The sequence below is a fragment of the Humulus lupulus genome, chromosome 2 (genome assembly GCF_963169125.1).
Source record: "Humulus lupulus chromosome 2, drHumLupu1.1, whole genome shotgun sequence".
In the NCBI taxonomy this organism is placed as follows: domain Eukaryota; kingdom Viridiplantae; phylum Streptophyta; class Magnoliopsida; order Rosales; family Cannabaceae; genus Humulus; species Humulus lupulus.
This window is the reverse complement of record NC_084794.1, coordinates 47,843,699-47,915,787: the sequence shown is the minus strand read 5'-3', so window position 1 is coordinate 47,915,787 and position 72,089 is coordinate 47,843,699. Positions and strand designations below refer to the sequence as shown.

General features: G+C 38.5%; 2 protein-coding genes and 1 long non-coding RNA gene across 3 annotated transcripts; 1 reads left to right on the top strand and 2 right to left on the bottom strand.

Moving 5' to 3' along the window:
* Positions 1 to 35,997: 35,997 nt before the first annotated feature.
* LOC133816012 (uncharacterized) lies at positions 35,998 to 36,729 on the bottom strand. The gene is made up of 2 exons (XR_009884955.1): positions 36,554 to 36,729; positions 35,998 to 36,228 (listed from the first exon to the last, which is right to left on the bottom strand). It is a non-coding gene; the product is annotated as an uncharacterized LOC133816012 (long non-coding RNA).
* A 4,899-nt stretch (positions 36,730 to 41,628) lies between these two features.
* Positions 41,629 to 42,384, bottom strand: LOC133816011 (TOM1-like protein 7). Its single transcript, XM_062248737.1, has 3 exons — positions 42,165 to 42,384; positions 42,021 to 42,102; positions 41,629 to 41,897 (listed from the first exon to the last, which is right to left on the bottom strand). The coding sequence occupies exons 1-3, from the start codon at positions 42,245 to 42,247 to the stop codon at positions 41,829 to 41,831; spliced, it is 234 nt and encodes a 77-aa protein (XP_062104721.1). The 5' UTR covers positions 42,248 to 42,384; the 3' UTR covers positions 41,629 to 41,828.
* Positions 42,385 to 56,977: 14,593 nt separating this feature from the next.
* LOC133814213 (receptor like protein 22-like) lies at positions 56,978 to 58,194 on the top strand. The gene is made up of 2 exons (XM_062247206.1): positions 56,978 to 57,601; positions 57,751 to 58,194. Exons 1-2 carry the CDS (start codon positions 56,978 to 56,980, stop codon positions 58,192 to 58,194), a joined length of 1,068 nt encoding a protein of 355 aa, XP_062103190.1.
* The last annotated feature ends 13,895 nt before the right edge of the window (positions 58,195 to 72,089 follow it).

Genomic DNA, 72,089 nt, shown 5'->3' with positions numbered 1-72,089 from the left:
GGGCTCGATGACGATCTTGAAAAACTACAAAAATATAATAAATCTAAGTTGAAGTTGAATGTCTTTCTTACTTAAGTTTTAAACTAAATTCTTTGGGCGTGCATGTTCCTGGCAATTGATTGATGAGAGTGTTTTTCTTTTTAGTGTGTGCATAGCTTGCTTAAACATTTTTGAGACCCTAGAAAGAGCTAGCTTCTTGTGAGAGGTTAAGTTTATAGAATTACTTATTGATTTTGCTTGAGGCGAAATCCTAGAAAACACCACCCCGATGACCTGATTTAGGCCATCCTTGGACCGTTTGAGCCTTTGAAGCCTACCTTTTATGCATTTTATCCCTAATCAGCCTGTTGAGCTTAAGTGTCATTTTCTTGTTTAGCTACTCATTAGCCCAGCTTTATATATATATATAATCACCTCTTTTCACCACACCCTTTAGCACCTTGATCTTTATAGGATTTATTTGTTGTGTTTATTTTGGGGTGGTTGAGAGGCATTGGGTGAGTGTTTTTCATTTTCTTCTTTTGCTTGTTTTCACCATGGGGGACATGGTTGATTTTATGTTTGGGGGGAGAATGTATTCTCATTTTTCTTTTTCTCTTGCCATCTAGTTGTTTATTTTCATTCTAAAATAAATAGAAAATCCAAAAAGAAAAAAATTCAAAAGTAAAAAATTAAAGAGTGCACTCCCTTGCATCAAACCAATGTTTAAAAAAAATAGAAAACAAAAAGTAATTATGTTGTAAATAAGTTTGTGTGTGTAACTCTTCAAATAAAAGAAAAGTTTGTTTTAGTTTTTGTGTTTGTATGTTAGTAATAAAGGCTAGTGGCAAGATTTATATTTTGTTGTGGGGTGTTCTTTGGGGAATTTAATGTGTGCATTAATTTAGGTGCAGGAAAGATTGCGGTGCTTAGGGTGATTCGAGCCAAAATTAATATCTCTTATCCTACCTTCGCCCTAGCCTATCATTACACGCTTGATAAACTCCTATTGATCTTTGGTGTAGTGTTTGTCAACATTAGTGGAGAGGGAACTACTAAGTAACTTATGGAGGCATTATTTAAGCTTTAGGACCAAGGTCAAGCTTGATTTTTGGTGATTGAAAATGTTTGGGTTAAAGCTTTGCATGCACTAAAGGGTGAAACACTTTGTTGACGGTGAGAACTCATCAACGATATCAGGTTAGAAAACTCAAACTGTATTGTAAAAGATATCTCAGAAGAAGATAGAAAGAACTTGAAGGAGCAAATATGCAGAACTACAATGAAAAAAAAAATCGTATATTCCTTAATTATCTGTGCATACAAAGAATTTTCCAACCCCTTAACCTGAGGGGTCGAAGACTATTTATAGATGGGCTCTGTTGGCCCTTGATACAAGGGGGTCCCAAAGGACAAGAACGTACGCAGATACATTGATAGGGTATTGGCCCAGGACATCGTGGTGTCAACTCTAGCATATGGTCGAGGGTGCTCAGGTAGTGCCTCCACTCTCCGTACGGGTTCTTACCGCCACTACTTATCAGACGTGGATGTCAAGGCCATGCCCCTGTCCTCCTCAAGGTTGTACACCCCATAGTCATATACGTACCTTGTACCTAATGGTCCTTTTTATATATCCGTGACACATCATCTCTCCAGGATTTCTCCCATTTTGCTAAGTGTTGTTGATCTTGGGAATTCATCTCTATGGTATAGTGGGTTTCCCCTGGATGTTTAGCCATATAGGGGATGTCATGTCCTCATAGGTGTGCACTATACATATACAAACGAACCACCACATCTACCTCATGAGTAATTAACATGCCGTGTGAGGGGTTCGTAATATTGGAGATGCACATGTGTACAGGCCAATCCATTGGCAGGTGACCTTGTTGCCAAAGGGGCCTAGCCCATATCTTGCATAGCTCAACTAGTCCTTAGGGGTTCCTTCATCAAAAGACCTAACCACATGATGCACGGGGAGCCTTGCGAGGGTCTCGCACTCTTCTCAGTTGGATATCCTTAGCAACTGACTCTATGTCCGGCTGTCCCTTGTGCCTCGTCCCCTCGCACAGTGAGCCTCCATCGCGTCTCAGGCCCTCGCATAGCGAGCCTCCCTGCGTGTCTCGGTCCCTCGCATAGCGAACCTCCCTCTTCTCTCGATCCCTCGAGTAGCGAGCCTCCCTCATGTCTCGGCCCCTTGCACAGCGAGCCTCCCCGTGTGTCTCGACCCCTCGCGCAGCGAGCCTCCCCTAGTGTCTCGGCCCCTCACGCAGCGAGCCTCCCTCGCGTGTCTCGGCCCCTCACTCAGCAAGCCTTCCCGTGTGTCTCGGCCCCTCGCGTAGTGAGCCTCCCTCGCATCTTGACCCTGTAGGCATGTTAGACCTCGCATAGCAAGGCCCTCTCTAACATTGGCCTCACTTGGAGCCATATAGGAGGGTAACTCCCCACATAGTGTGACACCTCCATATACAAGGCCTTCCTCCCAGTGGACCAACCCATGGAAGGCTTCTCTTAGGCGAGGGGCAACACCTATGACCCTGAACATAGCGGCCCCAGCAATTTCGATCTCGTTATGCGAGCCGAAGGTGTCATGGCCCCTATGTGTCTTGGGTTCTCATATAGCGAGAATATGATGGCTTGTGAAAGATTTTACAAGTGGCTAGGCATATGAGACTTCGATGATGATCATCTCTACATTAAGTTCTTCTTGGGAAATTATCCCACATTCACACATTTTACTTATATTTTGACAGCAAAATTAATACTTGAAAATTTTGGTTTAAAGCTTGTGTAAGTTTGAAATTTAGCTTCTCATATTCAAAATAAAATTCTCGAGTACCTTCCCCTTTTTACCATTGGCAAAGCAAAGTTTATCCTCTTTTGTTGTGTCTTGTCCTTGTTGTTTTCCTTTTCCTTTTGTTGTTTAGTTTGTGTCTTTTTGCTATCTTTTTAGAATAATCACTCGAGGATAAGTAATGTCGTAAGTTTGGGGGTGTGATAACTCTTGAATAAAGAGTTATTTCTTGTGCTTTTGAACTTATAAATGTGGAAAAATTGATGGTGATGTTAGTTTATTATTAGCTTTTGTAACTAAATTTTCTGTTTTTAGGATCTTATTTAACTTTAGTTGTTTTTGTAGATTTTAATAGCTAATGGGTTGAAGACAATAGTTTCATGGATAAATATTTGTACAAAAAGAATGAAACTAAAGTTGTGAAACTATCTAAGTTAAATTTTGATTGCTGAAATAGCAGGTTTGCGGTAGCAAAGCAGATTTTGCTGAAGCATTTTGATGAGGCTGCTTTTGGATATCTATGTGTGCTTGGAAATTCAGAGAGTGAGCTGGAATAGTGGCTGAGGTGGCAAGTACAGAAAGCAAGCAAATGTCAAAGGAAAGAAGGAAAGAGACCCACATATATATCGAAAGGAGGGGCAATTTTGTACTTAGATAGAGAAATGGGGAAACCTAGAGGTACTTAGAGAAGGGTTAGCCGCACAAAGTGGGGGGGTCTGCCAATTTTGGAAAAGAAAAGCAATAGACTGAGGAAGAAAACTAGAAATCAAGGAAGAAAAGAGGACAACGCATAAAGAGGTTCAATCATCAATTGGATTTGTTCTTTCTCTTGTTTCTAAACTTCATCTTATATTTTCTATTTTGATTTCTACTCTGAATACGTATGGGCAGTATTGCATTTGGATTAATGTTCTTTAAATCAGCTATGAACTAATTTTTGTGTGGCTTGAATTGTTGATGAAGCTTATGTTATAGTGTAGTGAATTCTTGTACATTATTTTAGTGAAATCTCTCTTGTTCATTCAAGTGTACTGATTGTTAATCTCTTGTTGTTGTTTGGCCAGCAATGGCAAGATGTTTAATTATATTTGATGCTAGAAAGATTAAATATAATGGGAACAACTTGGATGACACAAGTCATAATCTATGTTAGGTTATGTTAGTATGTAACATAGGGATGTGGTATTTTCCTTGTGTAACTTTTGAGAATTGAACCTTGAATTTGTATTCTTAAATCTGATTTGGCATAGGAATATGTTTAATTAGGTAAAAGAATGAATATCATAAAATTTGGGAAAGTTTTATGAGTTTTTATTGAATTCTTGTTAACCTGGGAGTTTTGTTAAAATATTGTTGCCACAATCTATTCAGTATATTTGACATAGGGGGATTTAATAACTCAAGTCCATTAGACAATCCACGTATGTCTTTCTAATTACTTTGTTTATTTCAGTTTTATTTTCAGTATTTTCTTCTTTTCAATATTTCTTTTACCTTACAAACAACCCATTTAATTGTTAATACCTTTAAGTTGTTTTTCCTATTTTTCTATTTTGCAATCCTTGTGGAGACGATTTACTTATCACTGTATTACTTGTGTGATTGCGTACACTTGCATATTTAAATCGAATATTATTTTCACAACAACACTCCTTGAGTAGGGGATAGGATAGGTCCCGAGCACATTTGGGCCTTCCAGCTCTCCTTCATTGTGGTCAGATTTCACATTGGCGCTGAGCTAGGGAAGAATTTCAAGATTATTTAGATTTAATAGACGTGTATCTCCACCACCCGAGGAGACAGTAAACTCCTCGGGGCTTCATACCCCTAGACCGAGTGACGTCTTTCATCTCTAAATGGTTCTGCGAATATGTCACCAACATGAGTTGTGAGGTTGGAGATAGTATAAGACACCCTAGTTTCCTGCACTAAGGCTCAACTCATGGTGGGCCTCCAAGTTTCTTATGTTATTGCATTACTTTATTGTGGAGAAATACACTAACTATTCGATTTGTTCTTGCAGCTCACATGAGATTAGCTGATATTGCCTGGTCTGCCTTGAGGCTGAGAATACCCCCAAGATCTTCGGTGGGAGAGGGATCGTCACACCCTCGGGAGCATCCTCAGCCTTCACCTCTAGCCGAGAGTCAGAGAGTTCATGTTCCCCCTATGGCGATTCCTACAGCTGACTTGCCCCCGGTCTGGAGATCCCATCCTCACCTTGTTTAGAAGAGGCGGTCCAAGACTTTGAGGAAGAGGCGATCCAAGGGGCGGTGCCACCCCAAGTCCATCTTCTGGTGTACCCTGAGAAGTACGAGAGGGCCCTGTTGGAGCAGTATGAGAAAATGCTTTAGCATTTTGAAGCAAGTCTAGAGGAAGCTAACAAGGCTCTCCACGAGACAGTCAAGGCCCTTCGCCAACTTAAGCCACCCCAAGAAAGTCCAGTCGTTCTTCCAATAGTCGGGTCAAACTAGAGACTTTATTATTCTCCAAGCTAGGGGAGATCATTGCCCCTCTTGGCACCACTATGTGCGAGTTGGCTGCTCGAAGCTTTGCCTAACTGGGTGAAAACAATGAGGCTTCTCTTGTGGCGTGGTGTTGGTACGCTTCTGTCGGGTAAGTCATTCATTTTCTCATTCCAATTCAATTTAGCAATGCCTTGGGCTAACCTTTTCCTTTTTTACAGTCTGCCTTGGCCTGCTAATGCTTGGGGGACATCATGGTGGAGAAGTCATATGAACTCGAGAGGTCTCGGGACAAGATAACCTCCCTCAAGGATAAATTCCAAGGCCCTCGAGAAGAGCTCTCCCAAGCCCAAGCTGCCTTAGAGGCCGAGAAAAAAAACTCTTGGGAGCTTGAGGAGGCTATCCAAAAGGCCACTAAAGACATGTAGTAGGCCCAAGAGGAGACGAAAGCAACCATAGAGGGTATGCAGCGAGCCCAAGAGCTTAGAAGGCCACAACCAAGGTTGCCCGAAGGGTCCTTGAAAAGTCCCAACTTCTGGAGCAGGCCAAGGAGGCCATCAGCCAAGCTGAACTAGGGGAGAAAAAATCCCTCCAAACAATAGAGATGAACATGTCATCTCGGTGTCAGGTGGACAAGCTGGAGAAAGAGGTTGAGACAGTCATCGAGGATGCCTTCTATGTGGCTCGGTACAACAACCAAGACATGAGCTTGGATTTCACTGGAGAGAACGAAAAATATAGACTCCTCTTTGAAGAGCGTCTCCGAGCGACCCAGGTTGCGGAAGTGGCTTCATCTGCCGAGGCAACCTAAGTAGCTCAAATGGCCAAGGAAACCTAGTCTATCAAGGCCATCAAGCCCACTGAGGCAACTCCGACTATCAGAGCAGCCCAAGTTGTGGTCCACCTGGTACAAGGTGCCCCGAGAACATACCAGATCGTTGACCTGGTGGAGAAGGTCCCCAAGGACTATTCATAATTTTTAAACTTAGGTCTGCGTGCCATAACTTATTGGGGTATAGACAAAAAATACCCCGAGCACTATTGTAATTACTTTTCAATTTAAGAATTATGCAGATTGCCTTGGTTTTTTATTTGGTTTGGTTCTATGAATTCAACGTAGCCTAATTGCCACAAGAATAAGCACTCAAACCACTTTAAACACCTAGTTCTATAAATTCAACGTGGCACAACTGACACGAGAACATAACTCAAACTGTTTTAAACAGTTGGTTCTATAAATTCAACGTAACATGAATGTAACGAGAACAAGAACTCAACCCATTTTAAACACTTGGTTCTATAAATTCAATGTAACACGAATGCCACAAGAACAAGAACTCAAACCATTTTTTGGGTAATTTGAGTGTTTAGTGTCTCTTGCAGGCTCAGAGTTCTGGAAGTAACTTTAACGTGAAATTTACCATTGGTCTAACTCAATGTTCTCATGTGTTCCTGCAATCCAAAGATCTTGGCTTTCAGGAGTCCTTGCACATGAAACCGCCTACCCCCGAGTATGTATTTCTCGAGAAGTTAGTCGGGGGTATCTACGCTGCTCTCCAAGTGCATATCTAGTCGCTTTCAAGATCATCTCACACCTCCTCAGTCTCGACGTCCTCATGAGGTGATGTGTCCCAGCACTAATGGCTCGGGCATCTGTCCTTATCTCAAAGATTAGGAGTTGATTATTACTCCTCGAGCGTGCGATGTCCTCGGGGGGTAAACTGAATCTCTAAGTTCGCGCTACTAGACTTTTACGCTTGGTTTTCTCTAGGTTTCTTATGGGATCAGATGACACCAGGGGTGCTTGGCTCGTTGACTTGCCAAGCTCCTCATATCACGGATCATCCATACTTGGATCTATGCTCATTGGGCACAATGTCCATGGGAGGTCCCAAGTCTGCCCTGGGACAAAGTACGAGGTACCCGGTCTTCCGTTTCCATCTCGAGATTAAGAGACTTGGTCAGAGTTGCTTGGGTTCGATGTCCATGGGAGATGACCGAAGTTTATTCTTGTGCAACTAATAAGATCACCTAGTTCCTAGTTGTTAAGCTTACTCTTCTTAGTCTCCTAGGTTAGATTCAATTAGTTTCATAGGTTTTTCCTATACTCAGGGTGGTGACACTAGGCTTACTCCGCTTGATAAGCTTAGTTTCCTAGGTTGTTCCCTGCCAGGCATGATTCTGCCCTAACTCCATGCCCCCCAAGTGATGGGAGACTAGTCTGCAATCGCTTGTCCAGGTGAGGGGGTGCTTTTACATAGCATTAATAAAACAAAGGAAACCAAAAAATATAAACAGAAAATAAATTTATTACCGTGGTTTACATACACGGTTTCAATTACATGTGTCAGAAGGCCACAAGGGGGATTACAAAAATTACATTGTTCATTGCTCATATCACTAGTAATACCGGCAAAGATGCTCAGCATTCTAGGCATCAGAAATCAACTCCCCACTTAGTCGGGCAACTTGTATATTCTTGGACACACAAAGCTCTCGACATGGTATTGGTCTTCCAAGTTAGGTGTCAGCAGTGCATCTGGGTCTCAGGTGGCTAAGAAGACTCTTCGCAACACCAGATCTCCAGCCCCAAGTTTCATATCTTTTACGTTGGAGTTAAAATACCTTGCTACATTATGCTGGTAGGACGCTACTCGAAGCTTAGGAGCTTCGCGCAGCTCCTCCACGAGGTCCAGGGGTTCCCATAGTAAAGCATGGTTCATGGTCGGGCATATGTATCCCGTCGGTGTGTGGAGATTGCTACCTCAACTGGGAGCATAGCCTCATACCCATAGGCCATCGAGAAGGGCGAATGGACGGTGGAGATCCTAGCAGTGGTGCGGTACCTCCACAATGCCCTAGGCAGCTCCCGGGCCAAGCTTCTTTTGCTTGCTCCAGTCTATTCTTCAAAGTGGACTAGAGTGTCTTGTTAAATACTTCCACTTGGTCGTTTTCCTATGTATGGGCCATGGTGCAGAAACTCTTGATCACCCCATAGCGGTAAACTATGTTCTTAATGATGAAGTCCAAGACCTTCTTGGAGGTGATAGTATCAAGTGGCTCGGCCTCGACCCACTTCGTGAAGTATTCAATGACCACTATGGCATATTTCACCCCCTTTCCCTATAGGCAGGGACCGGATAAGGTTAATGCCCCAGATGGCGAAAGTTTGTGGACTGGTCATCTGCATAAGCTCATTTGGAGGCACTCAAGGGATGTTAGAGAAGTGCTGGCACTTATCACATTTCTTGACATAATCAATCGTGTCTCCATTCATGATGGGCCAAAAGTACCATTCCCTTAAGATATTCTTGGAAAGGCTTTGTGCCCTAGCATTATCTCCGCAAAAGTCCTCATGTACTTCCTGGAGTATCAAGTTTCCTTCTTCCTTTGACACACACCAAAGCAAAGGCAAAGAGTAACCTCTCCGATAAAGCCTATTGTCCTTAATTATGTACCTTGGTACTTGATAAAGAAGCTTCTCAGCTGCCTTCTTCTCCCGGGGCAGCTCCCCAGAGATGAGATTATTAACTATTGGCTCCATCCACCAATCTTGGGGTTGTATAGACTCCACCTCTTCTGGAGCTGAGATAATCAGAGATTCCAAGTATTCAATGGGGAACACATTGATCACCTCAACATCTTTGGTTGTGGCCAACTTAGCCAGGGCATAAGCATTGGAATTCTGCTCTCACGGCACCTGTTGAATAATGAATCTTTGGAAGTTATGCTGCATTTCATGAGCCTTTGCCAGGTACGCTGCAATCTTTGTTCCCTGGGCCTGGTACTCTCCAAGAACCTTGTTCACAACGAGTTAGGAATTGCTAAAAATATCGAGGCCCTCAGCCATGAGCTCTAGGGACCCACGTAGCCCAGCGATTAAGGCTTTGCATTCCGCTTCATTGTTAGAAGCGCTAAACCCAAAGCAGAGGGCACTATGCACTCTATACCCCTCGGGGGAAACCAAAATAAGTCCAGCCCCGACACCATTTTTGTTCGAAGACCCATCAATTAGCAACTTCCAGGTTAGTCTGACCATTGCGGTACCCTTAGTCTTCTCCTGATTCCTTGTGCACTCGATGATGAAATCAGTGAGTGCCTAACCTTCTATGGCAATCCTCGGATGATAGGTGATGTCGAACTAACTTAACTCAACTGACCACTTCAAGAGACTTCCCGATGACTCAGGTTTTTGAAGGACTTGTCTGAGGGGATGGTTTGTGAGGACCTTAATCAGATGCGCTTAGAAGTAGGGTCTTAGCTTTCGAGAGGCCACCATTAAGAAAAAAGTTAAATTCTCCATCAGCAGGTACCTAGACTCTACCTCGAGGAGTCTTTTGCTAACATAATAGACGGGGTGCTGAACATGACTTTTTTCCCTCACTAATGCAGCACTGATGGAATCCTCTGAGATAGCCATATAGAGCAGGAGAGGCTCTCTATCTACTAGCTTGGACAGGATCGGAGGATTTTCCATGTGCGCCTTGAGCTACTGGAATGCCTATTCACATTCTTCTGACCATTCAAATCACTGATTTCCTTAGAGGACATTGAAGAAAGGGATGCACTTCTCACTCACCTTGGAGATAAAATGAGTCAACGCTACGATCCTCCCTATCAGGCTCTGAATGTCCTTATGTTTTCGTGGAGATAGCATCTCGATTTAAGTCTTGATCTTCTCGAGGTTCGCCTCAATTCCCTGAGAATTGACAATAAAGCGTAGGAACTTACCAGAGGCAACCCTAAATGTACACTTTTAAGGGTTTAATTTCATTCTGAATCAGCGCAGCACCGTGAAAACCTCAGCCAAGTCATCCACATGGTAAAGGGCTGTCCTAGACATGACCAGTATGTCATTCACATAAACCTCCATGTTTCTCCCCAACTGGTTCTTGAACATCTTGTTAACCAGCCTCTGGTAGGTGGCACTGACATTTTTCAGTCTGAAAGACATCACGATGTAACAGTAGACACCCTTATCGGTTCAAAAGCTATTATGCTCTTGGTCCGTGATATGCATGGATATCTTGTTCTATCCCGAGTATACATGCATGAACGACAGCAACTCGTAGCCAGAGGTGGTGTCGACCATCTGGTCTTTCTTGGGGAGCGGAAAGCAGTCTTTCGGACAAGCCTTGTTAAGGTCCGAGAAATCAATGCATGTCCTCCAGATACCATTTGGCTTGGGCACAAGAATAGGATTGGACAACCACCTGGGTTATTTGGCTTCTTGGATAAATCCATTGGATAGGAGTTTGTCTACTTCAGCTTTGAGAGCCTTTTTCCGAGTTTAATCAAATGTCTGTTGCTTCTGTTGGACGGGAGCAACATTAGGATCGATATTCAAGGTGTGGCATATGATGTTTAGATCAATACCAGTCATATCGAAATGCGACCATTCGAACACATCTTGGTTTTCTCGGAGGAAACACACCAATGCCCCTTGGACTTCAATTTTCAAGCTTCCCCCAACTTTTATTTCTCTATCAGGGGTGGAGGTATCGAGAACTACCTCCTTCACCTCATCTATTGGTTCAATGGACCTCTCTTCTTGAACCCCTGGGTTCAACTCATCGGGCCTGGTCTCCTGGACAACTTGTACCTCTGATGCCTCAAGTTTCTCGGGGCCTTCTTCCTCCACCACCATCATGGGAGTTTTGATGGAGACATTGTAACACTGTTTCGCCTCTTTCTAGTCTTCGCAGACCATGCCAATTCCTGCCTCCGTTAGGAACTTCATGCACAGATGGCGGATAGAAGTAACGGCTCTAAACTCCACCAATGCAGGTCGTCCTATGATGGTGTTGTATGTCAAGGAATAGTCTACCACTACAAAGGTGCAATACTTGAGGGCCTGGCGAGGCACCTCTCCAAGTGTCACAAGGAGTTTTATTTGTCCCGTCAAGATGAGGGCCTCTCCCGAGAACCCATAGAGAGTCGAGGCACATAAGGACAAGTTTGTCGTGGTTAGCCCTATTTTCTTGAAGGCTAACTTAAACAAGATGTTCACCGAACTCCCGTTGTCTACCAGAATCCACGCCACCATATTGTTGGAGATTTGGCTCTTAATTACCAACGAGTCATGCTGTGGAAAATGCACTTTCCGAGCATCGTCTTCGGAGAATGTTATGACTTGGTCAGTCATTCAGGGCATTTGGGAAGGCAACTGAGCCAAATCCATCACCTCGTCATCGTGATTCAAAGCTCGCGCAAACTTGTTCAGCGAGCTTCGGGAGGTACCTCCTAGGTGGGACCCCCTTAGATGATTCCTACTTGCCCATTCACCGGAGGAGGTCCTTGGGCCACTGGATGTTGTAGAACCACAAGAGCAACTGCTGGGACCTAAGGAGCAACATGTGGTATGAGCGTTCTTACCATGGGGGGTTGTGCCTTACGCGCTCCACCCATATCATATTGGTGGAGATGTCCTAGCTTGATGAGATTCTCGTTCTTATCCTTGAGCTGCCGACACTCATTAATGTGGTGCCCTATGTCGTTGTGGAAATGACAAAATTTGTGAGGATTTTGCCTTTGCCAATCTCTCCGGATGGGTTATGGCTTCCTGTATTGAACGTGTTACATCGTGGCCATGAAGATGTGTTCTTAGGATTCTTCCAAGTCGATGTACTTGGAATACTATGAGACATACTTCTCGCCAGAGGTGGCTCCTTGCTCAGCCTATGCGGTTCCACTTCCCTTAGGCTTCTGGTTCCCCCCATGTCTACTACTGCCAGGAGCTTGACTAGATGCGGTAGGCTGGGATGGAGCAGCAACTTAAGAACTGAATGCAGACTGAAAAGCACTATATCAAGTGGGCACTGCCCCATACCCCACTGGAGTCATATTGAATCTAGGAGCGGGCATGGTGCTATAACCGAAAGGCAGAACACTTTGGCAGGGTTGGACTCCTCCCGAGCCTGATTGGATGGGAGCAAAGGGGGAATATTGGATTCCCGAAGCCACGGGGCCAGGTGTGACCGAAGTAGGGAAAACGACTGATGCTCCGAACGCCCCAATCTAGGCATCCTCCTAGCTGATATATTCTTTTGCTCAAGGAATGAAGTCGTCGAGTCATCAACATCCCCTCCACTCGAGGTCATCCGAAAGCAGTAATCCTATGTGGATACCAACTTGTAATTCCATCAGTTATTGGCCATCATCAACTCTTTTAGTCCTCATCGCTTCCTCCTTGAAGCATTTTATGTATACCTTGAGTGTCTCGAAGGGCCCTTGTTTTATGTTGGCCAAAGAATTGACCTCGAAGCTTACCTTCCAAACTTATATGAATTGTCTTTGGAAGGCATATGATAATTGATGCCATGATTGAATGGATCCTGGTCAGAGCTTTTTGAACCATTCATCTACTAGTCCCGTCAGGGTGATCGAGAACACATGACACTTAGCATCATTGGTGACACGATGCACCGACATTAACTTGTTGAATTTAGACAAGTGGTATGTGGGGTCCAAGCCACCGTCATAAGGGGTATGGTTAGCATCTTGAAGCCTTGTGGTAGAGGGGCCTCAAAAATATGAGAAGAACATGGCTCCACTTCTTTGTCTTCCAAGTCAGATATGTCACCTTGCCTCCTGGGCATTATGAGCATGATTTGCTTCAGACTTTCTAACTCTGCGCGGAGCGGGTCACAATCTTGGTTGATTCTATAAGTCGGGTTATCTCTTCTCTGGGTGTTGAGATTGTCTAAGAGGTCTGATAGACCTTTTTGGGCGGGCTCGTGACCTCCTGCCTTATTTCATCTTCGGGCATTGAGTTTGTCTCGCAGATCAGCCTGACCTCGAAACACACAGTTATCCTCGGGATGAGCCACTTCAATTTTTCCGTTGGACTCGATATTTTCATTTACCAGGATATCGATACCATGTTCTCAGTAATATGAGACATTCCTGGGTGGATCCCTGGACCTTTATTCCTACTCGGCTGGTTAGGTCCCAAGGGGACACCAAATCTAGGCCTCGTGCGGTCTGTATTGGCGTGTCTGGGAAAATCGCCCTAAGATCCACAGGCGCTGAAAGCCTGGCGGTGTCCTCAGGCCCTTGGGCCATTATCATTACTAGCCTACTGAGGAAACTGGTGGCCCTCGAGATCTTGACGAGCCCTCTTCTTCTTTGAAGCGGGATTATTGTCAGCCTTTCCTTTACCATGATCATGTGGTGGCATCGGGGTTCCAACTCCTGTTGCATGCCCGGTGGGCACCCCAACTGGCAGATCTCGCTCCTCTACAACCAGGTACTCGGGAGGCACTCTAGCTGCATTAACAGGTGGCACTCCAATAGGGTGTGCATGAGGCATGTCAGTTGGTGCATTGCAATTGGGGTCCACTCGCAGCCCCTACGATCTCTTGTTGCTGGGTGGCCATCTGCTCATAGAGCATCACCACCTCCAGTGTCTCCTTCACATCCATGGGCTAAGTGTATTCTTCCTCATAGTACCCCTGGTCGACGCCATCATCTTCGTCGTTGTACTCGGCATCTTCGTCATAGTCCTCTACCGTCTCGGGCACGTCCTGAGGTGGCTGGTGACTGAGTTCCCTACTTTCGACTCCAGTAGAAGGGAGTACATCAACGTTTCTTCAAGTAGTTACCATGACTGTGATTGTTCCAAATTCTTTCTCCAAACTCTCAATGAAAGCACCAAAATGTTGACTGCCTTTTTTGCTATCAACCTTAAAACGAGAGATCAAAGGATTAAACAACAAATACACAAGGGTTTTTACATGGTTCAGGCTATAAAAGAGCCCTAGTCCAGGAGTCTCTGGTATTAAGAGGATTGGAAGCTTGTTATGGCAAGTTCCAATGGTGTATTCTTAGGCAGCGTTTAGATTGCTCAGAGGCTAAGGTTTTTTCTCTCTAAAAAACCAAACCCTTTACAATGAGACTCCCAACCCTATTTATAGAGGTTGGGGTCATTAATGTTAATCATCTGTAATTAATACACATTCTTCCCATTATTGAGGAATTAATACCAATTTAATGCATTGGGCTGCATTGAATAGAGACCACGACCCATGCAAGACCTGCGTGGCCCACTTCAGAAAGGTACCTGCTTTATGGGGAACATGCCCCAAGTACTGTCAAGGTGTGCTGTAAGTATCTCCATGTCAGACAGCGTAGTGGGACTGCAAATTGTTGAGTCGTACACTCGACAACACTGTAGATGGATTGCCCAAAAAGGGTGTCAGATGATCCTCTGACGCAGTAAACCTGCATTTGCTGCCTATCTTAGGTCTGAGAACCAGAACCTTGGACCTAGGGGACAACTGAGGGGATAGAGTCATTGTCGTAGTTTCTTCACCATGAGAACCTCTAGCTTCGAGGGAAAACCTCGGAGGGTAATCTATCTTTAAGGTATTCGCAGCCTATAAACTGGCAAAGATAGGCGACCTCGCCTAGAAGGATCTTTGCCCCGAAAAGAGGCCTCGAGGGGTAACATACCTTGAAGATGTCTACGAGGGTCCGAGCCAGTCACTATGAGTTGCCACGTGTCGGAGGTGAAGATATGGACAACAATTTTCATTTCCATTTTTAATTTGTTAATTTTTTGCGTGCAACTCAATAACAAAACCACTAAAGATATTATATCTTATGAGTTTAAAAGGGTCATATATGGTAATAAAGATATACCATGAGCTCGGAAAAAAATAATAAAACATAAAAAAATGGAGATAAGTGCAAGGAAAAACAACCAAGCGCATCTTTTTAGTTCAGAATAACCAAACCAGAGTTTGGAATAATTTGTAATAAAAGTTTTAAGCTCAGATTTTCCTTGGGCATTGACCAAGTTGGAAAATTACAATTTTAAACCAGTTAAATAAATGAATTAATTTCAAACATTACTATGAATTTTTGCAAAGCAATTTTAAAGTAGTCAAGCTTGTGTTTAGCTAGATCGATTTGGAGCATAATCACAAACTAAAACTATGCAAGACAAGCATAGATGTTTGTAATAAGCTTGAAAAATACTTGTATGGATAAACAAGTACAATCACTGCTGCAAATAGTGTAAGCTTAGAAAAATCCATTACTTCAAAAAATTTGAAGCTTGAAATATTTTGGTACTTTATAAATACTGAGCATACTATAAACTATGGTAGAAATGTACATAAATTAACAACTAAGGTGTTTCTAGGTGTATAACATCAAAATATAAAATGGCTCGACAATTTGAACTATAAAGTTGTCTCAGTCACCAAGGCCTCACATATTTCCTATCCAAAAATAAGGGTCAAAGCCTTTGAAAGAACAAAAAAACACACTATATGTCATTGCTGAGCGACCCTAAATTCTACCTCGTCTTCCGTCTCCTCATCAGTCCTTACCTCTAGAGTGTGACCTCGGCAGCTTCCTTCGTTGCGAGGCGAACCCATCATTTATCCAATAAGGATTCCTCATTTTCTAGCCCAAGAAAGAGGTGTCAAATTCCACCATCTTTCTTGGTCGTAAACTCCTCAAGGATTCGAGCCTTCTCTCCCTCCATCACCTTGTAGGTGCCCTTCTTATCCTGTTCAAGCTTGGCATTTTGGCTCTACAATCATTCAAGATCAGATGTCCGGGAAGTCAATTCACGGGTTTTAGCTTTAAGCTCCACCTTTATATGATCTAGCTCGGCCTTTATGCTATCATTTTCAACCTTAGAATGGTCAAGCTTGACCTTCTGGTGTTCGTACTTGGCCTCCACGATCACCAACTTGCCCTTGGCGTCCTTAAGGGCATCCTCAACTTTTGTCTAGGAATTTTTAGCCTCCCAGGAAAGCTTGTGACTCTGCATCATGCAAAGTGTTATTAATAAAATATATATGAACTAAAACTTATAGAACTTTTTAGCTTAATGATATTTACCGAAGCCAATAACTTCTCGCCCCTATCAAATATGGAGGTGAAGTTATCGTCCTATAAAATCTCTCAGTCGAATTCTTGAAGGTTGCTAAAGGCGTGACCAACTCGAGTCATGGCATTCGAGCCCAGGTCAGCCCCGGAGGCACCAGCCGCATTGGCCAATACAAGTTCTATCTCGTGAGTCGAGATCATGAATTTATGAACTGGGGTCAGAGCATTAAGAGGTCGGGATTTTGAAGTATAAGCAACCTTCTTTCCCTTATCCATGGAAAGTACCTTGCTAGGTGGAGGAGGAGGTGGGGTCTTTGCCACGGGGGTTATAGACGGAACTTACCTTGAGGCAGTAGGAGGAGGCCCCGAGGTGATCGGAGGGGTTGTTTGCCTTGAGGCTGTTTGAACAACTAGAGAAGGTGTCTTGGTAACCTTTTTACATTTTTGGAGGTGGTGGGTGAGGCATAACTATCTTCGAGGATAGTTGACCTCGCTTCGCGCCTGTTGCTTTTGGTGGTTTGCTGAGGAGGTTCTCGATGTCAGAATCCATATCACCTACAAAATGGAGAGAAACACAATAATTATCTTTTATAAATACTTGTAATCATAAAAATTCATAATATAAGGAGGGAAACCTAACTTGAAGAAAAAGAATCTAATGAAAAGTGATCCGATGATATATCGATGACTTGGGATGGTTCTTCAGTTATTCCTAATTCTTCACCTCAAAAGGTGGGAAACAACTCAGAGAGATCTCACCAATCATTCGAACCATACTGGGACCCTAGACTTTCTCACACTTTGTTTATACAATACATAGTTTGGAACTCAGACAAAAAACTATCGTCTCTATGCACTATAAAGTCTTCCCCTGACTAGATCATTAAATTGTTTTCGTGGTCGTGGAAAGAAACTAAAACATTAGGGTGCCATTTAAAATGTGTGGGAGACCAACCCAATTGGTCGAGGATTAATTTACCTCCTTCATTCAAGGTCACAGATGCCTCATCTTGAGTTTGGCTCCCCGAGCCAGATTACTCAGTAGGGGAGGTGAAGGCATGGCTTGACCTCAAACCTATTTTTCTCTTCTTTCGGGCTGGATCTGAGGGAATGGGAATAGGAACTTCTTCCCATGAGGTGTACTTGTAATTCCCATCATCATTTGTGGTCAAGCCTTCGCCGAGCAAACCACATAATCAGAGCTTATCCTCATGTAGCAAGCAATTTAGAGAACGTCTGTCATAAGAGAGCTTTAATATTTCATCGTCCACGATTTTCCATCTCTTTTGAAGCTTTAGGGTGATCAAAATTTGCTACAGAGAAACATATGGATAAGTGTTTCAATTAAAGGATTAAAACTAGTGTTAGAGTACTAAGGAAAATTGGGTGTAGAACTTTGAATGTTCGAGGTCGTTGGTCCAGAAAAACTGTTTCTTGAAATTGGGTGGATGGTTAGGTATGTCTTCGAAGAGCCTCCATTCTATGGGCCAACTCGATAGAAAGTAGAGCCCATCTGCGCCTCAAGCTCGAGCTGGGTTGCTCTTAAGGCAGAAAAGATAGAGAATCTTATATGCCGAAGGCTCTTCCCACTTCATCTCATAATATAGCGACTCAGTGTTGTGAGCACTCTGTACGAGTTAGATTGTAGTTGGAATGAGGTGATGTTGACCCAATCGATGAACCTCTTGAAATAGTCATCTAAGGGCAATAATGCCCCAGCCCTCATACGCTCACGACTCCAAGCAACGAGCTTGTACCCTCGATTGGGGTCATCCTCGACCGGGGCACACTAGCTTTGTAGGAAATTTTGAGCCTTGAGAAGACAAGATGTTCAAAAATTATTTAGTGTAATTGATCGAGCTTTCGTAAAATTCAACCTCAAAAAACTCGTAATTGGAAGAAGGGAGAGAAGATACTTGGGGAAGGGTTGGGGATGAAGAAGATTGAGAATGACAACTTGAAGAGCTTTCCATGAGTTTGAAGGTGAACTCGTTTAGGTGGAAGGCAAGGGTTACCATTAGGGCATTGTCAAAATGAATGGGTCGGATGTAAGATTCAATCTCGGGATCCACAACTATTCGAAGTCTCCTCCTTTTTCCCTCCTAGACCTCGACAATCTAACGTCGAAAATGAACACATATGTCTTAACGTTTTGCCTGCTCTTCACATTCATGAATAAGTCTTTGGTTTCATGAAAATGGAGACTCAACTTGGGGAGAGGGAGTTCGATAAAAAATGGTGTAGTTAGACCCCATCAATTGTTCTTGAAAGATTACATCATCTAAAAATAAAGAAAAAGGTGAGGGCCCATTATATAAAAGAGGAAGGGAAAATTAATTGGACAAAGTTATCTAAAAAATTCAAGCTGAGACGGGCTCAAAAATTCAGGCCATTATAGTCTCGAAGCATTGAGCACTCGACATGGGTGGTTAATTTCCATTTTGGGTTGTCCCAATTTTCCAGAGAAAATTGGTAGTTTCCCAAAAAGGGGTTATCATTAATTTGTGTATAAATGAACCCTACTTGTAAAACCCTTGTAACGCCCCAAATTCGCTAATAAGACTTAAGGGCCTTGATTAGTGTGCCGGGAGGGCATAAATGGGATTAAAATGAATGTTATTGATTTAAATGTGTAATTATGTGATTAATAGTGCTTATATGATAATTGATGATGATATGAAATATATATGTGATATATGTGAGAACCACATTATTATGTGGATAACTCTGTAGCCGGTGACTCGAGGTGATCCTAGTGCTAGATAGCGGGAAAAGTCACAACGAGGCATTATAATTGACTTTGGACAAGTCAGAGGTAATTTAGGTATCGCGTAGTGATTTAGACTATCAAGTGATGAAAATAACTAATTGGAGATATATTTGAGGCTAGGATGCTTAAGCGGGAATACTGGGGAATTTAACTAGTTTGCCCTCGGGGACGTTTCCGGTACCCCGAGCTTTGGGATTAGTTTAATCACTGAAGGATATACTTGGAAAGACTTAGAAAATACTAGACAGAAAGTGTAAACCGACCTGTCAGTCTTCTGTCTCTTTTCTCTCTCTCTTAAGGAAGAAAAACACTGAAATTCTAAGGGAAAATCAGCTGAAGCTTGGTGGATTGAGGGAATAATCTAGAGGTTTAGCTCAAGAACCAATCAAGAACTAAAATAGAGCTAAGGTAAGCAATGATTTTCATTTCTGTGGTTAGGAATTTTGAGAAAATGGTTGAGTTTTTAATGGTTGTGGTTTTGGTATTCAAGGTGGAATTTGAGGCTGAAACTTTGAAGATAGGTCAGGGAACTCTTGGAGAAGTGATTTTGCAGCAGAGGTAAGCTTTAATCCAAGGTTTGATGGTTGAATTCTAGTATCTCCATGGCTGGTTTTGTGTTCTTGGTTTAGAAGGTTTCAGTAATTCAAATGAGTTTTCAATGGGTTTCTAGCTTAGGATTCAGTTGGGGTGTGTTGCTGGAATCTTGTGGGAAGTCTTTGGATAATTGAGTTGTGGATTTGGGGTGGTTTTAAGTGAGATTGCATGAGTTTTGGGAGTTAAAAATGGTGGTTTTTCTAGGTTCGAAGGGGTCGGGCCACGGCATAGTTCTTGGTGAGCCGCGGCCCTTCGAATCTGAGTTGTGCTGAGGAAGGAGGGTGAGCCGCGACATGGCCTAAAGATTTTATTCAAAATCTTTGGTTCAAAACCCCCTATTTTCTCAAAATCTCAAGAACTTCCAAAAAAGAAAGGACGCATGCAGACGGTATATTTTTTTACCAAACATAGAGAAAAAGGTGAGGAGACTTACACGAAGGAAGTTGATGATGGAATTGCAATGAAGATTGCAGTAGATTGTACACATAAATTCTTGGAAGATCGTCATTAAAAGTAGGGTAATAAATGTGGACGCCCAAATTCCACCCAGGCAAAATATGAGGGTTATGTGAGGTCCTCGGGCAACCACCGTCTCGAGAAGTCATCACGCTATCACGCCACGAATCTAGACCCGTGCCTTATGGGATCATTTCCATATAGCCCCCATTTGCGAGACATAGACGCGAAGCCGCCCTAGCCTCGTTCAGACATCCAGCACGACGCCATGGGCATCGCTCGGCCACCGTACGCGACGCCCCCTGGCCTCGCTCGGCCACCGAGCGAGACGCCCCCTAGCCTCGCTCGGCCACCGTGCGCTACACCCCCCGGCCTCGCTCGGCCACCGTGCGCGACGCCCCCCGGCCTCGCTCGACCACCATGCGCGACGCCCCTTGTCATGGCCCAGCTGGGAAGCCCGTGCCGCCATCTCGCACCAACCGCCTCGCGTTCGAGGGCCTCGCCCCAGACGTCTCGCATCCGGGCGCCCAAGCCTCGCACCAGCCTCCTCACGTCCAAGGGCCTCGCCATAGGCTCGAGTGGCCTCGTGCCATAGGCCGAAGTGGCCTCGCCTCATAGGCCGAAGTGGCCTCGCCTCATAGGCTGAAGTGGCCTTGCCTCATAGGCCGAAGTGGCCTCGCCATAGGCCCGAGGGGCCTCGCCGTGGTAGCCCCGTCATCGAGCATGGCCTCATGGGGGCCACATCCACAATACACTCGACCTCGTGGACAGCCAAAGAGTCGTGCCATCAATAGGTCTTCCAAGGGGGCCTCGCGAAGGAACGTGAGCCACACCACCTGGTGGCCACGTGAGCGGAGCCATACACCAAAGGGCCCGCACCACCAAGGGGGTCGCAAGGAGGGAGTCTCGCCTCGCATCCTTAGACTTCCGTCAAGGCCAGATGCCTGTCGCTCAGACTCGGGGGTAACCTCGGGAGGCTTCGGGCATCTCTTGCCAAGGACCCAAGATCCCCACCTCACGCCACGACCATAACACACACCAAGGGTCCCATTCCTTACATCTTAAGACCCTTATGCTTAGAGACTCCAGTACGAGTCAAATAGGACATACTTGTACGATCTAGTACTGGGTACGGACGCCCGTACCAGTGGGACTGCTGGGACAAGAGTCATGGTCCGTACGTCTACGGCCAAAGGTCAGAGCTGACACCACTATGCCTGCCACCACTCATCAGACATGGGTACAGACAAGTAGTGGAGGCATTCTCCTGACACCTGCTCCTATACTGGATGTACGACCACAACCTCTAAAGCCAATCCCCTAACATAGTACTTATGTACCCCTTGGTCTCCTGGAACACTATGTATCTAAGGCGATTAGAGCCTACTACAAAATGAACTCTAACTCCACCTGAAAGGGGATTGGAAATTTTACTGTAGTAAAGGCTTGAGTGTGAATGAAAGACTGAATTCTCCATTATTGTTCTATCATTGATCTTGAGTGATTGTTTAAGTTTCTACACCTTTTCCATTAGAGATCTTGATTTGATCATTTTTCCAACTCAACTTAGTTGACGAGTTCTCACCGTCAACAATAAAAGAATTGCTTGGGCATTGGAATTTTCTTTTTAGAAAGCATGCAAGGCTTTATGAGTGAATAAGAAAAATGATGGTGAAAGGGTTTAAAGAGGAAAAAGATTAAAAAATTTGAGTAATCAAGGCCCTTAAATTGTATTAACCATTGATCCAATGGATCACATTCAATCTTGAGAAATGGCAGTAATGAGGCATATGAAAAGACATGGGCAGAAAGGACAATACTTGAGTACTATGATTACCCATTCACAAGTTGAGACGTATACCCACTCGAGTGTGGTAGGTGGTCACATTTCCCAAAAGAAAAGTTCAAAAGTTCTCTCTCTCAAGGCTCGAGAAAGCACTTTTGAGGGGGTGAAATGTTATACCCAAAATTTTGAGGTCATTAAGTCTGTCTCGAAATGTAGGCTCGAAGAGATATGTTCGAATGAATAATCTAAATAGATGTGTTTATTTAGATGTCATCTACCCTGATGCCACATCATCTGTCTGGCTCGAAATAAGGAGTTAGCTCGAAAGGAACGGACCGTGCCAAAAGTGACTTTGAAAGCTTGAAAGATGATGACGTTGATACCATTGCAGCTGTCAGCTCGAACCGTGGTGCAGGCTCAAAAGCGTGTATTTCGTTGGACATTAAGCAATTGTATTTAATTAATAAAAGCCTATATTCATGGGCTTAGTTATGTATTTGTTTAATCAACCCTATTCTCACAGTATCTTTGGTATTTCAAATTCAAATTGCATATTGTTGTAACTTCCATAAACATGTGAAAAGAAATAGCATAATCCAGTTTCTAAACAATGGGCCTTTTAATTTGTAAAGTACGGGCAAATTTGGAATTAAAACTTTGTGAAATGACCTTTAGGCTTTAACATATATTACATTAATAATAGTTACTCATTGACTAGGTCGATTTAACTACTGAATCATGTAAAAAATCTCTCTTCTTTTTCTTTTCTTCCTAATTCTTTGAAAAAGCTTAATTGCTCTTATTTATTTTTTTGTTGACGAAAAATGTCGTCAACATTGTGATTTACTAGAAAAGTAATAGTATTTATTAAAAATATATTATTTTCTTAAAAAGAATGTTAATTAAATTTTATCTTATATAAAAAATAAATTTTATTATAAACATTAAATTATTTCTAAAAATTAAATGTTTTTAACTAAAGTATCAAATATTTTTTTTTCAATTACGATTAATAATTATTTTTTTATACTTGATTTCTTTAACATAACAATTTTAAAATATAAATCTTTAATAAATTATTTACATGTTATTATTTATTTAAATTTTAATATTAGAAATGCAATAATTAATAATCTATGCAACAATTATTATTTTTTTCAAAGTAAAATAGTATTATTGTATATAGATTTCATATTGTTACACCCAGATTTCGAGACCTGAGATTGTAACCTAGAAAGCTGGACTCGTCAAGTGTGAGCTCGACATATATAAAACGCTTGTTCGTGGTCCAGATGTCAAAACCTCGGAGCAAGGTAGCAACCTTGAACACGGGTAACCTAAGGATCCTTTCCAACCTCGAAAGAACATAGCATCAGGATACATTTGTTGTCAGGTGTCTTTGGGTCAAGTAGCCCGAGCTTAAAGAGCACAAGCTCGAAATGAAAGTCTAGATGGTATTTATCTACTCCGAGCTGGTCTTGGAATAAGGCGACTAGTTCGTAACTTATCCATAAACCTTGACTGACATGATGCTGGTTGCTGACCTCGAAGATTTGGTGAGTCATCTGATGTAACGCGTTCCGTACGTTTAAAGATATTTATTGTTGCAACATCCCAACATTAAAGGGACATTAACAATTCACTTACCCGTTTCCTGGTCTTTAGGGGATGTTTCCTTGTATATAGGAGTTACAATATTTAATATCTTTATTTTAATTAATAAGCAGAAGTATCTTCCCGAAATATGTGGGAATAAAATATGAGAACTCTCTATAAATAGAGAGGTCATGAACATTTGTAAAGGACGGATCTTCTGATATCTTTAGAGAAACTCTGGAGAATTCATCTTTGAAGGATTTCCAGAAAACTCCAAGTCTAAATAAAATAGACTCGTGGACTAGGCAGATTTAACTGCTGAACCACGTAAAACTCTTGTTGTTCTACCATATTATTCATCTGCGTCAGAGTTCTAATTGTTTAATTGCTCTACATTTTAAGTTGACAAAAAACGGCGTCAACAATTTGGTGCTTTCATTGAGAGCCTTAAGCAGTATAATCCCTGATTAGCTATGGCCGCAAATGATCCGAATATTCTTGAAGAAAACTATCCACGCCGCCCTGGGAAACAGCCAATGGCGAATCTAGAACGAGAAGAGAGAAGTGAGTCCTCCGATGCTCGAGGACCTCCAGCACCTCCGACTCCCAAGGATAACGAGGACATGTACTATAATCCCGAGCGGTATGTCCACATAGTGGAACTCGAAAATTGACAGTTAAGAAAGCAGTTGGCTGAGGCCAAGAAACGTAACGAGGAGCTAGCTAGATTAGCTGCAGAGGTGCAGGCGGCTTAGCCCCAACCTCCGCCTGAGGTCCAAGCCCCACCTCCACGGGAAGTTCATGTTCCTCCCTGCAGGCCTCGTGGGCGACCTCGCAAAAACACTACCACAAGAAGAACGGAGCAACCTCCGCCGCCGGCAGGAATAGCCTGCTCCCTCGAGGCCCCGAAGAAACACTTGGGCTAGAGCTCTGGTTAACTCAACTGCTGAGTTACCAGCTAAAAATGGGAATAACCGAGCTCCTACAGAGGCTCGAACTCAGAATCCTGGTAACACACAGAATGTTACCGAACCGGCACAGGCAAACTCGGGACCATCCAAACCCCGAAATGGGTGGCAGCCACCATCACCCATATGGTTCCCTCCATCGCCAATAAGATATCCCTCCCCGCCTCGAAGAAACACACAACCGACTCAGGGTGATAGGTAAAGGCGAGCTAGACGGAAGCAGGGGAATGGAGAAACTACTAGAGAATGGAGACGTGCCCATCCTACGAGAAGCCAAATGTCTCGGTCTCGCACTGTAGAGATGAGGCAGCCTAAAAGGAATCCATCTCGAAACAATCATGCAATGAGCCTGGCCAGCGACGACTCAGGTGACACCAGATCAGTTAGTATGTATGATCAAGGACGCAGAAATATTGAGAACCAGAGGAACCACCCTGACCTGCAGGATCACCTGAATCAAAATTGGGGGAGTGGTAATCCCTCAAACCCAGACCTGAGAGATCGCCTAAATGGACGCAAGGATCCCATGCGAAGGCGCGAGCTTGGAATTGTGATCAACGATAACCAATTTCAGGTGAGACCCCCTGTGGATCCAGTTCAGGAAAGAATTGATCAATTGGAAAGAGCATTTAGGCTCTTACAGAATGAGCAAGGTTGGAATCGGGACGAAGATTCTGATGAGGTGCTTGAACCATTCGCTCCCCACATTTCCAACACTGTGTTTCCTCAAGGGTTTTGGATTCCTCATATCCCACCTTTTGAACGGAAATCCGACCCGTACAGTCATTTAAGTACATTTAACACTATAATGAGAGCAAGTAATGTGGGTTACGAGCTCAGATGCATGCTGTTTCCAGCATCGCTTACAGGACCAGCGAAAAACTGGTTTGAAAAATATAAGAGGCATTCAATCACTTCTTGGGAGCAGTTGTCAAAAGATTTCATGAAGCAATTTAGAGCCATGATCGGGATAAGGCCCGAGGCATCGACCCTAACCAATGTCCGGTAACAACCAAATGAAATGCTGAAAAGCTACCTTATAGGATTCAATCTGGAGGTCGCTCGAGCTCGGGATGTAGACGACAGTGGTCATTTAATGGCCATCCAAGCTTGGGTAATGCCAGGAATTCCCCTTTGGGAAGATATGCAGAGGAAGCCTGTGAGGTCAATAACCAAGTTTAATAGATGTGCTCAGAGGTTTGTCAATGTAGTAGAGGTGAGGTCAACACTGAATATGACCTCTCAGCCCATAACTACAACGACAAACGTAAACTCTGCCTCGACCTCGGCAGACCCATCAGCCTCGAAACCCTCTGTAGAAAACCCTTCCAAAAGTAAGAAGAATGAAGGAAGCAACCCCAAGGCGGAAGGGGAAAGAAGAAGAAAAGGGAAAGGCATTTCTCTGTGTACAAGGTGTACACCGAGCTCAATGAGTCTCGGGAGAATATTTACCTGACTAATGAAAACCAGGTCCGTTTCAGGCGTCCAGACCCCATGAGAAACAAAAAGTCCAAGAGAGACTCCAGTAAATATTGTTGATTTCACAGAGATACTAGGACACTACTGATTAGTGCAGGTAATTGAAGGACGAGATTGAAGGACTGATCTCAAGAGGATACTTCAGGTAGTATGTCGGGAACCAGAACAACAATCAGGCTTCTACCAGCCAGAGGACAGCTGCACTGCCGCCTGCCCAAAACAACAATTTCTGGGCTAGGGAAGAAGACAAACCCCCTCCAATTGATGGAGAAGATGTGGTAACCATCTCGGGTGGGACTCACCTCGCAGGATCGGGCAAGAACACCCAAAAGTGATATGTGAACGAGCTAAAAACTGGGGACAAGTCCCCTTATGAACCCGAACCCAGAGCTCCAAAGTACCAAAAGGCTGAATCTCATCCTATAACCTTTACTGAGGATGATGCATCCCATGTTCAGTTTCCTTACAACGACCCACTGGTCATCACTCTTCAGCTTGCGAACAAGAGGGTTCACTGAGTTCTTATTGATAATGGGAGCTCAATGAACATTCTCTATAAGGCCACCTTAGAAAAGATGGGACTCATGCTTCGTGACCTAAGAGCTTGTGCAACGACGCTATATGGTTTTTCGGGAGAAGGGATTGCCTGTATGGGGTCCATTGAACTCCCTGTGACCTTGGGAGACTACCCAATCTCAACAACCAAGATGATGGAATTTGTAGTAGTGGACCTACCATCGGCCTACAATGGGCTGTTCAGGAGACCCGTCCTAGTAGGGCTGGGGGCAGTCTCGTTTGTAAGGCACTTGGCCATCAAGTTCCTGACTTCTAGTGGCATCGGGACATTGAACGGAGACCAATTAGCCGGAAGGGAATGCTATAGCATTTCCATAAGAGGAAAGAAGCAGACGAGCGCACAAGCGCTCGTTGTTATTCAGAATAAAGACGGGATAGTCTTTGAGATAGACGAAGAAATCGATCCAAGAATAGAGGAAAGATCTGATCTCGAACCATTGGAAGAGCTCGAAGAAATCAGGCTCGAAGAAGCAGACCCCCCGAAAACAGTAAAGGTCGGGAAAAACCTCCCTGAAGAAACCAAATAAAAATTAATTTGTTTTTTGAAGAAGAACCAGGATGTCTTCGCATGGTCACATTCGGACATGATACGGATAAGCCCAAATGTGGTAAGTCACGGGTTGAATATCGACAAAAGCTTCCCGCTGAAGCAGCAAAAGTGAAGACTACTGGATGACAATAGGAAGAAGGCCCTTAAAGAGGAAGTCGATAGATTAAAAGCAAACTGATTCATCAGGGATGCTTTTTACCACGATTGGGTAGCCAACCCGGTACTAGTCCCAAAGCCTAGCAGGACATGGTGGACCTGTATTGACTACTCGGACCTCAACAAGGCCTGTCCTAAGGACTGCTTCCCTTTACCTCGGATTGACCAGCTCGTGGATGCCACGGCAGGGCATGGACTCATGTCATTCATGGATGCCTATTTTGGATATAACCAGATTTCCATGCATGCCCCTAAGAAAGAGCATACGATTTTTATAACAGACAAAGGGTTGCATTGTTATAACGTCATGCCATTCGGGTTCAAAAATGCTGGAGCCACTAACCAGCGACCCGTGAACATGATGTTCTCCAAAAAAAAAGGTAATAACATGGAAGTTTATGTTGACGATATGTTAGTTAAATCTCAACTTAACAATAACCATGTGGATGACCTCGAAGAATGCTTTGCCCTGTTACGGAAATATAACATGAAACTTAACCCTCAGAAGTGCTCTTTCAGAGTATCTTCAAGAAAATTCCTAGGATTCATTGTAAATGCTCGGGGAATCAAAGCTAATCTAGAAAAAATCCAAGCTTTGATTGATATGCCTTCACCTCAGAAGCATAAGGATGTCCAAAGTTTGACTGGCAGGATGGCGGCGCTTAGTAGGTTTATCTCAAAATCTACACACCGTTGTCTTCCATTTTTCAACCTTTTGAGGGGAGGCAAGAAATTCGAATGGACGAAGGAATGTAGGTTGGCTTTTCAAGAGCTCAAGACACACCTCGCAGAACCCCCCATATTGTCAAAACCCATTATGGGAGAAGTTCTATACTTATACCTTGCTACAACCGAGCACGCCATAAGCGCGGTACTCGTGCGGGAAGAAGAAAAGGTGAAAAGGCCCATGTATTATGTCAGTAAAAGGTTACTGGGGGCAGAATCGATATATCCCTTGATGGAGAAGTTAGCTCTCAGTCTAATTCACTCATCCATGTACTTACCGATTAACCACTAAGACAAGTCCTGTCCAAGCCAGAAGCCTCATGTCGACTGCTCAAATGGGTCATTGAACTCAGACAATTCGAGATCACTTATCATCCAAGGATGACCATAAGAGGACAGGCCTTGGCAGACTTCATAGTGGAGTGCACTGGAGTGGCCAATGACGAAGTTATAACCCCGACTCGTGAGCTGTGGAAACTATATGGTGACGGGTCTTCTAATGAAAATGGATCGGGAGTAGGAGTAATTTTGATCACCCCAGCAGGAAGCCGATTTCACTATGCCTTGAGATTTGACTTCGACGCGTCGAATAACGAAGACGAATACGAGGCTCTACTGACAGGATTTCGTATAGCCAAGGAGCTCAAATCCAAAGCGATACATTGCTACAGTGACTCCCAACTGGTGGTTAATCAAATTTTAGGAGAGTACCAAGCTCGTGGTACAAGAATGGCAGCATATTTAGAAAAGGAAAAATCAGAACTGGAGCATTTCAAGTTCTATGCGCTAGAACAGGTCCCCCGAGAACAGAAGTCGAATGCAGATGCCTTAGCTAGGCTTGCTACCTCTACCGATACTGACGAACTGAATGCCGTGCCAGTCGAGCATCTCGTGATGCCCAGTATTAATGAGCCTGATCAGGAGGATGTGTGCATGATCAATTCCGAGCCAACCTGGATGACTCCGATAGTTGAATACCTTGAGACCGGCGTTCTCTCGGAAGAACGGACCAAGGCTTGAAAACTGATGTATCAGGTCCCCAGGTATACCATTATATATGGAAAGCTATATAGAAGAGGATATTCCATGCCGCTACTCCGATGTGTGACCCCACCCGAGGCTAAGAAAATCCTAGAGGAAATTCATGAAGGGTTCTGTGGAGACCATACTGGGGGGCATAGCCTATCCAAGAAGATTATACGCCAGGGATACTTCTGGCCTACCATCAAAATAGATTCGTTCGACTACGTCAAGAAGTGTGATAAGTGCCAGCGGTTCGGCACAATTCCTCGAGCTCCACTCTCCGAGCTAACTATGATGACCTCCCCATGGCCATTTGCGGTCTGGGGAATCGACCTCATAGGCTCACTACCGACTGCCAAGGGCAGAGTAAAATATGCAATAGTCATCGTAGATTACTTCACGAGGTGGACTAAATTCGAACCTTTGGCAACAATAACGTTGAAGAAAGTCCTTGACTTCGTAGTGAAAAACATCATATGCCGATATGGGATGCCAAGGAAGATTGTGTCTGATAACGGTACTCAATTTGACAGCAATCTGTTTACCAACTTTTGCGAAAAAAAAATGGGATAATAAAGAGCTTTTTCATCGACGGCCCATCCCCAGGCGAATGGCCAGGTCGAAGCTGTAAATTAGACCCTAAAGAGTTCGCTAAAGAAAAAGTTGGAAGAAGCTAAAGGAAGATGGCCCGAAGAATTGCCCCAAGTTCTAAGGGCATATAGAACCACTGCCCGTACATCAACTGAACATACCCCATTTTCTCTGGCGTATGGTTGCGAGGCTATGTTTCCAATCGAGGTCGAAATTCCCACAATTCGAACCCTCGCTTATGACCAAACCTCGAACCACTCTCAGCTCAAAGAAACTCTGGACCTGATCTAAGAAAGAAGAAACGAAGCTCAATTAAAAAATGTTGCATACCAATAGCGAGCTACCCGGTACTTCAACAAAAGAGTTTGAGATATAAAATTCAGCGTAGGAGATTTGGTGTTGAGGCGTGTATTCTTAGCAACACGGGATCCAGCAGCTAGCGTGCTCAGGCCAAATTGGGAAGGACCTTATAAGATAGAATCAGTCATTCGACCTGGCGTGTACAAGTTGGCAATATTGGATGGAAGTCTGGTACCACGAGCATGGAATGGCGAACACCTACGAACTTACTATCAATAGTGTTGGAATGACGTCGCCTATAACCATGCTTGTTTATCCATACTGTTTTTCTATTTTTGGATTTTTCAAATAAAGTTTGAGTTTGTTTTAATATGCTGTATTTTTTGCAACCTCTCTTAATTGAATAACCTTTGGTCACATTCATAGGATATTAAGGGGGCACTAGTGGTATATATACCATCATCTTGAAAAAATAAAAGCATATACGAAAAATATACAAGTGTTTGGATATAACCAAATGCGCGGGCTAAGATAGTTTGGATATAACCAAACTATCAAAACACATACAAGTGTTTGGACGTAACCAAATGCGCAAGATAAGAAAGTTTGAACATAATCAAATTATCAAGAGATGGAAATATAAGTGAATGTATTACAAACCAAACACGACCTTAATAGGTTTGGAACAAACCAGCTAAAACTAATCGACAGTAAGTTTGAGCATAACCCACTTCCCGTTAAGTCGAGATCGAGGCAGGAGTATCTTTTAAAACAATAGTTTCAACCTCATAACCTCGGGGAACTACCCGAGGAAGAGAAAAAGTTACTAAAAAAGTAAGATATAACTAAACCATTTGCATTACACACCATATAAGTACTTTCAGGTGCATGGTAAAAGTAATATCTGACCTTGACAAATAACGAGATCGGAAGCGGATAATTCGAGAAAACTGTGCATGAATGCATTGAACCTCGAGCTTAAATCCAAACTATGTTTGTATGAATAAACAGGCATATATGACACTTTAATATAAATTGCACAAAATATTTCAACCCAAGAAATGTAAAGCATATATATTAAAATGAAGTCAAAAAATGGTATCTCAAATATCATAAGAAAAGGCAGCTCTTTTACGAGCTGTAGAATTGTCTTGGCCCCGTGGGCATAAAAGATCATTACAAGAAATACAAAGGGACGCAGCCCCGAGGTAAGATTTAAGAAGAAGGAGCATTCTCCTTGGCCTTCTCAGCATCGGCATCATCCCGGCTTCCTCTGCCTCATCCCGAGCAGTCTCCTCCTCATCAAACCAAGTTTTCCATTTAGATTTAGCCACGAGCTTCACTTCAAGAGGACCTAAGAAGCTGGTGTCGAGGTCGACATTGTTGGCCTAGATTCTGTACATGGCCAAGTCGACTGCCCGATCCTTTTTCTCCTTAAACTTTTCAAGAAGACGAACCTTTTCACCCTCCATGATCTCGAAAGTGACGACCTTCTTTTCTTCAAGCTTGGCATTGATCTCCTTGACCCAAGCATTCTCCTTCTCAAGCTCTGCGAGCTGGGCATTCAGTTTTTCAAACTCGGATGTCTTGGCCTTTAGCTCCTCGGCTCCTGCCTCCATCTTTGCTTTTGTTGCCTTGAGCTCGTCACTCAGTTTGAGCTTAAGATCCTTCGCCTCCTGAGCAAGAGACATGCTCGAATGGACCTCGTTGTTCAACTTATAATTAAGCTGAGCAGAGACAGCAAGAGTCTGGCATACATAGAAATCAAATTAGCATATGGACCAAGTGAAAATACAGCTAACGGCTAGAGAAGAAAGATTACCGCAGCATGGAGCTCGATGCTCTTCTCATAAAGAGTGTTGCAGTCTTGGACATTGTTCAAAAATTGCCAGTGAGGAGCGTCAAAGCTTCCAAAACTCTGACCCACCCGAGACAGAACGTCCGAGCCTAGCGTAGCCCAGTGGGGTCTAGCTGCGTTGTCGATCACATACTCATCAACATGAGTAGAAATCGAAAGAAACGGTGTCTTTGAGGACGAGGGTTTCTTGGAAAGTGGACCAACTGTGGGATTGACCTGGGGTGCAGGAGGAACACGAGGCAAGGTCTAGGAAGGAGTCTTGGCCTGAGCAGGTGGACTCAAAGTTGTCCTTGGAACAACCTGAGCTGGGGGAGGTGGCGTTTTCTCGATCCTCTTAAGGACCTTAGCAGGTCGGTCAATTTTTCGCGACCCCCTCGGGCTCTTACTCCTCTTGGCTCTGCCACTGATCAGAATGTTGTCAAGGTCGGAGTCCATCTCACCTGCACATTTACACCACACTATGAGTTATCCTAAACGAAAATAAAATAAATTAACATGATGCAGACAGACAAGGGATAAAAAGACAAGTGAAGATAAACCTAACTGGAACTCTCCCCCAAGCTTGTGCTTGGTGACCACGAAATTCCCCCATCTTCAGAAGAGGCGGGGGGAGTACCTTCCTTATAGGTGGATGTCAACCTCGAAAGGTCCCTATAGTCGTTAGTCCCATATTGGATGGCTATTTCGTCCCATACCTCGTTCAGGCTATACATGGTGTCATATTTCCCGAGCCAGCTATCGAACCTATGTACCCTCTCATCTACCCAAGACCATATATAGAACTAGTTCCTATCATCCTCACACAATATTAATCTATAGGGTTTATGTTTTAGTAGTGAGGGAGACCACAAATCCGAGCTAAGGATGACTGTACCTTGTTCATCCGAGCTCGAGCTCGAGGCCTCATCGTTGGCTTCATTCCCCGAGTGCGGACTCCTATGACATTGAGCTGGAGATGGAGGCCTCGCATCTCTCCTTGGGGGAAGGTTGCCAGTCAGCTGAGGTACGAGCTCCCACTGGTTGTACTTCTTAGTGGACCAGTCGGATGTAGACTGATCATCCCCCAAGAGACCACATGCTCAAAGCTTGCCTTCATGTAGGAGATAGGAGAGAGACCTCCTGCCATAAGGGAGTTGGAGCGGAGTCTCTCTGTGCTCTCTCATCTCCTTGGGGGGAGTAGGGCGATGGTAATTGGCTGAAAGATCAAACACATTTCAGCTAAGCACAAGCCTAAACAAAGTTCGATTACAAAAAAGAGGGAAGTTGAGATACTTACGAATTCGTCTGAATGAGTAGAATCTAGACGGGGCTAGGCCATTTGTCTAGAAGAATGCCTTCTTGAAATCAGGAGGATGGATAGGAAGAACTTCAAACATCTTCTTCTCCTTCTGATAGCTCGAGAGAAAGTAGAATCCATCTCCTCCTTGAGCTCGGGAGGGAATGTTGTTCAAGCAAAGAGATATAAGATCTCTTCAGGTGAAGGTCCTTTCCACTTCAGCTCGTGGTAAAGCGACCTCAGGGCAAACAGAACCCTGTAAGAATTGGTGTTGAGCTGGAAGGGAGCCAGCCCAACGAAGTCCGTGAAGTCTTTGAAAAAATACTTCAAGGGCAGTATTGCCCCTGCCTTCATATGTTCCTGGCTCCAAGCTGCGTATCTCAGCTTGGTGTCTAGATTTCCATCTCCTGAAGCGCGGAACCTCCGCTCATGGGAGGTCAAAGCTCGACACCTCAGCGAGCCCGATAGTCCTATGCCGTGAAAGGCCAGAATATCAGTTGTCTGACCTAGCGATGTACCCGAGCTCCAATAATGCTCTGCCTCGAAGAATTCTCTCCTCGGCTGCAAGATAGAAGGTTCCCCCATCAGCAAGAATTGAAGATCACCCGGCTTGAAGGCAATTGTTACTTTGAGCGTAGGGTCGAGAGGAATCGGTCTAGGCTCGGTGTCCGGATCTGGATAAAGGACGACCCTTAGTCTTTTCCTTTTCCTTTCTTCGACCTCATCTATCTGATGTTGGAAGTGGTCTCGAGTGTCCTCTTGCTCACGCCTCAGATTGTGCTCCCGAATTAAGCGCTGGTTCCAAGTAAAAGGATATTCCGGGCTCGAAGCTACTGGTGAGTAAGGAATAGCGAGCTTTGACCCCCACCACTTTCCTGAATTATGCGGCATCTAACAAGAAAGCAAAAGGGTGAGGGCCAAGCGAGCAAGAAATAATGAGATAAATAATACCTAAGCTCGAATGAACAAGGCTACAAGGCAAGCTTGATCTAAATGATGAGGCAAATCTCAGAGCGTGTATTCCACCGAAAGGGAAGAAGGTGGACATGTTACGGGAAATCCCAAAAAATCAGGGAAAAAAGGTGGCGGTTATCAAAAAGGTGATATTTTTGGGAATCGTGCATTCTTTAAAAAAAGAAAACCCTGATTTTGTACTCGATATCTTGGTGTGCAAGATATGTTCTCTGAAATTTGAAAACTCAAAAAAGGAACCATATTTGAGCCTTTTTACACAGTAATTGGGTTTGAGTCTAATATCTATCGATCGAAGCATCCTACTGCATTAAACTAATATGTGGACCAAAAAGAATTCTAGTGCCCACAGTGCAACAAAAACATAAACATACATGGAAAAAATAATGCAAAGAAGCCATGAACAGAATACTTACACAATGTGATTGAAGGAAACAGAGAAATGGACGATTGTATAAGTGGTTGTAAGTGCGATTTCACAGACTCAAAAAGTCCAACGTGGATTTGTCTTCTCAGCTTGGAGAACATGCAAGATGTGGGCAAGAAGGTTTCTAGTTTTTTCTTTCCTTTTTCTCTCTGATGAACGTGAAAATAAAAGAGGAAGAAGACGTCCTGAGGCCTATTTATAAGCCCGTGGGACTACAAAGGGTTGGATTAATCTGGGCCATTGGCCAGATTTCGTATCAGATCAAATGGATAGGAACTCGTGAGGTGATAGTACCCAAAAGAATGGTAGGCGGATAGACGTGGGTAGATTTCCAAGGTACTCAAGTACTTTGAGTGAGCAATACCCAACTGATGTGTGTCCACACTCGAGTATGTTGATGGAACGGTTCCCGAATGAAGTATTTCAAAAGTTTCCTTCTCGTAGGACTCGAACTAATACTTTTGAGGGGGCAAAATGTTACACCTAGATTTCGAGACCTAAGATTGTAACCTCGAAAGCTGGACTCGTCAAGTGTGAGCTCGAGATATATAAAACACATGTTCGTGGTCCAGATGTCAGAACCTCAGAGCAAGGCGGCAACCTTGAAGACGGGTAACCTCGGGATCCTTTCCAACCTCGAAAGAACATAGAATCAGGATACATTCGTTGTCGGGTATCTTTGGGTCAAGTAGCCCGAGCTTAAAGAGCACAAGCTCGAAATGTAACTGTCTCGATGGTATTTATCTACTCCGAGCTAGTCTTGGAATAAAGCGACTAGTTCGTAACTTATCTGTAAACCTTCACTGACATGATGTTGGTTGCTAACCTCGAAGATTTGGTGAGTCATTTGATGTAACGCGTTCCATATGTTTAAAGATATTTATTGTTGTAACTTCCCAACAATAAAGGGATATTAACAATTCTGTTACCTGTTTCCTGGTCTTCAGGGGACGTTTCCTTGTATATAGGAGTTACAGTATTTAATATCTTTATTTTAATTAATAAGCAGAAGTATCTTCCCGAAATATGTGGGAATAAACTCTGAGAACTCTCTATAAATAGAGAGGTCATGAACATTTGTAAAGGATGAATCTTCTGATATATTGAGAAAAACTCTGGAGAATTCATCTCTGACGGATTTCCAGAAAACTAAAAGTCTAAATAAAATAGACTCGTGGACTAGGCAGATTTAACTGCTGAACCACGTAAAACTCTTATTGTTCTGCCATATCATTCATCTGCGTCATAGTTCTGATTGTTTAATTGCTCTACATTTTAAGTTGACAAAAAACGACGTTAACACATATATAGTTGATGATGGTATGACAAGTTATTATATAAAAATTGATCAAATGGATTAAATTCTATACCATAATTGAATATAGTTTCATTAACAGTTAATATTGCACTACAAGAAAAAATGCTTTTAATAACACCGAAAATGTGTTATCAAAACATACCACAACACTGTTTGATGTGTTAAGACCGACTATGTTATCGTAGGTCAGGGTACTTTACATAACACTTTATCATTGTTATACAGATGTGTTGTTATACTGTCAACGATAACACAATTTCTGTGTTATTTTATAAATAGATAAGTGTTTAATTATGTTATTTATAGTTGATTATATAACACATTTCAATACTTATAAATTTATGTTATACTACACTTTAGTATAACACTTTTTTTGTGTTATACTACACTTTAGTATAACACATGTGTTATATTAGCTTAGAGAAACATAATCTTTTGTTACTTACACAGAACTAGGAAAACAAATATGAAAGTTGAAGCCAAATAAGGTAACATAAATAGATTTTTATTAATTAGTCAAATGTAATTACAATATTTAGTGTACTAGTCTAGGCTTAAGAAATCATATTACAACATAATTTATGCCCAATTCAGATTCCTTTATCACTAAATACAAAACAAGAAATGTATACAAAAATTAGTGAAATACATTCTTCCATTCTAAAGGCCTCAACTACAAATGTTGTCAAGAATTGCTCCAAAGAAATCATCTCAATATACCTTCACCTTGTAAAAAAAAAGTCCTTTTATTATTAAGAACATAAGACTTAAGCTAGTTTCCACCTGTAAGCATATACAATTTAAATTAAATTTGTAATAACTCCAAAACTTGACGAAACAGCAGGGTATAGCAAGATGTACTACCATGCAAAACAACGACTGAAGCAACAAAACATGCAACTTAAAACAATAAGCTAAGAGATGAACGAAGAGAAAATTCCACTGCCATACAGAGTACTCTATCAATACCTAAAACTTAATGAAAATGAAAGAAACATTCAGCAACATAATTCTAAAGCACAACAGAAGACTTTCTTCATTATACCTTGACAAGGGCTGATGAAAGTCATCTTTTTGTTGGTAGTTCGTCTTCTAACATGGTCATATCAGCCTATTAAGAAAGAAAATTCTAAGCATATGAATTTTCCACAAAACAAACAGTTAAATTCAGAAATGAAAGTGAATGAGAAAATCAGAGAGGATAGAGAATGAATGAACTGAACTTTATTGAAATATATAGAAGTGTTAAATAGAAAAAGAGAACACATCACTTATAATGAGCTAAAAATTAGAGTAAGACAGCAGATTCGAAGCTTAGTCATCACTAGGATTACCTTGATTTCTTGTGCACCTCTTGTATTTAGTATATAAATGCATTATAATCACTTAGTCATCACTAGGATTACAATAACCACTGTCAAACATACTTAATAAATTAAACATGTTTACAATTAAAGTGTAAATAAAAACTGCTCAAACGAATGGTTTCTCTTTAATGATTTTAATTGCTAGTGCAGGATCCTTGGGTTAAAGTTTCTGAACAACAAGCCTAAAATGAATAAACTGCTTAAGTTGCACTAGACAAAACATGAATGAAGAAACCTAACCTCAACAGAGCATTGTCTATCAAAGATATTTAGAGCACATGTTTAGATTCTTCATAAGAAATATCATCAAAGAATTTCATTAAGTAACAAGGTACCAGCCAAATTAAAATCAGATTTAAACAACTATTTACTAGTAATACTTAAATTAATAAGATGCTCTGAGACTTGAGTACTCAGCTCATAGATATTTAATTAGTGGATATGCCATTAGCCAAGTTGATGAACCAGAACAAGTAATACCACCATGTTATGTTGATGGCCAAAGCTTTAAACATAGGTCAGCTAACCCATCAATAAAAACAAAATGCACAACCAAGTTTCAGTTCAATCAAATAACACGTGAATAAGAAAAAGTACAAGGTTTTATGAGATCCAAACATGGGTGAAAAGTGAAAACAAAAATTGAAAATCAATGATACCTCAAGACAAGTCCCCAAACAGAGCCTGAAAGGAATATTTAAATCACAAAAAGTGGTTAGGGATTTTAAAATTAGACATTTTCAAATATTCTAAATAAATAACCAGCCTATACTGACCTTCAAAACTAAGACCCTAATACATGATACATGATACAAACTTACAAACATAACAAAGGAATACTTGTCCTCTTGATCATTACTTGCATACTATACAACAAGGAAGTTATACATGTCTGAGATTTTGAATTATGCATAATGTGTACCAGTAGGCTTGCAAGATTTTAAAGTGTGTATGCATATGTATAGATAATTTTTATAAGATATGAAAGTTCCTGAAGTAAATTGACAGGGAAATTTACACATAATCACACCAAGCCAACACACTTTTATCTTAACTATTTTAACAGACTTCAAATGTAACATTAAAAAAAAACAGCAAGTGCATCAGATGAGGTCTGGACTTAATAGAGCAAAAATGTGTACTACTAGGAAGGGTGAAGCAATGTGTTAAAGAAAATACAAGTCATTCAAGAATATAATCAAACAGATTCTATGCACACATTATCACATCAAGAGAATCAGAAAAAACTCCATAGATTATTATGCAAACATGTGTTTATGAAAAAACACACATAAATTTGTATAAAAATATGCAGTAAATTCAAAATACAAGATTTAACATACTCAACCATAGATAAATCTTTAAAAATAATCAGTAAACTCAAGACAGAAACAAATATGAAACACACAAGTTATTCTCAAAAGTAAAATAATCAAATTTACAAACCCATTTTTAAATGAAAATAAAATCTTATCTCAGCATCACTCAACAACCCAGACATTGATATGAAGAAGACACCACCCTTTGCCCTTTGAGCCACTACCACGAACCCTCACCACCACCACCATCACGCCTACAAACCTGCATAACACACACAAAACATTTTCTCAAATCATGTATAAATATATAAACTTTAAATTAGCCAACATAGTATATATTTTGAGAGCCAAAAGAAAACAATAAAAACCCTAATATATTGTACCTCAGCCTTGATAGTGTGAAGCATTCTGCCATTAACTTTGGTTTAAATACAGCTAACTTTGGTTTCCTGTCTTCTGATGTTTCTAAGCCATGTATACTCTCACAAGAAGGTAGCAAAGTTTCAGAATCAGAATCAGATTATATTAAAAAAAAAATCTAAAGTCAGGAATACTGATTTATTGCTAGAGTCAATAACTTCTATTTCCCTACCAATCACTCTATATAGCCAAAACCAATATTAATATTAATCTAGAGAGCATAGAATACAACTTAAAAAGCTACTTTCTTGGGTATATAATCTAGAGAGCATAGAATACAGCTTAAAAAGCATACAAACCTTATAACAAACACAATTGTAACAATTATTGCCACATGGCAATAAATGGGCTCCAAAGGCAAAGCTTAGATATGTACATAAGTGGTAAGAGTGTTAAATGGAAACTAAAAATGGTGGTCTAGACTCTAGTATTGTGAATATGACACTTACTCTGAAACTCAAACCCATCTTGATGGGCTCCAAATACAAGAGCATGTGCAATATTCATATTTCTTAAATATATATACACATCTAAATCCCAGACCAGACATAATCTATAACAACAGAAGAAAAAGAAATCCCAGACCAGATGCAATATTCATATATTTCATAAAATTATGCATAAAACAATATGAATCTACTTTCTCTAGTATAAGTATAGCTGTAATATCACAAAGATATGTTTCAAGTATAGCTATAACGAATGACTCTGTAAATGAATATTAATGCTTTCTTTAGTTTCTTCTTCTTTAGACTATAAGTATCTAACTTTAAAATGTTTCTATATCTTGGTTCCCATAGGTATCAAGTGTTTTCCTTTGTTACAGAATAAAGATTGTAGGGAAGATAGAAGAATATCACAGGCAGAGGAAAAACACTTTATCTAAGATATAGTTGATTTCTGACCACTTTTTGGTCAAGATTGAAGGTGGCAAAATAGGTCAAACATGATAATATGACTTGAAACTTGCATTAAGTTTGTTGGTTTGGATTTTAATTATAAGGGGGTTGAATTAGTTTTAAGTTGAAGTTTCTAACTTGTATAATAAATGGGTCGTTTACAGGGTTGACTTGCCTAACTCAAAAATTACGTGTAGAAAATTAGACACATGTTTGTTTATGACTTTGACTTTATGTATTTTATGTATTTGACTATGAGATTATATTTATAGTTATATATAGTTTTTTGTGAAGGTTTTTTTGTTTTAATCCACCATGCTTTTCAAAGCTAGCAACTTTACTTAGAAGTTAGAATTTAATTGGCTAAAGGAGTTTCAAAGCTTCAGTCTCAAACCTAAGATTTATGTCTAGCTAGTAGATAGAAATGTTTGCTCTTCTAATGAGTTAGCCATTTACTTAAAGATTATCTAAGTTAATTTTGTTTGATCATCCAGAAATAGTCTTGTACATTTTTGTGACATTAGAGTATAAATGTTTTTTTGTTTTATTCAACCTTTTTCAGTTTGTTTAATGAGAAAGGACAATAGTTATTATTACAGCTTCTGGATAGTTAAAAGCCTCACCTTCTCTAGTACTAGTCAAGCACAAAATAATGACAGAGTAAAGAAATTTTTGAACTTTTCTATCCTAAAGTTTACAGTATATGAACTAATTTATATAACTAACTAAACTGCCATATAGCCAATTCACTTATCAGTGATTCATTGAGAATCATCACATACTTTAATTAACTTATGAAATATATGGAATGGATGCAACTTATAGTTTAGTGCCTTCATATTGATTGCAACTTATAATTTAGTCCCTAAGTGATGTGGCATAATTTTGATTAGTTTGTGTTTAGCATCTTTCACTTAAATAGTGCATGAATGGATTCATTTCTCATAAATGGATTGGATTTATTGTGATATATTTTCTGTACAACCCACTCAGTAATCATCAGTCAAGTTAAAGATTTAATAGAAACAAAAACACAGCAGATTCTCAGCACCGGGAAGATTTCCTCTTTTTGCCAGATTGACAGCAAGCTCCAAATTGTTCAACTGCAAAAAGTCAAGATATAAAATTTAAATTCCAAATATTTATCATAATCTACTAACCATAAGGATAAACCAATTTGTGATACATGCCTGCCCACTAACGAAAGGCACAATTGTTTGTTCATTAACAGTAGCCAATAACACTTGGCCCCACCTGTTAATTGCGTAAAATCCCCCTAGTGACAAAGCCTCCGATGTTAGGAAAATTGGATCTGGACGGATTCTATTTCTGTAAACTCCAGTAGCCGTCTCCAAGTCGTAAACGAATAGCAACCCAAGCTTGGTGATTACGTAGATCAAAATAATTAATATTCATGGTGATGAATGATGGGGCATTAAAACAATTAGTTTTTGCAAAAAGGGTGGTTTATGTCAAGGCATGCAAAAAGTTGACGTATGTTAATAATAATGGTTTCTGTTTATATGCAATACTAAAAAGATGAATAAATGTAAGCCACAAGTTACATTAGCTTCATCATTATTCCACTTAAACTAAGCAATCTAGTTAATTGAGGGTAGATATAGATGAATAATAATAATAAAGAAGAAGAAGAAGAAGAAGAAAGAGCTACATGAAAAAGCTGAAAAGTAATAGACATAAAATCAGCAATTGATTATGCACTCAGAATGTTACTTACTTAATTACCATTGTAATTAAATCTTTACACTTATATGTTTCAGTTGATACCAACTGAAAGACAGATTTTGTTACCAACTCAAAGATAGCTTTTGTTACAAAGACAAAATACTTATAAAAACAAGAAAAAATGCTTTTAATAACATGCAATAAAGTTTATACAGCATGCTACAAGAAAAAATGCTTTTAATAACACCAATATGCTTGTGGTACACAAATTTGAAATCATGGTAATGAGATGTATAGTAGGCAGAACCTGCATATTTATGGATTCAGTAACTTATAACAGATAGAAAATCTACAATTATATCCAAATATATATGTATGAATGCAGTAGCTTATAACATAAGGTCTAAACTTATGTATATATATCTATGTATGGATACGACTAAACAATAATCTGGCAGCCATGGAGATGAACCATAACAGTACAACCTGGCATGACTATCAATCCTTGTAAAGATGCACAGCATAAAAGGGCACACCAGGAAAACACTAATATAAAATACAATGAGCAAATTATTCTTAATTAAATATCCTTAATGTATAGATGAAACTAACCCAGTTGAAGTGAGCATCTACATCAGCTTTTTCTGGTTGGTGCGGCACCTATTAACAAGCTCAACTATCACTTCATCTTTTACAGCCTGAACAGAATGGCAAAAGAACCACATTAAGTTTCAAGGATAAGTAGCTCATAGAAATTAAAAAAAGGGGACAAGTAGCTCATATCATAGATCATAGAGATGAAAAAAATTCATTGCTCATACCGCAGAATCACCAGGATTTACTGCCTGTAGCATGTCACTTAGGAGTTCCAGAACATTCTGCATAGCCTCCATGCTTGACAAGCTTTATGAAAAAAAAAATTCAAAACCTAATATCTAGATCATGAACTGCATTAAAATTGTCACCTCAAACTCTCAATTTCTGTAGCCATAGTTTCATCAAGCCTTCTTGATGTTGAATACACATATGATATGGCGATCATAATCATACACTTTTATAATTGAAAATAATAATTTAGAGTGGTCTGTCTTAACCAATCATGAGCTCCTCAAGCTTTGGTCAGTCCATAGGTGAGACCTGAATACACTCCACCAGCCAGTCCTGCCATATACATATATATATGTATAAGCAAGAACACAAAAAGAGTGAGTTTTAAATGGTTTTCAAGTAATTAAGAACATTGAGCTAATGAAGCTGCTCTCACATTTACCCCATTGTAATGATTCTTTTCCTGTGCTCTTCACCTGGCAAAGTGCAGAATTATTAACACATATTAGTTTATATTAATAAGAAGATTAATGGAATATTTATGAGTATAAATATACAAAGGACTCACCATGGCTTCAAGAGACATTCTTTTGGTTTCACCTGAAAAGCTCAGAGTATCACCATCAAGAATAGTTGGTAATATTAGTAGCTTATTTTTATTGTTATATCTATCAATATGTTGATATGTATATATAACATACATCCAAAGCCCAAAATAGGAGTGCTCTGTAACAGTGCTTTGTAAGGCATCTCTTTTTGCAGCTAATGGGTTTGAAACTGAAATATGATGAGAAACAATAGTCCCGAATAGTACAGAAGCTACAACTGTGCAGCTAATTCAATGCCCCAAGTACCTAGCAAGAAAGAAAATCAGAAACAGGTTACAAAAACTAGATCAAATAAATATATGTCTATAGCTTTTTTTTTTCATTCAAACATTCAATCAAACATCATAACTACATTAATTATATAGTTAAATTGTATATTTTATAAACATTTCCATTCTCACAAATGAATCACTAATAATGGAACACCACTATCAAATACAAACATTTTCAACAAAATCAGTAATACTCAATCAAACTTATTGAAATATAAGTTATTTTGTAGAAAAAGAAAACTCATCACAGAAAAAAAAAAAAGAGAAAAATACCAAAATGCTGAAATGCTCGGCTTGCATGGCTCTAGGCTGGAGAAGGTGGCTGGGCGACGAAGAATGCCCTAACTAAAGTCTCGATGGAGCTAGTTGGTCTCACACTGGGAAGAAGGCTTGGCCGCACAAAGGGAAGAGGAGAAGAAGAGCTGGCCTCCGGTGTTGTCGTTCACCTCTGCTGTCGTGTGAGGGCTTGGGCCCGCGTGGGTCGAAGCTTCGATGCCCTCTGAAGATCCCTAGCCAGCGCGTGTAGGGGAAGGTCGGGATCCATAAACACACAGGCGAGAGAGAAAGAGTGAAGGAGAGAGGTCTGGTGGGAGAAAGAGATCCGAGAGAGCGGAGAGAGAATGATGAGGAAAAAGGAGAAGGAATTGAAGGAAAGGAATTTTGTCTCACGGTCTCTGAAATTTTCAGGTCTCAAAATGAAAAAAATTACTAAGAGGCGGGATGGTGAAAATTATTACCGCCTTTTTTTCATAAAGTGCCCGAACATAGTACTTTTTTATTAGTATTATATTCTTGTGTTATGTAAATGGGTATTTGGTGTAGTGTTGACTAATGCGTTTGCTTTGTGAGATAATATATCCAAAACTTGCTACAAACAATAAGAGATTTTTGAATTCTTAATAAAAAGAAAATTATAGAGCATACACAGGAACGTAATTTTTTTTAAAAAAAATGTTTAATATTTAAATTAGAACTAAAGTGTTAAAAATAAAGTAATATAAACATTTTACTTATAGAAACATCAATTAATTAATTGTGTATTTTTGATGTTATAATCACATAATGATTATAAATAAATAACTAATTTAATTTTATATTTAGAAATTTATTTTTAATTCTAAAATAAAAATTTAAGAATGGAAATTTATATATTCATGATCTATTAAAAACTTCTATAAAAGGTCACTAAAAATGTAACGGTATCGTAACTATTGAAAATTCTTCTATATATCTGTATATATTATAAATGTAAGTTTAACGGAAATTGTTAGTTTCCATTAGATTTAATACTTTCTTTTTATTATTTTCTAACACTGTTAATTTTCTAAATAAGGTAAATAAATTAAAAAATAATAAAGTCATCTTAATAAGGTAAATAAATTAAAAAATATTAAAGTCATCCTAATAAGGTAAATAAATTAAAAAATAATAAATGAGCTATATTAATTTCTGGTCACATATTTTAAAATTTCATATTAAAGTATTGAAAATAATATATCAATTATGTTTTAAAAACTATAACAAAAACATATTTATGTGTTTAAATTTATTATTTTATTTCTTTTATTAATTATTTATTTTGTCATTTAATATATTTTGTTTATCCAAGCATATATGTAATAGTGACATAAGACATAAATATGCATATTTCTTTTTTTTATTATTTTTTTTATGAGAAATTACTTATTTTAATTACTCTAGCCATTAATTGAATAATATATATTTATATATAGATTTTGTTTACTTTAATTTTTTTCATTAAATAATTAAAATTTCATCAAATAAACTTTTTAAATTCAAACTTTCAATTCAGAGTTTCTTAATAATATTTTATTTTATTGAATACTTTTTCTAAAAAGAAAATTAGAAAAAAAAGTATTTAATTTTAAAATTAAAATTATCATATATAATATATAAATAAAAACATAAAATCTACCAAAATTTAAATTATTATGAACACTAAATTTCAAACCAATAAACAACATCAAATAATTTACTTTGAAACTAGATTGCATCATATTTTTATATGTAAAAAGTGTGTATCTAACACATTCTTAATTTAAGGAATTTTTTAAATAAAAAATATGATATTATTTATTTCTTTTACAATTATAGATAATGTTATGGCTTAATTTTTTATATATGTTTGTATCATTTTTTTATAATACATGACATTGCTTATTTATATAACATTTAAATGATAATTAAAAAATATAATAATTTTTATATAAAACTAACCAAGGGAAAGAATGGGATTGTAATACAATTTGTCTGATTGGATATATATTTACAATAATTTTCAAGATTCTTCTTGTTTATTTCATTTGTGCCACCAATTAATTTTGTTATTTCTTTTAAAATATTTCATATGGTATGCACATGGCTAATGCCGATAGATGACAATTTGAGAACGACTCTATGGACAATTGCTAAAGGACAATATATAAATATAGGGACTTTATAATAGAGGTCTATAGTTTTACGTTTTTCATTTGTAGACAAATTAATTTTAACAATATGATTTTCAGTGGTGAAAGTTTGGTGTTAAATGTGATGCATTACGACTCCTTTTTTCTTTCACACAAAAAGCCTTTGAAACAGAGAAACCCCACACAAAATAGCAAGTCGCTGTCGACTTGTCACTTGGCTAGAACAAATCAACAAGTTTGAAAAGTATAATTATGGTGTCGACGATAGCAACCCTCGACTTACCTGATCTCTCAAGAACCATGCATGTTGAACCATTCAAAAATGGTTCATCGCATAAAAAGAGGATAAAGACAGTGGCTTACTTTAGACTAAGGGTTGTTTGGTACGAAGACTTCACAGATTTCATATTACTGGAAAAGTTGAAGAGAGTAATCTGATAGTCTGGAAACTTATATCATTGTGTTTGATTGTGCATTGTAATCTTATCTATGATTCCTGAAAATATCACATTCTGTGTTTGGTTGTACTTAGGAATCTGTGAAATTTTCATATTTTCATAAAATTAATATAATAATATATTTAATCAAAATAATTTTACTCATGAAATATTTTTTAATAGAATTAAAAAAATATATCTATTGAATACTAGAATCAAGTATAATTTTTAAAATTAAAAAAATACTATTATTTTATTTTAAATAATATTTCATTTGTTATTTTAAACTAAAATAATGATATAAAAGTTTTACAAATCAATTTCTTTAAATAAAAAAAATATATTATTTATCATTTTATAGTTTGATATATGTATATTTGTTTTTATATTATAAGTTTCAAAAATAAAATAAGTCATTAACTAAAAAATTATTAGTTTAAGATTTCTTTTTAAAAAATAATAATAATAATTTTGAAAGGAAATTACACTAAATATGAGATTTTTTTTATAAATTTTGAAAAATATGGCAGTTTTTTTTAAAGCTTTTTATGGGATACTTTTTTCGTTTACATTTTTATGGGAGTTTTTTTCTCATATATTTGTAAATCTTTATTTATATACCATATTTTTTCTTTTATACTTTTTTCAGTACTTATTTTGATATATTTTGAGATTATTTTTATAATTTTAATTTATTTGTGTTAATTTTTATCATTTATATTTGATAAAATATTTTGTTACATAATTCTTTGATTGAAAAAACTGAGACATTCATCACCATACTTTTTATTCTCATTTTTTTTTTCATTTTTTATCTTCTTCCATCAATATTGTATCCACAGTAGCTGGTTAACACTATCAAAACAATTTTGTTTTTATGCATTGTCTGGCTTCTTTGTGGTTTATCGGTTTTTCAACGTAACTTCAGATGCAACACTTGATAACATATTGGAAAAGGGTCGGGGATTTTGTGAAAGGACATGGGAAGCTACAAAGAATAGCGTTGCTCCGCAACCGTTTATTGAACAGTACTGCTTTAGGGTACCCTATATTGTATCACTGTTGAGAGAGGGCTTGCACATTAAGGATAGTGAAATCACCATTGGTTCTGGTGGCATTACATGGACTCTTAGAGTGGCTCTGTTGGAAGCTGGGAATGCATTTTCGAATAGAATGGGGATTCACAACTATGAAATACTTCAGATGGAGATAAATTCGTTTCTTCTTCTTATAGTTTTATTTATATCACTGTTTCTCCTTCTTTGTGCATTATCGTGTGCTGGCAATTGGAGGCCGAAATTTTTGCGAAAGCTTTATCTCCTACTTTTCAGACATAACAATGCATCATCTGTATCCGTTCTTGGCATGTCATCTCCATTTCGACTCCAACGATGGAGCCCAAATAGCTCTGGTAAGCAATCCTCAAGGTTTTTATTTTACACTTATATCCATGTTTCAAGAATAATACTTTGATGTATATATGTCAGTATTGAAGATTTCCTTAGTATTGCTAGAAGAAATAGCTCCATTTGACATTCCTAGTCGATAATCAAGGGTTTAGGAGTTTTGATAGAGTGGTTCTGTGTTTGAGTGTCAATTTTGTTCTCTTTCTGTTTTTAGTTGGCCGTTTTAAGGTCAGGAAATCAACATGCTAGGACTTGTAAATGTGATCTAATAATGACCAGTAATCTTTAAAAAAAGTCTATGAGATGGAATTTTGAAGATGTTTGTGCTGTATGCACTAAAGTAAGGATAAAGACGTAATATTCTAACTGAAAAATTAATGTTATTGTCATTGAGGATAGAACAAATGAATTGTATTGTATGTTTGACATAAAATGAAAATAGTAACTGAATTTGCCTTCGCGGGGCACTCGTTCCCAGAGACAAGCCCCGGCTCAAATGCCTTTGCCACCGAAAAAGAAATCTTTCAACCAAAATCCTCATTGGACAGGAAATTGTAAAGCCTGGGGATACTCCTGGAGAGGTGCTTCGCTTCATTAGGGAGATAAATCATAAAAATAAAAAGGATAGAATGTACAAGGTTACTATACAGCAAGAGGGGTTAGTGATGTGTGGTAACCGATTACACTATAAAAATCAATTTTATTATTTAAGTGGTGGTGTAGTAACTGGTTACAATTATAAAAATCATTTTTATTTTTTTAATTAATGTACCATTATCAAAATATCAACTGAATTGTAACTGGTTGCTTAGTGAGATTTGGAAGAAAAAAAATGATATGAAAAAAATAAAATAAATTGATCGTGAAGGTAATTGGTTACAACTAGGTCTGAAAAAAAAAATGAAAAAAAAGAGACAGTTGCGATAGTAACCGGTTACTTAGCCAGACTTGGAAAAAAATAAGATTCAAACAAAAATCTAAATTGATCATGATTGTAACTGGTTACAGCGAGGTTTGAAAAAAAAATCAAATCTAAAAAAAAAGAACCAATTGCCATGGTACCTGGTTACTTAGTCAGGTGTGAAAACAAAATCAAATCAAAACAAAATAATCTAAATAAAACGTTATTGTAACTGGTTACAGCTAGGTCTAAAAAAAAAATCAGATATGAATAAAATGAATCAGGTGTCATGGTACCTGGTTAATGAAATAGATTTGGAAAAAAAAAACCCAGAAAAATCAAATATGGAGGACAAAATCAGATGTGAAAAAGAAGAAGAATAAAACCAGATTTGAAGAAGAAGAAGAAAGAAGACAAAAAAAAGATGTATGTATATATATATTCATATTTTACAGAAACGAAAATAAAGATCTTTTGATTTTGATTCAACTCTCCAAGTCTAGGACTATTGGAATCATCAACTTGAAGCTATACTCAAATCTGGATATAAGGTGTAATATTTATTTGAAGAACATGTATTTTTTCCACAAAGGTATATATATAATTCATCTCTACATTTTTCTGGGTTATGTGTTTTTTTTAAGTATGAATTGAACCTCAGATTATAAAGTGTCACAAAGAAGAAGAAGAAGAACCAGGCCGTCATCATTGTCGGGGGCAACCATGGAGGTGGCATCACCGACAGATATCTGAGATGGACACTGAATGGGGGAGGAGAAAAAAAGAAATGAGAAGAGAGAGATATCGGGAGGAAGAGAATAGAAAATAAGAGAGAATTGTGTAATTAAGTTTATGGTAATTTATTTTTTTATATGTTATGGAATTACAATATTTTAAACTTTTTTTTACAAAACATACCATATTTTGTATAATTATTTTTTTCCCATAAATTTAGAAACTATATATATTTTTCCCCTATTTATGTAAACTTAGTGTTTCACATTACTGGGTATCTGAAAACCACTTGTCAGATGAGTTTCACTTGAACCTAGAATCAGGTCAAGTTAAAACTCTTGGAGTACAGATTCTCAGGTTAGATAAACTCAAACCCAATACCAAATATGGAAAAGTGTTCAGATTCTTATTCTCGTATCCAAATTCCTGCATAACAAACGATCCCTGAAGATTACACATGACCAATTCAAAATTTGGGTTTGGCTAGTGCAGCGTTTCATCTAAACTTATATACTTTCATCTAAATTTGGGTTTGAAGACTTGAAAAGTAAACTTCAGGAGCAAAGACACAAGGAAATAAGGTAGTGCATATCGACATCTTAATATACTGCTCTTATAAGTTGTACAAAACACTCAGTTTTAAAAGCCTAACTTGCTGAAAATTAACCCAGCAACGGAAAAAAACCAAAATTGCCTAAAACATTAAGGATTTAACATTGATTTAGTTATTACTCTTGCTGTTGCATCTTTTGTTTGGTGGTTCTTTAGTCTCGGTGCAGCATACAGAAGGTTGCAGTACTGATGAGATCTTGGCTTTGTTACAGTTCAAGGAGAGTCTCCAAATTCAAAGCTTTGCTTCTGTTAATCCTCTTGCAACCCCAAAAACTGCATCATGGAAGCTACATATTGAAAGAGAAAGTAATACTGCTAATTGCTGCTCCTGGGATGGTGTCGAATGTGATCCTAAAACTGGGAGAGTAATTGGCCTCGATCTTGGAAGCAGTTTTCTCCATGGTTCTATCAACTCAACCACCAGCCTGTTCAGTCTTGTTTATCTCCAAAGGCTTAACCTTGCTGGCAACAATTTCAATCTTTCTGAAATTCCTGCTAGAATTGCTCAGTTCTCAAGGTTAACATATCTCAATCTCGCTGATTCTAATTTTTCTGGCAAACTTCCATCTTCATTGAGCAACCTTACACAGTTGAGTTTCGTCTCACTCGCTGGGAACTATAATCTTGACGTTGTGACATTGTCTTGGGTAGGTAAGCTAACAAAACTCACTACTTTAGATTTTGACTTCTCGAACCTAAGATGCCAAATCCCATCTTCTATTGCAAATTTGACCCCCTTGTCCAGTTTACATCTCTCTGGTAACCAATTGACTGGGTCTTTCCCATATTGGCTTATGAACCTTACACAACTATCTCAGCTACACTTGTCAGGAAATTACTTGCAAGGTAACATTGGAAGCTCAATCTCTGGTTTCAAACATCTCAAACAACTTGACCTTGCAAGTAATAGCTTTAGTGGAACTGTAGAGTTAAAATCTTTTCTTAAGCTCACAAATCTGACTCTACTTCAGTTATCAAAAAATAACTTCTCCGTGTTGCTTCCAAAACCCAACCCAAATGTCACTATTCCAAAGTTCAAAATTGAAATTCCGTTTTTAGTAATTACCAAATTAATTAAACCATGTGAATTAATTAGTGAATTAATTAAAGTGTTGAATGGTAATTAACTGTTTACACAGATTCCACTTCTGTCGGGACAGAATCCGAAATTCTCACGATAGAAACTGAACACAATAAATAGACAGTGCAAAACAATAAAGAACACACCAAATTTTTACAAGGTTCAAAAACCCTTTCGGATAACCTACTCCTTGGGGCCACGCCCAAAGAATAAACCAATTAGTAAAGAAATAATGTGTATAAAAGCATTGACTTAAACAATGTAAGACTCTCTCTTAAACTATTGCCGCAATCTTGTTGTACTCTTCTCTACGAATCTAATTTGATGAAACGCTGATTCTCTTGAACTCCCTTCAAAGAATAGCGAGTGCACACTTCCTCCTGAAGTGAGACTTAGATAGAATCCTCTCCCGAAGATCCTTATGAACACGTTCACAATAGACACTATCTGTTTACAATGGACTAGATAGATATCCACAAGTACACTCAGCACTCTCACAAAGATTAAGGTGAACAAACTTAATCTCTACAAATAAAGACACTCTTCAAAATAACGTAATTTTTACAAATATTCAAAATGGAAGAGGTGCAATTTCCAAAGGCCTTGGCAAGATATTTAAAGGCAGTGAAATCGTCCAAGGCCATCATTTTCTAATATCTCTAAAATCAATTTGTAAATTCCTTTTATTAAGGAAATCAGCTAGCCAGATGAATTCTGTGTCAACAGAAAAGGAAACTGATGAGTCAGCAATGAAATCAGTGTTATCTGGCAAAACGAACATGGTCATTTCTTTTGACCATGTTCATTTTCTATACCTTCTTTATTTCAGAATAATCTTCATTATTCCAGAATAATCATAATCCATGAAAATAATCTCAAGATAATTGCAAAATATATTATAACCAAATATTGATTATTTTTTATAAATAAGGTAAAAATATATTCACACTTAAAGGATATTTTCACACTAGAAAATCAGCTGAATAATTAGATCAAGAATCAATATGGATATGCTACTGATTTTCCTTAATAACTTTAAAATATTTTGTCTAAAATAAAGTTAGCCAATAAAGGACTTTACAATCTCAAATAGACAAAAATATTTTAAGAGATTATTTTGAAAGATCCTGCAAAGACAAACCAGATTAGAGCAAATAGTAATGTTACATTACTCCCCTTGCGAAAGGCATCTCAATTATAACCAATATCATAAACAAGGTTAACTTTTTGAAAAAGTTTAACAAGATAAAAACCCAAAATAAAGACCCAACAAAATAAACCTTACTCCCCCTTGTTGTCTATCAATAAGCCAACGGAGTAATACCAACACAAAAAAAAAAAAAAAAATCCAAAGAGTCAAACTACTACTCCCCTTCTTTGTCTATCAAAAAAACCAAAAGGCAATGACAACACAAATTTTCAAGCCTTCTTTGCGGTGACCGAGACGGTTGTTACCAATGGGAAATGCATGTACTCCATTGTCTCAAGTTTTCATCATAGTTGCAACAAACAAAAAACAAAGAGAACTTTTTTTTTTTTGAAAGAATGAGGAAATGAATCTCTCTTTGACCGATTATAAAGGGAAGAAAATGGCACTCAGGGATTTGATTTTATTCCTTTTTAAGACCAAATTAATGAATTGATATCCAAAAGAAAAAAACCTTTGCACAGTCAAGGAAAATAAACCAAAAATAGAAACTTTTGATGTCAAATAATATAATAAGTGACAAAACAACATATTACCATAGTTTCCCTTTCTTGATAGCCACGGTCAAGCCTTTTTTTTTTTATAATATAATATATAAACAAAAGTACCAAAAATATCCTATTCTGATTGTGCCCAATGTCTTCGTGCCTTGTCCTTGGAGAAAGTAACAAACATTAATTCTTAACATATTTTTACTATAAGGTTAGAAAATATATTTAATATAAATCATGCTTTTATTTTTAAAAAAAAATCAAAAAATATTTACTCCTGACACAAAAAATATTTTATCCAAATTAATAAGTGTGTATGAGTCTTACAAATTTTTCCAACAGTATATCTTAAGCATTTGTGTGTGATTGTGAAAGCAGAGATCATTGCCCTATATGGCAATTTTAGCCTTTTTCAGGGTCATTACCCTATGTGGAAATTTTTAGCCTTTTTTTTTCAAAGAGTACCCAAATTAGATGCTTTCACACTATACCGAAGGCTGCATTTATCAGTGGTGGAGTATCTTCTACATAATTTTTAGTTACATAGTTCCAACTTACTCAAAGATAGCATTTTACATAACAGTGTAGGTAGCTCTATTCTAAGATGGAGCCTGAAAATACTTTCAAGGATCAAATGCTCATACACTACAAACACAGATTAATTTTGAAGAATATTAATTGGAAGGGCTATTTATTTTGATTTTTGATTTTAAAAAAATGTGCATGATATATATTAACTATAAATTCTAACAAGTAGTAAAAATACAGTTTGTCATAATGTTTGAGGCTTTCTATTTGGACAAGAACAAGAAGACATCAAACAACTCTTTCTAGCATAGGGATATGGCACAACATAAACAATATTTAATTAGTACAAACCCCCAAGGATTTCCTGAGGGAATAAAACCTGACCATTTCAAGGGCTTTTCTGAAAATATCTACAATTTGTCTATCACACTCAATATATTCTAAGACCAAAGTTTTATTTTCAACAAGATCCTTAGTGTGTCGCGACACATCATCAACCCAAAAACATTTTTCATGAGAAATTTTCAAATATTTTCCCATTCAACCTGGTTCACATTTACCAAAAGAATATTTACTTAAAATCGGTAAATCATGAACATGACTCATACTTCCAATTTTTCTCAAATTTTCACAATCCACATGATCATGTTTTTCATGACACAAATTAGTATCATTCCTTGTAATTGTGTGCCAATTGTGTGATTGAGATAATGTGTAACAATTATCAACATATTTATAACCCTTCAAAACACAATTTCTATCTTGGTCAAGCACAAAACAATTATCAAGAGAAAAATTTACAAACAAGTCTTGGTCACAAATTTGACTTATACTAGTTAGATTAGTTTTAAGTCCATCAACCAAAAGAACATTTTTCAACTTTGGTAGTCCTTCAGAATTTAGAGTGCCACTACCAAGTACCTTACAGGACTTACCATCTCCAAATGTGACTTCCCCATTTTTCAAAGTCTTGAAATCAGTGAGTATGCTTTTGTTACCTGTCATATGCCTTGAACAACCACTATAAAAAAACCAAGAGTTAGAAGCACATGTTCTAAGAAAAGTAAAGGCAGCAAGACATTTGAATTTATTTTTCTTCATCCAAACTTTCTTAGGTGGAGACCTTTTCTTCAAGGGAATTTGTCTCAAATTACCATGATGATTAAAGTATATTTTGTGAAGAAAATTCATCAAGGTAAAACATTTAGGTCGAATATGACCTTTCACTCCACAGAAATTGCAAATTGGAATAAAATGACCAGTTTTTTTATTCTCGAAATTTCAGGTCTGTTTCTCATGTGATGTAACAGATTGAAAAGATGATGCCACATGAGTTTGAGTTGTTCCTGCAGAAGGGTCAGTTGTCGAAACAATAGGAAGATTTCCATAAATATAATTTTTTTTCCTTTAGGTTTAGATCCATTTGATCCTAACCTAGAAAACTCATAAGCTTTTTGACCTGCAAGCAGAACATCATCCAAAACCATAGATCTATGATTAAGCAATTTGACACCTTTCATAATTTTATCAACTTCATTAGACAAACGATTGATTTTAAAATCTTTAGCAACAATCTCAATTTCATATTTTTTAACAACAAAGTCAAGTTCTTCATTTATCTTCTTGAGAACTTTGTTATTGTTTGCCATCAAAAAATTATCTGAAAATACTTTCAACCATTGATCATACATGTTTTTGTATGATTCTTTCAAAGAATCCTCATCAACATCGAATTCATCCGAATCACCATGGGAACCCTCATCTGTTGAAATAGTATTATTTAAACAAATAAGGTTCTCATTCACCTACACAGAAAGAGGTAAGCAAGAAAAAACAGAAGTTAAGGCAAGATTAGAATTTTCTTCCTCATCACTACTTTCAGAGTCCTGGTCACTCCAAGTGATTGCCATGACCTTCTTATTTTTCTTTAAGGTATTGGCACATTCAGCTTGAATATGTCCAAAACCTTCACACTCCCTGCATTGAATACCTTTTTTATTAGTAGATTCAAAAGGTTTTGAAAAATTATTACCTTTGGAGGATTTAGACATGTTTTTCTTGTTACCAATCTTTTTCATAAACTCCTTAAATTTTTTCGATAACAAGATCATTTCATCATCATCTTCCTCATCTGAGCTTTCCATTTTCTCTTTGGAAGATTTCAAGGCAATCGATTTCTCCTTCACAGCAATTGGTTTCTCTTGGCGGATCTTTTGATTAAGTTCAAAAGTTCGAAGAGATCCCATCAATTCCTTAACTTTCAAGGTGTCAAGGTTCTTTACCTCCTCAATGGCTGTGATCTTGGATTGAAACCTGTCAAGAAGAGATCTAACAATTTTCCTAACCAAAACAGAGTCAGACAACTTTTCTCCTAAAGCAAAATATTCATTAGCAATGTCAAGCAATTCTTCATAAAACTCAGTGAGGGTTTCTTTTTCAGACATGCGAAGGTTTTCAAATCTTGTGGTCAACATTACAAGCCTAGATCGCTTAACATCAGTGGTTCCTTCAAATTGAGTTTGAAGGATTTCCCAAGCATCTTTGGCAGACTCACAAGATGAAATCAATTTTATATAACTCTCACCAACACCATTAAAAATTGCATGTAAAGCTTTATTATTATAAATTGACAATTTATCTTCTTCATTAGACCATTCAAGTTCAGATTTCACTTGTGTCTTACCGGATTTCAAATTTGTCTCGACAGGTGGTGTCCAACCGGTCAATATTGATCTCCAAGCCCTTTCATCAAGGGATTTGATAAAAGCTTTCATCCTTACTTTACAGTATGGATAATTTGTATCATTCAACAATGGAGGGCGAGTTATAGATCCACCTTCTACAAAGATAGACATTTCATAAGGCACAAAACAAACAAAAAATACAAGATCGCACTAAGAGTTTAGTGACCCGCTCTAATACCAATTGAAATTCTGTTCTTAGTAATTACCAAATTAATTAAACCATGTGAATTAATTAAAGTGCGAAATGGTAATTAACTGTTTACACAGATTGCAGTTCTGTCGGAACAGAATCCGAAATTGTCACGACAGAAACTGAACACAATAAATCAATAGTGCAAAACAATAAAGAACACACCGAATTTTTTCAAGGTTCAGAAACCCTTTCGGATAACCTACTCCTTGGGGCCACACCCAGAGAATAAACCAATTAGTAAAGAAACAATGTGTACAAAAGCATTCACTTAAATAATGTAAGACTCCCTCTTAAATTATTGCCGCAATCTTGCTGTACTATTCTCTACGAATCTGATTTGATGAAACGCTGATTCTCTTGAACTCCCTTCAAAGAATAGCGAGTGCACACTTCCTCCCGAAGTGAGACTTAGATAAAATCCTCTCCCGAAGATCCTTATGATCACGTTCACAATAGACACTATCTGTTTACAATGGACTAAATAGATATCCACAAGTACACTCAACACTCTCACAAAGATTAAGGTGAACAAACTTAATCTCTACAAATAAAGACATTCTTCAAAATAACGTAATGTTAACAAATATTCAAAATTGAAGAGGTGCATTTTCCAAAGGCCTTGGCAAGATATTTATAGGAAATGAAATCGTCCAAGGCCATCATTTTCTGATATCTTTGAAATCAATTTTCAAATTCCTTTGATTAAGGAAATCAGCCAGCCAGATGAATTCTATGTCGACAGAAAAGGAAACTGATGAGTCAGCAATGAAATCTGTGTTATCTGGCAGAATGAACATGGTAATTTTTTTTGACCATGTTCATTTTCGATACCTTCTTTATTTCAAAATAATCTCAAGATAATTGCAAAATATATTATTACAAAATATTGATTATTTGTGATAAATAAGGTAAAAATATATTCACATTTAAAGGATGTTTTCACCCTAGAAAATCAGCTGAATAATTAGATCAAGAATCAATATGGATATGCTACTGATTTGCCTTAATAACTTTAAAATATCTTGTCTAAAATAAAGTTAGCCAATAAAGGATTTTACAAAAATATTAGGACTGGGTTCGTGTCAGTTGAAAGAGTTCCCACATATACTACATAACCAAAGTGAATTATTTTGGTTGGACTTTCAACCACAATAACATTAATGGATTAATACCGAAATGGTTATGGGATGGAACCAAAGAATCCCTGCAATATTTGGATCTCGAAAACAATTTCCTAACAGGATTTGAGCCTTCTTTAGTTTCCCATCCTTGTTTTGCATTACGTATAGTATGCCTCAGCTCAAACATGTTGCAATGGCCAATTGCAATTCCCTCACCATTAGTTGAGATTTTCTTGGCCTCACACAACAATCTCAGTGGGAAAATTCCACAAACACTTTTCAATCTGAATTTACTCGGTGCTCTTGATTTGTCTTACAACAACTTAAGTGGCTCTATTCCTCTGTGTTTGGGTAACTCTACTGATTCCCTGTCATATCTGAAGTTGAGACAGAACAACCTTCATGGGAGACTTCCACTAGTGTTCACAAAGGAAAGCAGTTTAAAGATGCTTGACTTAGGCCAGAACAAGTTTGCGGGTCAGCTTCCAAGGTCATTGAAAAACTGTACAATGCTAACGTACATTGATGTTAGTAGTAATCAAATATATGATTCTTACCCTTTTTGGTTGGGAAATCTTCAGTATTTGAAAGTTCTCATTCTACGTTTCAACAGATTCCACGGGATAATAAAACGAGACTCTAAAATGGATTACAATTTTACAAGCTTGCAGATTATAGACCTCTCTCACAATCATTTCAATGGAGAAATCCCTTCAAACTACTTCAAAAGTTTGAAGTCCATAATATCTTTGGGCATGCAGAGACTGACGTATATGGAAGAAGACAAGCATTTATCAATTGAATCTGCGGTTGGGTGGGGAGATTCCATTACTCATTTACATTAACGAACAAAGGTACACAGAGAGAGTATGAGAAGATCCAAACCTTTCTCACCACCATTGATCTTTCCAGCAAGAGATTCGAAGGACAAATTCTGAGCAGTATCGTGCATTTGTAGGTTCTTTACTCGCTCAACCTTTCCAATAATGTTCTCAACGGCATAATCCCGCCACCATTGGGGAACATTTCAATGATCGAGTCTTTTGACCTGTCTTATAACAGGCTCTCAGGAAAGATTCCTCTACAGTTGGCGAAGCTCAGCTTCCTTTCATCATTGGACGTTTCCTACAACAGTCTTAATGGCCTCATACCAAAGGGACCACAATTCAACACTTTTGGCATTAGATCATTTGATGGAAATTGGGGTTTGTGCGGGATGCCATTATTGAGAAAGTTTGATAGTTCAAAGATCTCGTCTAGAATTGCAGAAGTTGAAGATTCAGTGTTTGGATTTGGTTGGAGAGTGGTTTTAGTTGGACATTCATTTGGCTTTGCTACTGGGATATGGTTGGGTTTAGCTTCACTCCATGGAAACATATGCCAAAATTTACTACATAAATAATTTAACTTTTTGTAACAGTATTTTGACAAATTATATTTTATATTTGTATTTTGCAAAATAATTTAAATAGAAATTTATATTCAAATTTTGATGAACAAAAATTAATACCAGAGTGGTCTTTAATCTTTGGGCACATAATAAACTAGTTACCAGTATTACAACGGTTATTAATCTCTACATATATTAATTGATATGCGGGTAAAATATGCATCATTATATTAATGTAATATGTGATGAATGAATGTATGATTGATGAATGTTTGTTCTTAAGAGTTGTTAACTATATGGTGTTTTGGGTTTAGGAAATGTTCTTAATTTTTTTTTCTAGATCTACAAAATTGTAAGCCATATGGGGCATAGGATTTTTGTAATTTAATTTTCTACACGTGTAAAATTATTTTTCAAAGGTTGTAATCCGAGCCCCAAAGCTGCCCGAGGACACCTGGGCGCACTCACACCTCCAGCGCACCCATGTTGCATGTGCCTGGTGCCACAGCACCCCTGCCTCGCTCCCCTATCGCACACCACTGGCTCCCCGGCTGCCCCTGCCTCATCTACCTTGTGCACTTGCTGCACCCACTGTGCCCTTGTTGCCCACACCAAGCCAAGCCCAATAAATTGCAAATTTTCATTGCCTAGCTCCTCACAAAATTCCTAACGCATTGGATATTTCCTTGAATTTGTGGGTTTGACTCAAGTTGTTAATTATGATTTAAAAATTCTAATTAAATTTTAAATTTAGTGGCCGAAGTTCAAAATAGGCCTAAATGACTAATTATGCTTTATTTAGCCAAGTTCAATATGTTTAAATGATTGTTTAAAAATCATTGAAGTTATTTATAATTCAAAATTAGGCTTGATGACGTAAAAATAATAGAATCCCAAAAGATGGAGCTGCAGATTCTACATGAAGCCTTGGTTTTATTTTTCTTTTATTTTGTAATTTTATGCAAGTGTTATAATTTTTCTAGAAATACCCAAAACACCCGGCTCGCATTTATTTATTTATTTAAATGTTTGAATGTATTAAATATGTTTAATAACATTATCATGCGTTGTAACATGTCATACATATTACCCATACAATATCTAATTAAAGCATGCATCTCTTACGAGTAGTAACATGTTGTGATTAGGAACAACCTATTTGATTATATTATTTTATTAGATGATTCGTATAATAAATCTAGTACAAGGCATTGAATTGATTTTAAGTGTTAATTTCAAACATAGTTCATGATTAATTTTATTATATAGGCAAATGATATTCTTAATAATTAGAGCATTTATAGACTAGATAGTTTAAGGGTTTATTTAGTAGATTAATTTAATTTTGTTTAATGTTTAAATGCTTAATGAGATTAGTAATTAATAGAATATCATTTGGTAAATTAATTGGATTAATTTAATTAATTAAAAAGCTTAGGATGTTTTGAGAAAACATATATTCTAAAATAGTGAGTGGGAGAAGGAGATGTAGCAATAACTCCTATGGTCTCCATTGTTAGTTACCACCGACGTTTCATGGAATGAGTTTCGAGGCGCCTTTGTTTGTGTCCCCCTAAGGAAAGTTTCTGACTATGTTATTATTCAATGTTCACTCTTTATCTATAAGAATAGGATTGATTGATGTATTTCAAGTTTAACTGACCCTATGGCACGCTCTTGAGTTAATAAGTCGTTAATCTAAATTAATGGGTTACACTCACAAATGTTGATTAGGCTTTCGAGCGGACTAATCAATCTTGACCATATAAGCATTTGTTTGTAAGTCAAAAGAGAAAATAGTTGATTTTAAGTTTTCACTTATGAATTTGAGAATTTTCTCAAAATTAATTTGAGGTTATTCTGACCTGCCCTAAGGCTAGTCCATTAATTGTCAAATTAATTTATCACGGAATTAGTAATAATTATTTTTATGTGTTATTTGAATTTGTTGCATTCATGCATCATATTTACTATTCTAAAATTAATTATATTCATTGTATGTGACAAAATCATTTTTGTATTATTTATTTATTTAAGCAATCATGTCATCTAATATAAATACCCTTTATGCATTCCTCGAAACCCTTACATTTGATCTAAATGACATGCATTACTGGTTTTCGGGAATGACGATCGTTCACAAAACTAAGAAGTTAATGAATGCAGTTATTGAAGAGCCCTGTCAGTTCCATCCTTTTCACATGGCTATGAAGAACATGAAAAATATAGTGATTGGAGTAAGTCCAATAATTTGGCTCGTTATTGATTGCTTTATATCTTGTCTGACGAAATGGCTGATACAACTGGAAGGATTCCTCTTTGGATAATAGGTACTGTAGCTATGATAGGAAAATGTATACATATAAAGAACGTCTATGAAATATGGCACTCGATAATAGACAAAGCTGAAGAAGTTGCTAGGTCTAATCGTTTGAAAGAAATGAAGGTAAATATTATTTACATATATTTTTCTAGTGATTATTGTACTCACACATGCCACTAACTATATTCTTTGTCATTTGTTCTTCATCGCAATCTTTCGAGAAAGAGGTTAACTATGCCCCAAAAGCTGGATAGAGATGGAGTTTGATTGTAATTTTTATTTAGAATTTTATTTTTGTTATGAATAATTTTAAAATTTTAGTTTGTTTTTGGTTTAGAGATTTTAGATTTCCATTTCAAGCAAGAAAACTAATGTTTAGAGATTTTTAGTTTATGATTAGTAATATGATCATTAATTAGGAAATTTTTTGTTTCTATGTTGTATGAACAAGATTTTGATATTTTTTTCAATAATAATTTGATTGTTATCCCAATATCTTGTCTTGAAATCTGTCATGCAAAATCCAAAGATGGGTTGTATAAGCTGAAGGCAAAAGAACGATCATTCTACAACTCTGAAATGTTTAAAGTTGCTAACCCAAGATCTATTAAACGTCAAGAGACTGATTCCGATATTGAAACATAACTATGACACTTAAGATTGGGTCCAGGAATTCAATCCCAACTCACTGCACCTGGAGCATTACATTATTAGACATGGTTAGATCAATGATGAGTTATTAATCATTGCCACTGTCGATCTGGGGCAATGCAATTCAATGTGAAATGTACATATTAAATGTTGCTTCGTCCAAGTCTATCCAGAAGATATCTTTAGAACTATAGTATGGTACTAAACCTAGTTTATACAATTTACGTATTTGGGGGTGTCCAACATAAGTGTTGAAAGGAAAGTCTGGAAAGTTGGAATCATGCACTGAATTGTGAATGTTTGTAGGGTATTCCAAAAAGAATAAAGGTGGTATATTTTATTGTAATGCCTTGGGTAACCAAGACCGTTACACTGTGTATTTTGAAATAGTGCAAGACTTGCCAATTAAGTCGTTTGAACATAAATGTGATTCTAAAGTCCACTAATAGGTTAGGGTTAAAAGATTTTGATCATGAACGGTTAATTTTCATTAAAGCAAATGTTTGGTACATGGGATCTCAAAAATATGGTATAAGTGGTAAATACAACTCCTAAAAGTTGATACAACAAAATCCAGTCTAATGGAAAAATACAAATTTAGGGCTCTATTCCTGTAACTTTTCCTTGGCCATGGCGGTCAAGCAGCTGACAATGTACACTCTGCCCCTAGAGCTCTCCAACTCATGTTTGGTATAATTTCCCTTTGACTTTACCTGCACCATGTAGCACTCGTGAGTCAAGGCCCAACAAGAAAACCATAAACAGCAAACACATATAGCAGTAGTAGCATTCAATCAACCTTAATCCAATTAATTCAATAACTCATCAGAGTACAAGAATTAAGGTAACAATAAACATGTATTTTAAAGCATATATTTCAATTAGCAATACAAATGTTCAAGAATTAAGCTAACAATAAACATGTATCTTAAGATGAGCCCTTTGTTTATCTAACTGACCCCGACTCGCTTAGGCCGAGCTGCGTTCAGTATGCTTATCATCAGCCCTGACACCTTTAGGTCGTACTTTCATATAATGCATAACAACCATACAATCACACAATACATATATTCAATTACTGGGAACCTCATTCCCGTTCACAACCATATGGGTGCAGTTTTCTTACCTCGATTCCCGAGCAATAAATTAATAGTGGCCCCGAGCACGATCCTCAGTCGTAAGCCCTAACGGTAATCCTAGTCATGTATAACAATGGATAATTATCAATCTCTAATTCAAATAAATGTTTAGGAAACAAAATCTAGCCTCAGAAACCATGAATACAACAAAACTGGTAGCAGAATTAGTCCCGAGCGCTTAGGTTTGAATCCCTGAGCCTAAAACCTTAGCTTCCCATTAATTCCTATTTAGGGCTGTGACTTGCCCCTAAAGGTCATGGCCCGCCCCTTAGATAGGGGCCCAACCCTCCTAGCTGGAGGGCACATGCCACGACTTGTACTCTTTAAGCACGCAGGTCGCGGCGCCTAAAGAACAGGGCCACGATCTGAGGCCCCAAACCCAGAAATTCCCTCCTTTTCTCAAAATTTCCCTCGAGCCTTGACCTTAAAATCAAACCTAAACCTTCAGCCAAACCTACATTCAAGCCCATAACTCCTATACTTATATCCTAAACATTATATTCAGTCCATAAACAATTCCTTACTCCCCTCTAACACCCAAAATTAGACCTAATAACAACCATGTTCATGCAAGCTCTAAGTCTCAATATTATTCCAACATAATTTAGTAATCAAAGGTTAGATTTTTACCTGAATTGATAGTCTAAACTCCTCTGAAACCTTGGTCCGACCTTAGCTTTGATTTTCCCCAGCTTGAACCAACCCAAATCCAGCTTAAACCTTGAATTCTCCAATTTTTTTTCTTAGCTTCAGGACACAAGAAGAGAGAGTAAGGGTACATGAGTGAGAGGGAGTATTCTATGAGGTTCCTTAGAGATTTTTGGTGGTTTCCTAACCCAGCTGATCAAATATCCTAATCAAAAGACTAAAATATCCTTCAAGACAACCCAACCCTTTAATTGTTCTAGGGGTAAAATAGTAATTTCCTCGATCCCGCTAACTCCTCGTCATCCTACGTATTTTCAATTAATCCTGTTGTGCCCTAATAATTACCAAATACTTATTCATTATTTAATAAATCCCAAATATATTCTCTAAATTCTCAAAATATCCCTAGGCTCCCCCGAACCCGGTATTAAACCCCACTATGAATATTCCGCTAATCCGCTCACTAGGATCCCCTCAAACCATATAATGTATATATATCCACATAATAATATGGTATCAACCATTTATCACATATAATTACATTTATGCCCTTAACGGGCCAAAATTACAAATATGCCCTTATAAACAATAAAGAGCTCACATGCATATCTAATACTCATAAACATGAATATAATATATTCACATAATCATATTAATTATGCAAGCCACATAGTCAAGCATTTAACCAATTAAACACACACATATATCAAATTATGCCCTCCCCACATGCTAATCCAAGCACTAAACCCTATTAGCATTTTTTGGTCGCTACAACTATCCCCTCCTACTGAGAATTTCATCCTTGAACTTTACCTAAATAAATCAGGATACTGGTCCGGCATAGCTGACTCAAGCTCCCAAGTCGCTTCCTAGACCTATTATTCCTCCATAATACTTTAACTAGAGGAATCGTCTTGTTCGGTAGAACCTTGTCTTTTCTGTCTAGGACCTGTACCGGTCGTTCCTCATATGACAAATCTATATGTACCTCCAGATCCTCATATCTCAACACATGAGTCGTATTTGAGGGGTGCTTCCAAAGCATAGAGATGTGGAATACGTCATGAACTCCTGATAATGATGGTGGCAGAGCTGATCTATAGGCTACCTGTATGATCCTCTCTAGGATCTCAAAAGGTTCTATGAATCTAGGGCTCAACTTGCCCTTTTCCCAAACCTCTTCACCCCTCGGAATGTTGAAACTCGCAGAAACACGTGGTCCCCTACCTGGTACTCCACGTCCCTACGCTTGGGATCAACATAGCTTTTCTATCTATTCTACGAAGTGAGCATTCGAGCTCGGATCTTCTCAATAGATTCGTTAGTCTTCTGAACCATCTCCGGTCCCAAATACATTCTTTCACCCATCTCATCCCAATATATGGGCGATCTATATCTCCTTCCATATAACATCTCGTATGGAGCTACTCCAATCATTATTTGATAATTGTTGTTGTACGAAAACTCCATGACCCCTCGAAGTCTAACACACACGCTCTAAGCATGTCTTCAAATAACTGAATTGTCTTTTCAGACTGTCCATCTGTCTAAGGATGAAAGGTTGTACTGAACTTCAACTGAGTCCCCATAGCCTTCTGCAAACCATCCCAAAACTTGGAGGTAAATATGGGATCCCAGTCCGATACTATAGATTTAGGAACCCCATGGAGACATACAATCTCCCTCATGTACAACTCTGCATACTGATCGACAATATAGGTTGTCCTCATTGGTAGAAAATGAGCTGGCTTGGTGTATCTGTCCATTTTCACCTGCACTGAGTCATGTAGCCCCACTATCTTGGGTAAACCTTTCACAAAATCCATGGTAATGTTTTCCCACTTCCACTCAGGAATACTCAAAGGCTATAACAATCCCACTGGTCGCTAATGCTCAACCTTCACCTGCTGACAGGTTAAATGCTTAGCCACGTACTAAACTTCGTCCTTCTTAATCCCAGGCTACCAATATAAAGTCTATAGTTCTTGATACATCTTCGTGGTGCTTGGATGGAGTGAGTATGGTGTAGTATGGGATTCGTCAAGTATCTATTGCCTGATACCCATATCCATCGGCACACATAACTGATCCTTGTACCGTAGTAAACCAGTCTCTGAAATAGAATAATCCTTATCCACTCAAGCTCTCTTCACAGTTATCAGTCTTGTTGAACCTTTGTTGCTTCTGGGTCAGGTTGGTGAGCAGAGTGGCTATCTTAGAAAAGCCCTCTACAAACCTTCGATAATAACCTGCTAATCCCAGAAAGCTTCTTACCTCTGATGCGTTCTTCGGTCTTGGCCAATCCTTCACAGCCTCTACCTTAGATGGGTCTACTGCAACTCCATCCTTGGATACAATGTGCCCGAGGAATGCTACTTGCGAAGGCCAAAATTCACACTTCTTGAACTTGGTGTAAAGTTGATGCTCCTTTAGTCGCAACAAGATCAACCTTAAATGTTTTCCGTGCTCGACTTCGTCCTTTGAGTACACCAAGATGTCGTCGATGAATACTACGATGAAGTTATCCAAGTAGTCCTTAAAGACCCTATTCATTAAATCCATAAATATGGCTGGAGCGTTGGTAAGAGCGAAAGACATAACTAAAAACTTGTAATGCCCATAACGAGTTCTAAAGGCTATCTTGGGAATATCCTCTCCTCGTACCTTCAGCTGATGATACCTGGACCGTAAATCGATCTTTGAGAACACGGTTGCTCCTCGGAGTTGATCAAACAAGTTGTCAATCCGGGTCAGCGGGTACTTATTCTTAATCGTCACCTTATTCCACTCGCAGTAATCTATGCACATCCGCATACTTCCGTCCTTCTTCTTCACAAATAGAACTGGTGCTCCCCATGGAAAATGGCTTGGTCTAATGAAACCCAAGTCTAAGAGTACTTGTAGCTGCGTCTTTAACTCCTTGACTTCGGTAGGTGCCATCCGGTATGGTGCCTTGGTGATAGGCTCGGTGCCTGGTACTAATTCAATTGTGAAGTCAATTTCTCGAGTCGGCGGCAACCCTGGTAAGTCATCAAGAAATACTTCTGGAAATTCCTTTACAGTGTGAATGTCTCTAACTTTTAGTGGTGTTTCCTTTACCACATCTGTGACGCTGGCTAAGAATGCTTGACATCCTTTTTCTATCATCCTCTAAGCTTTGAGAGACGATATAAGCAGTGTGCGTAATCCTGAAACTTATCCCATAAAGCATAATCTCTAGCTGTCAGGAGCCTTGAACGTCACTTTCTTGCATTTGCAGTCGATGGTTGTGCCATGGCTTGCTAGCCAATCCATGGCTAGTATCACGTCGAAGTCTTTTCTCTCTAGTTCTATTAGGTCTCCTTCTAGTTCTACTTCCTCAATCTTGATTGGTATGCCTTGTACTATCCGTGATGATAGGACTACTTTGCCCGAAGGCAACTCTGTTACAAACCTAGTTCTAAATCTTTCATAAGGTTTGTCTAGTTTTTCTATCATTCCTAACGAGATGTACAAATGAGTGGCTCCTGAATCAAATAATATAGAACATACATTATTATGGATAAAAACCTGACCTGTAACTACTTTGTTGCTAGCATCAGCTTCTCCTTGGGTTAAGGCAAAAACCCTGGCAGGATCCATCTTGTCTTCCCTTTTTCCCTCTGGCTTGAGCTGGGGACACTGCCTCTTTTGGTGACCTTCCTGACCACAGTTGAAGCATCCCTTGGTGTTTGCATGACACTTACTAGGATGTTTCTCTTGGCACTTAGAACATTGTGGGTATTCTACATAACCTGACCGATTACCTCCATTGTTCGTTCGTGCCCTTTTATCGTTGTCGGATTGCTTGTTGTAAGGATGCTTTCTTTTCTGAACATTATTGTTGCTAGACTGATTGATGTTGTTGTTGTGGTTGTTGTTCTGACCATCCTGAAGTTGACTTGGCTGTTTAGGCTCAGGCTTACTGGCCTCCTCTTTACTAACATTCGCCTGTAGCCTTTCTACTTCTATTTTCGTTTCTAGAACATCGGCATAGGTAGTATTTCCCGGGTTCGCTAACTTAACCCTTAGCTCAATCTTTGGTCGTAGTCCTCTAATGAACATGGTCACCCTCAGAAAGTCAGTTGAAACCATTTCTGGTGCAAACTTGGCTAATCGATCGAACTGCCGAGCATACTCTGCTACTGATAAGTTCCCTTGCTTCAGACCAGCGGACTCCTGAACCCTTGAAGCGATGACTGCCAAATTCTAGTACTTTTTGTGGAACAGCTCAAAAAATTTGGTCCAAGTCATGGTGGTGACATCGTGAGTCTGCTAAACTAAGTCCCACCATATTCTAGCATCTTTTTTGAGCATAGACGAAATACAGGATATGCAGTCTGCATTGCGGAGATTCATGTGCTCTAGGATCAGCTCCACATTTCTGAGCCATTCTTCCGCCTCGAAGGGGTCTGTTGTCCCTTCAAAATTCGAAGCGCGTTGCTTAAAAGACCACTCGTAGATTGGCTCCGTGTGTTGAGCTGGGTATGACACATAGTTCGCCATTGGCCATCCCCCATATGGACCAACTTGTTGGGGTGCTAGAGGCATTTGCTGAGGCTGTGGTTATGACGGAGGCTGAGTTTGAGGCTGAGCCTGTTGTCGCTGTTGCTGCAGTAATTCCTCAACTTGCTATGATAGTCTGGAAATTTCTGCAGTGTTGTCGATTGGTGGTTGTGGCGGCAGTGCACTTTGGTTGGCAACAACACGCACTCCCCTTCTACGAATTGGAGGGCTTCACTTCTCTCAGTGGCAGCGTTGGAGGAAATGGGATTGGTGCAAGCAGACCTTCTAAGCGACATCTTCAACGGAGTTCTAACAGTTAAGAAAAACATGTTAGAACTTACCTTAATAGGCTCTAAGGCAAAAACTTAATCTAAGCAAACATAACTCGGACCTATTAATTATGACTTCTTATGAAAATGATATAAGTCTTCTTTATCATTAGAGTGGGTTTCTATACTTAGAAAAATAAGTCATCTTTATTATTTTCTAAGTCTGTTTCTAATCATCCTATATGACTAAATTCTCAGTCTCGAAACTCCTCGTTGTTCCAAAGTTAACCATATTAAGGGAGGGCTGGGATCAGTAAAATCGTTCCCACTACTATGGCCCCCAAACTCTCAATATGGAACCCGGTCCATTGATTTGTATCCACCCTCACCAAACTTAATCATTATTTATTAAATTTATTATTTATTATGATTGCAAAAGAAAAATCAAACTCTTACATGTCATCAAAATAACATTGATATTTATTTGGAAAAAATATTTTTCACTAAATACAATCATAAAAGAAAACAAATAATAAATAAAATAAAGAAACTAATCTATTCTAAAAATCGAGATCTTCTGCATCTGACCCTTCATCTAACATATCATCATCTATCTCCTCATAGTCATCATTATCTTGAGCCTCAAAATGCCCTCGAGGAAGATTTGTAAAAATTCTATGTTTTTGCACATTTGTGAATTGGAACTCCATCTTAAAGGTGAACCTAAGTATGAGAAAATAATATCTCATAGCTACCGGTAATTCATCTTCATCATCTATCGTCTCCCATATGTCTTCTAAGGCTGCAGTTACAGTTGGATAATCTTTAAAAAGTCTAATCACTAAAACATATTGCTCTGTAGCTCTCATCCTGACTTGCTTAGTTTCTTGGAGGTGACCTATCTCCTTGTGGAATAAGAGTAATCTTCGAGTGATTCTTTCTAGCACTCCTATGGTGTTTCTTGGCTCTCTAATTCTTTTCAGGGCCTTAATGGCTCAGATATCTTCATAAGTTAATGCTCCATTCATTCTGAACTGAAAACATAAGGCTAAAACGTTAACTATACATATAAAAATAATAACTATACATTGGTGGTTAGATTCGGAGCTTAAGCGTGTGTATGAAGGAGAACTTCATGCGAATGAACCATTGCTCTCATACCAATTATAATGACCCAACTAATTCTAAGACCTTGGACCATTAAAAACTACTAGACTTAGTTACTATTTTTTAGAAAACATACATAAGAAATATTCACAACTATACTAAAACTCCAAAATAAATATTGAAATACATAAATGCGGGGTATGGGATCCCATAGTTTAAAAATAAAACATAACTTTAAACTAAAGGAAATTGTTTACAAAACTAAATGCGAAAAATACATAAAAACATAATTTAAAGAGACTAAAATGACATCCTTGAATCGTTCATGCAGTCCATTGAATCCCTTCATCCTTAATACACAAACCAAGATGTCAAGAATCCTTCCAACGCCATAACTATTTTCCTACATACATAAAAATAAAGGAATAAGCCTGTAACATCCAATGTCACCATGGTTGCTTCCTGGAATGACGATTGGCCCTACAAACCAACATGAGTCTTTCCAGCGTACTTTGTCCTCACTCGCACGCTTCCTGGGAAAACTTCCCAGGAGGTCACCCATATTGAGATTACTCCAGGTCAAGCACGCTTAACTTTGGAGTTCCTAAGTGATGGGCTACCGAAAAGAAGATGCATCTTGTTGATATATGTAGTACCCATCAATCCATTAAAGCCATCTTCAACTGTGTAGTCCTATACCTACACAGTCTTAGAATCATCACACTTGACCTTCCCTAGGCGATGTGGGATTTCACAGCTTTACCCAGTCTTTCCCCTAATAGATCACGGGATTCTGACTGTCACAATAACCCCCCTTGCGGGCCTGACGTCCCTGTTGGCCACACTTCCGGCTAGGTCAAGGCTTTGATACCATTTGTAACATCCCATGTCACTATGGTTGCTTCCTGGAATGATGACTGGCCCTACAAACCAACACGAGTCTTTCCAGCGTACTTTGTCCTCACTCGTACGCTTCCTGGGAAAACTTCCCAAGAAGTCACCCAAATTGAGATTACTCCAGGTCAAGCACGCTTAACTTTGGAGTTCCCAAGTGATGGGCTACCGAAAAGAAGATGCATCTTGTTGATATAGGTAGTACCCATCAATCCATTTAAGCCATTTTCAACTGTGTAGTCCCATACCTACACAGTCTTAGAATCATCACACTTGACCTTCCCCAGGCGGTGTGGGATTGCACAGCTTTGCCCAGTTTTTCACCTTAGGGATCATGGGATTTTGACTATCACAGAGCCTAATGCTAAGAAAGGAAAAATCTACTAGCACATATATCATAAAACATAAACATAAGACTACAAAACATATACTATAAAACATGCATTATAATGGCCATCATACTTCTTGGGGCTTGCTAGCAAAGCAATCATATGCCCATAAAATTTATGGGGCTTAGTTATCTAAACAAGTCATATAAATTTATGGGGCTCGTTATCTAATCAATCATATGCCCAAGGAATAAATTATTAGGACTTGTTATCTAAACAAATTATATATTTGTTATCTAAACAAATTATTTGATTGTTATCTAAACAATTTATATGCTAAAAACTAGAACATATCATACATAAATCATAACATATATCCAAACATAAAAGCATACAAAATCTATCCTATTTTCCTTACAAATACCGGGATTTATGAGAACAAGGACGGGATTTGGAACACTCCTAAAACCAACAATAAATATGGTGAGTATTTCTAAAGAAATAGATGATAAAGAAATGAACTTAACCACCAAGAAGAAACTTACCAAAAGAAACCTTAAGTTCAAAGAACTTAAATACCTAACCAAGAATGGAAACAACGAGTTAAGGTTTGAGTAAAGAAAACTAAAGGAAACTAAGGAGCTATACAGAAATGAACTTAAGATTGGGAAAACCTTTGAATATACTAGCACCGAACTACACCTTGATATTGAAAACACACTATAAATCTCACTTCCCAAGTGTTTTATAAAGCTTAAGATGATAAAGCTTTTACCCCAACACAAGTGTTTATCACTCTATAGCAACCCTAGCAGCTTGAAGGCTCTGAACACAGCTTGAAGAATGAGAAAAATGGCTGGGTAGTAGGACCTATTTATAGAGTTCGAGTGAACTATCTCCTTTTAGCTTGAATAAAAATAATGAGTATTAATTGAAAAATATTTGAATATTTGTTCAGCAGGTGCTGAAAACTCGGTCAAAACGTTCAGAGGCTAGTCAAGAGGTTAGGGAATGAATCAAGCTCGATTTCAACATCGTTTGAAAATATGGCCCTAAGGCCGATATATCGCCTGGCCTTATGTCCCGAGTGCTCATCGTTTCGTTTGTGCGAAGTTGACGTGTTTTTCGTATTCCCCATGTGGCGATACATCGGCTTCTATGCTGCGATATATCGGCATACGTGAACATATTAAACAGGTAATTGCACTTTTTCAGCATAATTTGAATTGATTAATCATGTTTGATTGAGTAATACGAGTTTCCAGTAAGTTCTGGAAGGGTTTAGAGCTTCTAGAAACTTCTATTTTTGAATTATCCACTTAAAATGCTTAAATTCTCAAATAAACAAGATTATGACAAATGTCATGCTCTTAATGGTCTTGGAAAATTCTACAGCTTTCTTGAACTTTCTTTTATTTAAACTATAATTAAATCCTTAAATAAACATGCACACGACAAGTATCATGATCTTATTAATTCTATCTAAACCTTATAGTATAATAAATAACATATTTATAATCAGCTATATTAATCAAACCTTATGTTATAATTAATATTCTTAAACAATAGGTTAAACCTATAAAATCTATAAGTCCCGGCTTGAACCAATATCCACAGTAACTATCATACTATAATTACTACTAGCTACTACTACTACTGCTACTGCTGCTGCTGCGACTACTACTACTACTACTAGGACTCTACACAATGACATTGCGCATAACACCAATGAATGCAGACAATTACGAGATGAGATAGAAAACCTCATCAAGTTAGGGACACCTCCATCAATACACCCTAGCCGGTGCTTGCCCAACAGAGGCTCTTCCGGCGATTGTACAATAGTTGCAGTTGGTGGTACTTAACCTATATTCGGCATAGGGGTCAGCCACTAGACTATGTGCTACACAACATTTAGCTCAAGGGCCCTTTCTCACTAATGGAAGGGTTGGAACCATCTCAGGAAGGCTGCACAACAGAGGACAATTACAGGCCTCGCAAAATATGTACCCTCAAGACGTCA

Excerpts from the sequence above, each read along its gene's own strand:
- LOC133814213 (XM_062247206.1), top strand. The coding sequence starts at position 56,978 with ATGTTGCAATGGCCAATTGCAATTCCCTCACCATTAGTTGAGATTTTC. Across the intron at positions 57,602-57,750 it reads ATTTATCAATTGAATCTGCG|GTTCTTTACTCGCTCAACCT; the intron begins GTTGGGTGGGGA and ends GTGCATTTGTAG.
- LOC133816011 (XM_062248737.1), bottom strand. The coding sequence starts at position 42,247 with ATGATTATGATCGCCATATCATATGTGTATTCAACATCAAGAAGGCTT. Across the intron at positions 42,103-42,164 it reads ACAGAAATTGAGAGTTTGAG|CTTGTCAAGCATGGAGGCTA; the intron begins GTGACAATTTTA and ends TTTTTCATAAAG. Across the intron at positions 41,898-42,020 it reads TAAATCCTGGTGATTCTGCG|GCTGTAAAAGATGAAGTGAT; the intron begins GTATGAGCAATG and ends CATTCTGTTCAG.